Genomic DNA, 69,073 nt, shown 5'->3' on the forward strand with positions numbered 1-69,073 from the left:
AGCGTAAAATCTGCACTTCAACCAACCTTGCTTTCTCAAAACACAGCGTGGCTACGGGGTCTGTATCCTGGTAAGGACAAATATTCTACCCCTTTAAAAAAAATCCACCTATAATTTTGTAATTGGGGGGTCAGTTAGCAGAAGAGAATGTTAGCCTTTTTTATAACGCGCTTGTGTATTTTGTTAAGAGACATCACTGGGTTTCGTCGAGGGCACTTACACTGTTTCTCAGGAAGTGAGTCTGCTTGCAGTATCATGGTGGTCCCCCAGAGAATCAGTAACGTGGGCGCCATGGCGATCCAACTCTACAAAACACAGAGACGAGAAGGTTCGCACGGCGGCCATTTTTAAGAAAAGCCCACAGCTAGTCCCTGAAGTGAAATGTAAGTCATCCGGCCAGTTCACAAGCGTGTATGCACACATGATCCCCTATGTGCCAGCCAGGCAGATACCAACAAACCTTGCCTGAGGGGTGGCATGAATTGTAAGTAACGATCGCCATTCAGTCTAGTAACGGCTCCAATAACAGCGTGTGGCGGGGCCCAGTAGGAGCAAAGAGACTTCAGCGTGGACCCCTGAAGGCATCACACCAGCCAGCGAGCAGGGGAAGGGATTCCTGGGAGCTGACGCAGCCAGGGCAGAGCCCCGGAGAGCTGAGTCAGCGGGAGAGGATGGGGGAGGGGTGGGGGGAGCCGCGGGAGACCCAGCAGGGTCAGATCTTGGAACCGTCCAAGCCGCGGGTGCAGTTCATCCGATGGAAAGGAAACGCCATTACCACGTTCAGCATGGAGGATTTAAAGACAGGCCAACAACATGACCAGAAGCTGAACTCTATAACAACGGTCATGTGGGGAAGGAAACTGTCTGTGTCACAGACTGGCAGGGACCTGTGATGCCTCAAGCTTTGGGTGGGTGGGTGGGTGGGGGGTGGGGGTGGGGGAGACAGAGGCTGAGTGGACCCAAATGGGAGTAGACGGACGGGAAGAGGAATTGAAAACCGGGTGATCGGTCCAGAGCACACGCAAGCCTAATTCTACCCGCCTGCCAGAATTAGACAATCAAGGTGAGCTTGGGCTAGAGAAGTTTGCGTCACTCGGTGTGGCAATGTGAGGGTCTGCGGGGAAAGGAGTTGGTCTCTTGTTGGGAACTGTAGATGAGAAATCTTTGAGTGTTTCCTCTGCGAATCTTGAAAGGGACCTTTCATACGAGCCGAACTTGAAAGAACGCTTCCACCACCTGGCGTGGGCGGCTCTGACTTTTAGGAACCAGACCTCACTGCCGTCCCTCCTGCTCCCCCACTGATCTGGGGGTGGGGGGGTGGCTGTTATCCAACTGCCCACAATCGTTCTTCAAAGATCAATCAGCCGGCGCACAAAACGTAGACCCCATCTCGGATCTCCCAACAGCAAGACCTAGGCTCTGCGCTCATTTAAGTGACTTACCATTTCTTTTCGTTTAAATTTTTATTTCAATGGTTTGGTATTTCCCCAATGTAATTCTGGTAGAACCACAAAACCTAGACGTTGGCTAAATATTTATAGATATGTTCAGGGAATGCTAAAAAACACTTCCTACGTTATTACCTCTTCACTTCCGACTTAACTGACTTACCACTTAGTTTATCGTTATCTCAACTTACTAATGAAACGAGTAAAATGTCACAACGTAGAAGACAGGCACTACTTATAAGTGACTCAATCCCTTTTTTGAAATAAACTTCAGTATTGCTAATCAGAAGAATTATGCCACTTTTGTTCAAAAATAACCTTGTTTCTTCCTAACGGTTCCATCACACGTAGAAGAAGAATTTTTAAAACAACAATGGCAATGACAATGAAAACAGATACTTCAATATTTTTAAATTTGTCAACAAGTGAGATTTTTTAATAAATTGAAGAATTAGTATTTACTAAGCCTGAGAAGCAAAGATAAAAAAAAACAAAAACACAAAACCTTAACAAACAACAACAAAGCTTCCTCTTCAAATGAAGAAGGCGATGTCTTTGAGATGTCAGCATTTCCTGAAATGATATTATACCTGCTCTATCTTTGCACAAGTTTTCATTAACAGGAGGAATTCAAGGTCAGAAAAAAAAATGCAAAATTGGTATTCCCTTGTGACTCTTACTGACTGGGAAAATAAGTAGTTCGTTACAACCGTACTTGTAAAAATAACACACGCCTGTTTATCCTTTGCGTTTAAACTGCTGAAGTCAGTAGTTAAACCCTTGACTATCTCCGGGGGGGAGGGGCTGGGGGGAGATGATGAACTATTTTACATAACCACGCACGCGCCCCTAGAACGTGTCACGTTTTCTGGTTTGACAGCTGCTGAGAACAGAATTATTCTCCAGATGCCATCATTTAAACATCTTTTTTTTTTTTTGGATGATGGATCTATTTTGCCATAAAAGAGCTTTTCCCTTTTCTTTGCCCCCCTCCCATCTCTTGGCGATAATTTTCGTACTGGAAAAGATGATTCCTTTGAAAGACAATTGCTCGTCCCACAGAAAACATGGGACCCTCAAAGAGGACTGACTCTACAGGTGACCAAGGATGACGACATTTTGTAAGACGGAGACATTCGAGACATGAGGCTATGGCCGACCACAAGTCTTCTCTTCTCTAATTCCGTCCCCTCTCTGCTCTGCCCTCACGGCCCCACCGGCATTGGCCTATGGCCCCTTCATAGTTGGGGTCCCAGACACAGCAATCACCCCTGCCAGAAAAGCAACCCCAATCCCTTTTGGGCCAGCTCTTTAATCCAAATCTATTCTGTTAAAATAGATGTCAAGTGGGCGATTATTGTGTGTGTGTGTGTGTGTGTGTGTGTGTGTGCAAGAACAGAGCGACCTGACTAGCTTAAAAATTATATCGAAATGACAAAAATGTTTGACTCCTTCTTCTGCTCATGGCTACCCACCAAAATCCAGCAGAAAGCAATGGCCTTGTTAAAAAAGAAAGCAAGACTCAGGGGAAGCAGAGGAAGCAGAGACCCAGGGCGCCTACCTACAGCCGTCAGAAATAGCACCTTCGGTTTCTTCAGCTCGTGAGGCGCCCGTTCAGGGCGCAGCTCGCTGAGTCAGCCCCCCCAGATTCCTCGAGCGCCCTCCGCGAGCGAGCGGGTCTGGCTTCTGGCAGGTGTGCCCTGCGCTGTTTGAAATCTGGGAGGAAAGAGGAGGCGATCTCTTGACCTGACAGATGTTTCTCTAGAAAGTGGGGTCGCGCCCCGACAGGGGGCAACGGATTTCCCCCGTGTTCCGGAGAACTGGTCAAATTCTATTGAAGTTCAGACTTCTAAATACTGTCCCGTCTCTCTCTCTCTCTCTCTTTTTTTTTTTTTTTTATCTAGTCAGCTTATTGTTCTGCCCGGGGCATTGGTTTTAGAACCGCAGGTCTATTTGCTGCCCTGCTTTCGGGGTCTTTCTGAGTCAGCGGCGGTGACATCTCACTCCAGACTCGACCTTGGGGCATGGAACTCAGAATGCAGCTGAAGGATTCATGGTCCGCTAGGCCCTTAAATTAAAGCGTTTGCTTTTAACTTCCCCATTTTTTATTTTTTTTACTGAACAGGGGAATTGGCAATAAAATCTATCTCTTGGGGTGGGGGGGGGAGACGGTGAAGAATCAGTAAAGAAACCAAGGTGGGAACCGTCGACAACACATTGAGCTAGGTATATTGCACACTCCAAAAAAAAAATCAGTGTCAGAAGAACCATGTATAATGCATGTAATTTCTTTTTCTTTCTTTCTTTCTTTTTTTTTTTTTTTTTTACTACTACTAGACTTCTGACTAATCTTCTGAAAAAGCCCTAAAAGATAACTCCTGGATTCAGAGAGTGGCTACAGGCGTAAACCCTCTTCAGCAGAGACAGAGAGAAATGTCTCCGCCCGGTGTGTTTGGCCAGGGGTGGGCGGGGGGCGCTTGCTCCTGTCCCCCCCGGTGGTCAAATGCCTTTCCAGTAACTGTCATCCTCCATCCGCACTGCCCGTTCCTGGACGTACCTGGCTCCGGGGATCCGCAGACCGGGCTCAGGAGTAGAGGGCCAGCAGCAGCACAGTGTCCACCACGTCCGAGCTTGTGGCTGCCGCCCAGCACCCGGCCCGGCGTGAGGCACGGGCCAGACCCTGTCCAGAGGAGAGGTCAATCAGTGCACATCCCTTTACCAAGATAAGCTATGTAGGGTCACACCCGGCACGGGGACAGGTTAGATCAGAGCGCAGCAGGCTGGGAACAAGGGGGTAGGCAGGGAGGACAGCACGTCTGTCTGGGGAAAGGTGTGACACCTCTGTCTGGCCCTCGCCTACAAATTTCCCCGGACGCCTTTCAAGTAATGAAAGCAAATGAGGTGGTTTGATCTCCAAAACTTTAATTGCGTTTTTTTAAAAATGCAAACAGTTAACATATAACTGCATATGTTAAGATATTTTTTCAACCGCCGTGAAGCAGGGCATACCACCTTTCCCACGGAACAGAAATTGTACCAGGCAATGAAATTTTCCACGTGAGATCGGTATTGACTGAAACGTCAAATGCATGCATGGATATGCCCTCATAAGAGCAGACGCTTTCCCGTGAGTTTAGACGTCCTAGGCTCAGGCAGCCGTGAGTCATTCTGGTTTCTCTCTCTCTCTCTCTCTCTCTCTCTCTCTCTCTCTCTCTCTCTCCCTCTCTCTCTCTCTCTCTCTCTCTCTCTCTCTCTCCCTCTCTCTCTCCCTCTCTCCCTCTCTCTCTCTCCCTCTCTCCCTCTCTCCCTCTCTCTCTCTCTTTCTCTCTCTGCTTATCTCCTTCTCTCTCTGTCCCTTGTTCTTTTATTCATTTCATCCATTCCTTTTGCATCCATGGAAACATGTTTACATTTGCTTTGGGTAAATCATTAGTAAACTTGAAGCCAAGGCAGAGTTTTCAGCAAACTTTCGTACATGTTATAAAAAAAAGCAAACCATCCCGAGACTCCCAGACACCCCCCAGACCCCCCTGCCCTGAGAAACACAAGGCAGACGAACTTCGGCGAGAGGCAACGCTGTCTTCTCCTTCCTTTGCTTGGACTTTCTTAAGTAATTCCCACAGTTCCTCACTGAGATTTTTTCCCGTGCCCTCTACCCTGTGTTCTAAACCCGGGTGTTTCCTAAGACATCTTGGCAGACGCTGCCGTTCTCAGTTTGGTCCCCGAAGCGTCCGGCCCCGTGGGTGACAGGCTTCCCATCGAAGCCTCCAGGAAGCCGCGGGCGCTCTCTCCACACGTGACTCACCTTGCATGGACTGGCGCCCGTCAGTGCCTGAGCCGGTCCAGGGGGCACAGGTCTCTGCCCAGAATCCATGCTGCCTGCCGGCCCGACGCGCCTGTCTATAGCTCCATGACGGTGAGCTCCGTCCCCGCTAATAAGAAGGGGTTTTTATTTCCCCTTTTTCTTTGAAAGCTTGCCACCCTATTCATCAATTGTGACTTCTCCCTTTTGCTTCCCGACACCCTCCCCACCCCCCATCCCCCCGGGTCATAACATGACGCAGAGGGAGCCCGGGATCCGGCTAGAGCAGCAGCCAGAGCTGACTGGCCGGTGGTCAGTGGTCAGCCCGGAGCCCGCTCACTGAGCAGGGCGGTGGCCGAGCTGCAGAGAGGCGGCTGCAGGCGCTGAGGATGAGCCTTATCTCGGGCCCATTCTGACTCAGGGGTTGGTTCTCCTTGGCTGTTTCATAATCCCCGCTGTCATGGTGAAAACGGGCCGGCAGCTTCCCTCGCTGGGGGCTGAGCCCGGGGATCCTGTGGGCAATACTGAGGGGCTCTCCTGTGGGCAATACTGAGGGGCTCTCGGACAGGCTGGGCCCCTGCCCGGCTCCAAGGACCACACCACCGTCAGGGGCAAGGGGCCCCTGCCCGCCCCCGGTTCCTGGGTGGGGCGGATGGCAGCGTCCGCAGCCGGGGCTTGTCCTGTGACTCACTTGGTGGCAGCGCCAGGGCCAGCCGGCTGCCCACCGGGGACCTGCCCTCCTGTTCCCAGTGGAACGCCTCCAGCTGGCGTCCTTGGGCTGTTTCAGTTCGGGTCACCCCTGCTGGGATTTCCTGTCCTGCGTGCCATTTCTGTCCGGGGGACTCTCAAGGGGACTGACTTAGGCCAGCTAACCTGTAGACAGACACGTGGGGCCTGGGTGTGGCTACCTCAGGGGGAGCTCGCCCGCCGTGCGGAGTGTCGGAGGCAGATGGGGGCTGGTGCATTTGGAAGGGGCTCTCCGGCCTTAGCCCGGGGGCTGAGTGAGGCCGGCTGCTAAGAGCCAGGAATGAGCAGCGGGAGCAGAGGGCCCCAGGTCCCCTGAGAGCAGATACAGGGAACAGGTTGCCAGGTGACATCAGGGGTCCTGTCTGCAAGACGGCAGAGCGTGAGCGCCACCACGGATGGGGCTTCCCGGAAGGCTGGCGGACGTCCCCTGCAAGGACAGCCCAGGGCACCACCAGGGTCCCCAAGGGAACCGTTTTAGCAGTTGCCGAAATGAAATCGGACGGATCACGATTAGACGACCTGAACACATGTTTTTTCTTAGGAAAAGGGAATGTGAAAGAGGGAACACGAAGAGATCTGTTTGTTTGTTTTTGGGGGGGGAGGGTTGTTTTTGTTTTTGCTAAGAAGCACCCAGAGAAGTTTAGATGTAGAGTCAGCCATCCGACCTCCTCTTTAAAGCCGTCCACATCTGATGTTCGACGGAGCCTAGTGGTCACGGCAGAAGCCTTAGAGACAGTTATTAATCATTGTGAGGGTGGTAATTCTGGCCTTAAAAGCTGCTCTCCCGTCTGACCTGTGGTGGCACAGGGGGTCAAGCATCGAGCTGGAACTCTGAGGGCGCCGGTTCGAAACCCTGGGCTTGCCCGGTGAAGGCACATATGGGAGTTGATGCTTCCTGCTCCTCCCCCTTCTCTCTCTCTCTCTCTCTCTCTCTCCTCTAAAATGAATAAATAAATAAAATAATTTAAAAAAATAACGGTTTAAAGAAAGCTGCTTTCCCATTTTCTCTATTTTCGATACTCATTTACTGAACAAGTTTATCCGATGCACCTGTGCACTAAGCTGGCCACCATCTCTCCCTGCACCAGCCGCACCGAGGTAAGGAGAAGCGTGCGCCCCGTCTGTCTCCGCGCCCTACCTCCGTGTGAGCTCAGAAGACGATGGGGAATTGAAACTTTGTGTCATCTATCTTTTTGTGGCAACCGTTTTCTGCTCTCGAATAAACTGTGAAATGTGCAAAGACAGTTCTGGAACATGCTGGGAGAATTCACACACACACACACACACACAAAAGATGGTGTCTTCTTATAAAGCGATATCAAGTGTGACTTGTATCTCTTAAGAAACAGAGCAGCCTGGGTCTAGGTGAATCGTCCGGATGACAATACGAGGAACTGAACAGAGAAGCAGGGAGTCCGTGGGTCCGCCTGGGACGCTGGGTAAGGAAGTTTCTCAATGGGTTTGCGTCCAGAAATTCACTCTGCAGACGTAATGGGAAAGGTACTCCAAGGGCGATATGAGAAAGAGGGGAGGAGAGAAATTCACTGTATCTGTACTGGTATTAGGAAAAGCAGTATAAAATCAGTTAAGAGCAATGTATCATTTAAAGATTCAACTAGGTGGGTAATGAAAGAAACACTTCTCAATCGCTTTTAAACATCGGGTATTGGGGGGAAATGTTAAGTAAAAACAGGCATCCCAAGATAAAACATGTAAACTCATTTTTTTTGTATTCTTTTTTTCTGAAGCTGGAAACGGGGAGGCAGTCAGACAGACTCCCGCATGCGCCCGACAGGGATCCACCCAGCATGCCCACCAGGGGGCGATGCTCTGCCCATCTGGGGCATTGCTCCGTTGCATCCAGAGCCATTCTAGTGCCTGGGGCAGAGGCCATAGAGCCATCCTCAGCTCCAGGCCAACTTTGCTCCAATGGAGCCTCAGCTGTGGGAGGGGAAGAGAGAGACAGAGAGGAAAGAGAGGGGGAGGGGTGGAGAAGCAGATGGGCGCTTCTCCTGTGTGCTCTGGCCGGGAATCGAACCCGGGACTCCTAAACTCATTTTTCATAATCCCATTTTTTTTTATCAAAGGGCCCGACCGATAGGAGCACTGATCTCTACATGGTAGGTGCACTAGGGAGCTATTGCTACCGGACGACCGGCCACAAGCACCTTCGTGGGCGACACTGATGAGCAGGTATTCCTCGCTCAAGTGTCTGCGTTCTGACTGCAGCTCTGGCTGGCCTTGGCCCGGCTCCGGATCACAGGCTGAGGTCCGGTTTGTGCCAAGCGTCTGTCATGCGTCTGGAACCAGAGGCTCCGCAGGGCATATATATATTTTTTTTCATGGGATCGTAGAAGCTCAAGGAAACGAGACGCATGGCGCAAGCGTCTGTTTGGCCCACATCCACCGGCATCCCGAGAGCCAGAGCAAATGGCACTGGCCAGAGTGACAGGGACCAAGCCCGTGGGACACGCCACCCGCCACCCGCCGTGACCAGGCTGAGACAAGGGTGTGGGTGTGCCTCACCGCTAGAGGGGTGTGGCCAGGGGGGACCCCGTAGCTCCTCCTACCGCCGTGGGGTTAAAATCTGCCTTCATGTTTCATCTTCTGCTTTTATACGTGCGAATGTTTGATTCTATACAAATGCAGGAATAAAAAGTATTATTATTTTTTTTAATGTCAAGATCAGTGGGATGGGATTGGGAACCCAGGGTCAGCATCAGTCGGTCTCTTGACAAGAGGACCAACATTGAACGCCAAAGGGAGCAGAGAGCTGACAGGAAGAGCTGAAAGTGCCTGTTCTCAGAAGGAGAGGTAGGCGTGGATCACTGTGACCTCGGGTTCAACGGGGCTTCCTGGGATAGGGCGCCAAGCACAGGCAAGGAGAGAGAAAAATAGAGAGGGTGGGACTTCACCAACCTGCAAAGCTTTTCTGCTGCAAAGGACCCCGTGAAGAAAGCGGAAAAGACAACCCACAGAATGGGAGAAAATATTTGAAAATCATTTCTCTGATAATGGGCTGGTAGATCCAGAAAAATAATAATAATAAAGAAATCTTCACCTGAAAAAATAGAAAAGAAAAAAGATTTTTACAGAGGTGAAGAATTTGCATCAATACATCCCCAAAGGAGACGTCCTAACAGCCAAGAGGCACATCATAAGGTCAGTCCACTTTAGGATCCATCAGAACAATGCAGATCAGAACCAGAGCCTCCTCTTCACACCCACTGGGACGGCTAACACCAGGCACACACACACACAGCGGCAGTGCGCGGGAGGGTGTAGAGAAACTGGGTCCGTCGGAGCCCGTTGGGGGAAAGGCAAACCGGTGTGGCCACTTTGGGAAACAGCCTCCCAGTTTTTCCAAAAGATTAAACATAGAGTTCCTGTGTGACCCAGCAATGCCGTCCGTAGGCCAATAAATAGCCAAGGAGCCGGAGAATGTACATCCACCTGAGAACCTGTGTGTGAGTGTTTATTAAATGTTGTGATTCAGAATAGCCTCAAAGTGAAACAACGCCAAGGTTCATCCATTGACGAGTGGATAAAGAACATGTGGTCCGTCCGTGGAATGAACTATATATGATTAAGCCATGAGAAAGGGGGAAGGACCGTTACCTGTGAAGACGCGGCGGAACCTTGTCAACGTGATGCGAGGACACGGCGGAACCTTGTCAACGTGATGCGAGGACACGGCGGAACCTTGTAAACGTGATGCGAAGGAAAGGAACCCAGAAACAGAAAACCACCGACTCCAGGACCCCACTCCCGTGTGAGAGCTAGAAACAGGCACATCTAGAGAGATGGAAGTGGATTAGGGGTGGACTATGGCTGGATAGGAGGAATCTGGGCTAAGCAGCCCGTGCCAGCTCATGGGGGCAAGGCTACTTTGGGGGCAATGTTCTCAAATTGATTGGGGTGACGATCATCAACTCTGTGACCATCCTGAACACTGAGTTACACACTTTAAGTAGATGAATTTTATGACATGTGAAGTATAACTCAATAATACCATTGTAAAAAAAAAAAAAATAGAAAGATGCCTGCCTGGGATTTAAATAGAATCTTGGGTAGCTATTAGAACAATTCCAGTGTGAACCCCGCCCTGCATCTGCCACGCCCAGCTAAGGTGTGAAGCATGTCTTGACTCAGTAACGCATCTTAGTAGCTTCACGGAGCTTTGCAGTCTGTTCACTGGTGACCAATTCTTTTTTAAAGGATTGCTTTAATTTTTCCAGTTTTATTGAGCCATAATTGACGTATAAACTTTGTATCCGTTTAAGGTGTACGACATAATGCTTTGACATAAGTATGTATTGGCCAACGATCCCACAGCGACCAGTTCTTGGCTTTCAAGGCCAGACCCGGAAAATCAGCCTGAAGGAGACAAAGGCAAACCAACGATACAATGACACTTGTGTTATTAACGTGAACGAGAGTTCTGTGTCAGTCAAGAGAGACTCTGACCTTCTTCTGTGCCTTCTACAGGGGATGGGGTCACATCAGAGCCCTGCAAACCCATTTCACAGATGAGTCAAGAGGCTCAGAGAACTCAGCACTGCTTCCTTGCGATGCTCCCTGAAGTTGTATTGCCTAGCATGGCAGAATGTTAACTCTGTCATCATTATTTTAAAATGAACAATCTAAAGAGGACTGGTGCCCTGGCCGGTTGGCTCAGTGGTAGAGCGTCGGCCTAGCGTGCGGAGGACCCGGGTTCGATTACCGGCCAGGGCACACGGGAGAAGCACCCATTTGCTTCTCCACCCCTCTGTCGCGCTTTCCTCTCTGTCTCTCTCTTCCCCTCCCGCAGCCAAGGCTCCATTGGAGCAAAGATGGCCCGGGCGCTGAGGATGGCTCTGTGGCCTCTGCCTCAGGCGCTAGAGTGGCTCTGGTCGCAACATGGCGACGCCCAGGATGGGCAGAGCATCGCCCCCTGGTGGGCAGAGCGTCGCCCCTGGTGGGCGTGCCGGGTGGATCCCAGTCGGGCGCATGCGGGAGTCTGACTGTCTCTCCCTGTTTCCAGCTTCAAAAAAATGAAAAATAAATAAATAAATAAATAAATACATAGGACTGGAACTGGAGATCTTGTTTGGTGGGTGCGGGGATTCCTCCTAAGAAACTTAAAATTATTTCAGGTTAAGCCTGAAAGTTCTATTTCTCTCTCTCTCTCTCTCATTTTTATTCAACTTCAGCGTGTGCTTGTCTTTAGTTTATTTTTAGACCACACTAAACGTTTTGTTTATCTCTATGTCCGCCATTAACAGGAGGATGGGTCTTCTCCGTCTTAACCAATGTGGTTTTATCAGGACCCCACTAGTCTTAGGACAGAAAAGGGGGGTGTGCCTTGCTAATGCGGAATCCCTCCCGCACCCTGGATCTGAAGGTGAGACACCCGGTGGAGACCGGCACCCTACAAGGAACCCTGTCAGCTCCCTGGTGGCTCTGAGCTGCTGCTGCTGCTAAGTCAGAATTGTGAAGGTGATTCTTTAGTCTGTATCCTCGGGACTCTGCTCTTTTAACTATTGCTGAAGTCCCATCTTCTGAAATTAATGAACCGGTATGCAGTTTCAGAACAGCTCAGATTGATTTGTCTATTTACTTACCTCCTTGAAATGTAAAGTAAAATTGCATTTGTGTGTGAAATCCCCCAGCACCAATGAAAATTGCGGTTGTACATTTGCTGAGAAATATCTTTATGTGCCCTCTTGGAGATCTTAAACTTTGCCTGGCTCCTATTAAACTTTTATGAGAACAAAATGAGTAGAATGACTTTTCCTTCAAAGAGGTACTTTTTGTGGGTTCAAGGAAAGAACGTGTTCTTGGAGCAAGACTTTTAAACAAATTACTCAGTATCACTTACAAAGAACAGAAACGGTAGGTGAGGGGTTCAAGAATTCTGCCATCCCTCCAAATTTGTAGAATACTAAAATTAGGTCCTACTTATGTTTCTGTCTGACTTGTCTACATATTGGCTCAGATTCTCTTCCCCCAGGGGCCCAATATGCTATTATACATTTGTATCATTTTGTCAAGCATAATTCTCCCTTCTCTGTTCTATTTTAAAATACAAAGGCTGCTGGGAGCAGCGATATGTTAGGGACAATTTTTGCCACAGGGTCCAGGAGTGAGGTCCTGGCGGGGCGAGGAGGGAGAGGCATTGGCCTGGAGACCTCAGACGTGAGGAATTCACTCTGTCTGCACTTGAAATCAAACCGTCTGCCCCATACCCAGAAAGGAGCAAAGACAGAGGGAGTCCTCAGCACTAAGGTCGGTGTAGTTCAGGAGTCGGGAACCTAGGGCTCGTGAGCCAGATGCGGCTCTTTTGAAGGCTGCATCTGGCTTGCAGACAAATCTTTAATAAAAAATAATAACATTAAAAATATAAAACATTCTTACGTATTACACTCCCTTCATTTCCTACTGCTCATGTTCATGGTTGCAGGTGGCTGGAGCCAATCACAGCTGTCCTCTGGGATAACACCAAATTTTTATTGGATAATGCGTAACATACCTGGGTTGTTGTATGGCTCTCACGGAATTACATTTTAAAATATGTGGCGTTCATGGCTCTCTCAGCCAAAAAAGTTCCTGACCCCTGGTGTAGCTGATGTCCCCAGGAGACCGGTGGGTTGTTCTGTAAATCCTCCTCCTCAGGGTCCCTGTGTCTTCCCATCTCCCCGCCCACCATTAAAACACACACTTGGGGGCTGTGGCAGTCTGGACTGTGGCCCCCCAATTCCCAGAGCCCATGTCTTTGTGGCTGTGCTAAGGTGAGGACTTTCTGATGGGAAGATTATCCTGAGTTACTGGGCTGGGGGCGGGCTTTGAAGATGGGGAAGGAGACCTCTACAAGCTGGGAAAGACAGAACAACAACAACAGACCAACAACCTCCTCCCCAAGTGCCCACCGAAGGGCTCAGCCCTGTGGACCCATTTTAGGCGCCTGACCTCCCCAGCTGTGAGATAAATTCATGCTGAATTCATGCACATCCTCCCTGTTGTCCATGCTGCCACCAGACAATGACAGGACACCATCGGGTTTATGAAGGACCCCTCCCCCCCCCAACCATAAAAAGAACCTTCGCTGTCTCTGTATTGCCAGTAAGATACAATTCCAATGTGGTCGTGTGATGTGCCCCCAGGAGCTGGTGGTCGCCCGCCCTGCCTGGATTCCGGCGTCAGCTCAGGACAGCGGTGGTTGGAGTCAGAACGCCTGGGTTTCCGTATGGCTCGTGCTGCTGACCAGCGGTGTGGCCTGAGACAGATTCGCTCCTCCGAGCCTCGGTTTCCTCATCGGAGAACTACCTCCTGGGCGTTCGTGAGAGCTGACGCATTCGTACCAGGCCTGGCCCTGCACTGAGCACAGTGTCAGTCGTCACACGCCGTTGGCGCTCAGCAGTCACGAAACAACCGCGTGGTGAAGGAATGGATGGATGAAAACAGCGTCCCGTTCCCAGCTGCTATCCAGAGGCGGTGACTTCGCTCTCTCGCTTGCAGAAATGAATCCGTTTTCCAAGGAACAGAGCCAAAGCTTAGATGAACAGAGAGGCAGCTCAGCATTTCTGGGAGCCACAGCTTGGCCACTAGACACATCTGTACACTGGATGCAAAGGTCTTGTATACGATGAAGGAGGAGGACAGCTGTCTGCTCTCGAGGGAATCTTGAGCAGTGAGGGACATCCCAACCAAGCACTGACGGGCTTTCAAACTGGCACCGACCACCGGGGAGACCTAAAGTGGGCACAGGCAGCGAATGTGTCCTACTGATCGCACCCGTTTCTGAACCGGATTGATCTCATTCTCTTGACTTTCCTTTTTGAGCAGACGGGAACGTCGACCTTCAGAATGGTCCCCATAGCTGTGGGGAAGAACGGAAACCTCCCCTACCCGAACTGTATTCTCTGTTCACGGTATTTACTTTGGGGTAAAGGGTCTAGGCAGAGAATACTTCCTGGAGGATGAGGTCAGTTTCATTTGTAAGTAGAGTTCTGTTTCCCTGAGGACGAGTCTTTATGTTAAGAGATAGCATCAAACCTCTTGCACGGCAGAGGGACGACCCTCGGACGGCTTGGGTGGTCCTCGGTAGCTCACTGGGGGCTGGGGGTGTGTGTGTGAGTTGGGCTTTCTTATCTATCGACAGATCTCTTCCTTCCCAGAGTTGAATGGTCTCAGAGTTCTTCATCATACTCTGATACATAAATGCTTGAATAATTGAAGTCATTCAAATAAGCATTCCTTGAGAGCCTTTTAAAATACCTTTTTTAAAAAAATTTCATGGGCTAGTTTTTTTTTTGGTAATATGTAGAAAGACTGTTTTTTTTGTCAGGTTTATTGAGGTAATTTACGTGTGGCACTTCGATCCTCTTTAGTGTCCTGGTCTGGGTGTGCCGACACACGGATGGGCATGTCATGGCCACCCTTTTCAAGATACAGAAGCGTTCCATCCCATCTGCACCCCTCATGCCCCCACGTAGTGGGCCCCTCCAGCCACTGCCAGTCCCTGCCCACGACCCCTCTGCTCTGCCTCCTCAGTTTTCTGTTTTCCAGGACATCATATAAATGCATCCTGTCTGTAGCCCCTTGAGTCTGGCTTGAGATGGAGACGTGGTTGTGTGTTCGGTAGAGTTCATTCCTTTCCATTGCTGAGGAGTGTCCCTTCGCGTGAATGTGCCACAGTGTGTCCAGTCATCTGCTGGAGGAAGTTTGGATGGTTAGGGATAAAGCTACTCTAACCAGTCACTTCCATTTGTGTGTGTGTGTGTCAACATAATTTTGTTTCTCTCAGGTGATTATCTAGGAAAAGGATTGCTGGGTCGTAGGGTAAGTGTATATAGAACTATCAGAAATCGCCAAACTGTTTCCCACAGGGGCTGCCACAGTTTGTGTTCTAACCCACAATGTCTGAGCATTCCAGTCAGTTGCCTACACTTGATATTGCCAGGTTTTAAGAAATTTCCATCCCTCTCCAATCGGTCCCCTTTGGCAACCATTGGCTTGTTCTTTATGAGTCACTTTCTATTTTGTTTTGTTTATTCATTCATTTGTTTATTTATTTTTCAGATTCCACACATAAGTGAGATCTTACAGCCTTTGTCTTTCTCTGTCTGACTTATTTTACTTAGCTTCTAGGTCCATCCAAGTTGTTTCCTTTGGCAAGATTTAATAACTTTTTATTGCTGAGTAATATTCCATTGTGTCTATGTACCGCATTGTCTGTATCCATTCACCTGTCAGAGATCAGCTAGGTTGCTTACATATCTTGGCTATTAGTTACTACTAATGCTGCAATGAATGTAGAGTTGTGTCTATTTTTTCAAATTAGTTCGTTAGTTACTTTGTTTTCTTTGGATAACTATCCAGCAGCGGAATTGCTGGGTCTTATGGAAGCTCTATTTTTCATTTTAAGAGGACTCTCCATACTGTTTTCCATAGTGGTTACAATGCCACCTACAGGGCTCTGGGGTGCCTTTTTATCCACATCCTTGCCACCACCAGGTTGTTTTTTTTTTAATTTTTTTTATTAAAACATACTAACAGGTGTGTAATTATATCTCACTGTGATTTTAATTTGCATATCCCTAATGACTGATGATAGCTTTAAATATTGAATAGCTTTAAATATTCTTGGCTGCCAACAAGATAGCTGCTTTTGTTACATTTATTCCTACATGATATTCTATGTCTGTACATCTCTCCATATAATTTTAGTTACTTAGAATTTATAACTATTTTCTGCTACTGTATAAAAATACAACTGATTTTTATATATTAAGTTTGAATCATAAGACCTTGCTAAATTCACTTCTTAGTTCTAACAGTTGTTTTATTGATTCCTGTGATAGCTAGCTATGTAAGCCATTGTCATATGAAGACAGCCAATTGTTACATGTTTTATTTCTCTCTCTTGCCTTATGTTAATGGTTAGGAGCCATGGTGAAATGTGGAAAAGGAGCACCAGAGCTGGGTATCCTCGTCTTACTGCTGCTATTAGGGAGAGAGCGGTCGATAGTTTACCATTGAGTATATTAGCTATATGTTTCTGTAGATGCTCTTTACTGAACTGAGGAATCCCTCTAATCTTAAATTTCTGAGTTTTTTTTTTTTTTTATCATGAATGGGTGTTGAATTTTAAGTGCCTCTTCTGCATCTATTGGGATGATCAAATAGTTTTTTCATTTTCGTCAGTTAATATGGTAAGTAACTTTGATTGCTTTTCAAATGTTAAATCCATCTTAACTTCTTGGAATGAATTCAGCTTAATTAAGCCAACTTGCAAGATTCAATTTTCTAATATTTGACTAAAGATATTTGTATGTTCATGTGGATATTGATCTGTACTTTTTTAAAATAATAATTTCAGGGTTGTAATCAGTGTTATGTTGACCTCAAATGAAAGGAAATGTGTTCCCTTCTTCTATTTTCTATATAAACAAAGATTATGCAAGATTGGTGTGTTTTCTTCCTGGAGTGGTTGATAAATTTGACCACTGAAACCATCTGGGCTTGGAATTATCTCTGTGGAACAGAGATGTTTATGGAACATATGTTGTGGAACAAAATTCTTTAACAGTAAAGGGCAATTCAGATTTTAAAACATCATTTTGTTTCAGTATTGATAACTTGTTTTTTCAAAAAATTTGTCCATTTCATCAACAATGTCAGGTTGGTTGTTATAAGATTGTCCATAATGTCTCCTTTTATCCTGTTAATATCTGGGCTGGTATACTCTTTTACTTTGAATTCTCTGTATTTTTTTTCTTGGGCAGTCTAGTTGGGATAGGCACAGGAGATTATATATATATTTATTTATTACTGTGTTAAGAAGTTGGATTGAACCAATACCGTGTCCTGTATGGACTCTTGGAAGGCTAGTTCTGTGCTTCTCAAAAGGGGATACTGAACACCACTGAAGATAAGAGATCTGACCCCTGAAAGCCACAGAAATACTACAGAGCAAATGTATAAAAAAAATTAATTCTCTAAAACTTTTAGGCAAATTTTGGAGAAATGAGATCATTTCAAGTTACACTAAAAAGACTCCACATTAAAACACAGACACTGTAAGATGCAGATTTCATTTATTTTAGAAGATATATGATAATTTCATTTCCACTCCTTTGCCCCTCTCTTCACTCCTCTGCTTTGGGGGGAAACGAATGAAAGAACTGAGTCAAGTGCAAGCTCTTCACTTGACAAGCTGCAAAAAGACAAGGGTTGCACCAACCGGGTGGGAACATAAAATACACCCAGTAATTTCAATGGACTGGGACCGGCGTGTGTGTGTGTGTGTGTGTGTGTGGGGGGGCTTCCATTTACAGTGAGCGCGTCTTGAACGCTGTGTCTTTGACGCTGATTATTATTATTATTTTTAAAGTATCTTTTTCCCGCGCGGAGCTCAGGGGCCAGAAGGGTACGGAGTCCAGGGCGAATCGGGGAGCCGGCAAGAACAAGTGAACCCCTGTGGAGGGGCGTTCACAGGAAAACAGCATCCCTGATCGAAGATCACACAGGTGTGCAATGCACACGGGCGGCCGACCCCTCTGGGAAAGCAAGAGGTGCGCGAAGATGCACCCGAAACTCAGGGGGCGCTGGTCCCCACTGGGCCCCAGGGGGCGGGCTAACGCGCGCGATCCCCATAGATGTGTAGAAGCCCGAATACGCCCCGCCCACACCGCCTTGCCCCGCCCACACCGCCTTGCCCCGCCCACACCGCCTTGCCCCGCTCCGCCCACAAATCGCCACGCCCACGCCCTTCTTGCACTTCCTACTGGCCAGAGTCCGGCGCGCGCTAGTGACGTCACAGAGACCGCCGACCGGAAGTGCGTGCAGGGCAATCTCAGCGACGGGGCTGGTGAGCGTGTAGGGGTCACGCACCGCAGGGAGGGGGCGGCGGTGGGCGTCAGAGGTGGTCCGCGCGTGGGGCCCAGGGTGGGGAGAGGCTCGTCCGCGCCGGGCCGCCGTCCACCGTGAGTCCCCGGCACCCTTTGGTGCCGCGCGCCTGGGCCCGCAGCGTGTCGCTGGGCCTCGCGGCCCGGCGCCGGCTGTGGAGACGCCTCCTCGGGACCGGTCCCCGCGGGCTTTCCGCGTGTAGGCGGCGGGGGCGCGAGCCGCGCTGCGGTGGGCTGGTCGGACGCTCGTCCCTGTCGGGGAATGCCGCCCTCCCGGCACCTGCTTTCCACGGAAAGGAGCAGTTCTGCGGCCGGGGCCGCCCCGCGGAGCCACCTGGCGTGGGGAACGCTGTGCGGGTGGCGAGCCGAGGGCGGGGTGGGCGGCCCCGGGGGCGGCGCGGCCGGCCGGCGAGGCTGGGGGGTCAGGGAGGTGGTCCCGGGGACGGGGCCAGGAAGTCCCCCGGGGCCAGGGATGCCCGATGGGGCGGGGACCGAGGCCGACGAGCGCCAGGTGACACCTGGGGGACCTAGTGTCTCTGCCCGTCGGGCCCGCCCTGCTGGCGACCCGCCTCCCAGGAGGGTCTGCTGTCGACAGTGAGCTGACCTCTGCCAGCCTAGCCTCCCCCACCCCCCGGGACCTCCCGTCAGGAGCTCAGCTCCTCCGCTGGGACGTGAAATTGCGGCCTGCCCCGTGTTCCCGCCGCGTTTTTCAAGTCCGTCCTGGTGCACGCGTTTGTGTCGCAGATGCTGAGGTGCCTGCTGCACCCCTGGGGGCCGAGCCTCGGCGGGACTGGACTGCACCTCCTGAAGCGACAACTGTTCACCATGAAGCTGCAGTCTCCCGAGTTCCAGTCCCTTTTCACGGAGGGCTTGAAGAGCCTCACGGGTGAGCCTGCCTGCCTTGTGCCCTGGAAGCCCATGCAGACGGAGAAGCAGAGGGTCCCCGCCGTGTTTGCAGCCGCAGCGCGGGGGTCATGTTGTTTTTAGCCAGTGAGAGAAAGGCCTGCAATGGGTAAGGCTAAGCTATAGCTGGATCACAAGAAGAGGCAGGAAAATGACCAGGAAAGAGCGTGTTTATTTCTGTGTGTGAAGGGCTTCCGTGTGGTGTGGGACAGGCTGCTCAGCCTTTCAAAGCCTGTGGTTTAGTGGCACCTGCAACCTGAGGATGAGGTGTTTGTATGTGGACACGTGACCCGCACGGTGGTGGTTTGCAACCCTGGCTGCCATCAGATGCCCCTGGGGAGTTTGAAAGCCTCCCGTGCTGGGGTCCTGCCCCTGACCTGGACTGGAGTCTCCGGGGAGCATGGGCATCTAGACATTTTTATGAAAACGTCATTTGTTCTGATGTTCAGAAGGAGGGGTGATTCCTGCTCTAAAGGGGTGTTACTTGTTCCTAAAGCCCCTTTCCTGTTCCTGAAATGGGGCAACTTTTTTTTAGGTCAGAAGGTAAATGGTCCAGACCTTGTTGATTGTTACAGGTTCCTCACGTAGTTCTGAGGTAGAGGGCCTGCAGCTGCCGCCCTGCCCAATAGAAGTGTGCCTCACACGCACCGTCACCTAGTAGCCGCAGTAACAGGTAAATAGAAGTGGGCGAAATTAATTTCAGTAATTATTTTCAGCACATCTCATTTAATCTCGCATATTTGAGATACTGTCATTTTATTATAAGGTTTGCATCAAAAGTGGTTAATGAGATACTTCACGTCCTTCCTTCCTTGTAAGTCTTGCGAGCAGACGGTCTCAGTTCAGGCTGCCCACGTTTCTGGTGTCAGTAACCACGTGGTTTGGACAGCACGGGCCTCGCGGCTCCAGATTTGAGCTGAATTCCAGGTTGTTGTCGACATGCGTCTCCCTTCTCCCGGTCTTCCCGCGTTTAATTGCAGACGGCTGCTGGCAGCCAGCCAGCCGATGATTGCACGCCAGGGGCTGACTCAGCTTACCCTGTTCCTGTGTGTTTCTTTTGGAAACAGGTTCTCAAACATTGACTACAGGAGCTCAGTTTTCTCCTTGGGGAGTGGTGAAGTGCTAATGAAGTCAGTATGCTGAGGAAGTAGTGACTGCCCCCGAGGTCTTGTCCTGGGAAGACTGGCAGATGGGAGCATGGCCCTGTTCCAGAGTTGACCTTTCCTGGGCTGCAGTGGGAGTGTAAAGAAGGGAGTTGTCTAGTGAAGTGCTCGATAGTTGAAGAGCAAACAATTGCTTTTATTTTGTCTTTGTTGCTTTTTAAAGACCTTATTAAAATATTCTGTATGAAAACAAATACGGAGACGCCCAGAGAGAAGAGACCCAATGGGCATTGTGTGGTGAGGGTGACCACTAGTTCTCACCCCCACAGGTGCTCTGCCACCTGGGAAATCAGTTTCCAGGATGCAAGAATTGGGAAGTTAGGATGGTGTATTGTGCTCATACAGGGCTTTATAGTTTGTCAGTTTATTTCATGTACTTCATTTTTCATTTTGTGTGAGGACAACCATTTAATGCTATTGTTACATAAGATTGCTTCCCCGTTCTGTACATGAGACTTACGTCTCACGTGCAGTGTTTTTTGCTCAAGTCACAGAGGTAGTGGATGGGCCAGGAGCCTTTGATCGCATGGTTTTGGTCCATATTGACTGCTGGGCGATAGTGCTGAGGGTGTGTGATGTCAGAAAGTCGCCCTGTTGACATTCAGGACAATAGGAACAAGCTGATCACTCCTGGAAACTGAAGAAGGTGGTCACAGCCCTGCCATGTAACGGGCTCCCTGCTCACACTTCCTGCTCACCAGCCCTCTCCTCCAGCACTCAGTTCAACCGGGAAAGGGGAGACCTTCATGAAAATTGAGTCATCTGAGTTTTCTGACACATTAGTGTCACGGTGTTTGGATTGTTAATGAGAATAATGAACAGCAGTTTAGTATCAGACATGAAGCAAACTACTAGTTTCAGAAGGTTTTGCATTTCTTGAACCTTAGCCTTAAGTTCACAGTTTAGTGGTATTAGGTGGTATTTCCGCTGAGGATGTATGTGGTTGCAAAACCTGTTGGCATGTGGACTGCGTCGTGTTTCTGGGAGCCTGAAGGTATCAGTAGTGAGGGAGCTGGCGTCTGTAAGCTTGCCGTCCCTCCTGTTCCAGTCAGAATAAAGTCGCCCCTTCTCACAGTGTCAGGGCTCCTGGACATGCCTTTATCCGTTGTATTGAAATGTCAGAATTGCGAGTTTTATGGAAATAGGTACCCGTGTCCGTAGTCTGATGACAATGGTGAATTCGTTACTTCTGGGCTGGTTTCTTCTCCCTGACGCAGCTAATTCACTGGGTGACTGGGCTCTCACTTTACCGTGGCCGAGCCAGTCTGACCATCTTCAAACTGGTTGTCTGTGAATTCATTGTTGAGCTTCCTCCAGTTACAGTAGGTTCATCTGAAAGAAAAGTGTGCCCGGGGTTTGCATCCCAAAAGTTGGTTAGATAGTGTTTTAATTTGGAGACGATACAGGCATTGCAGGGCGGGGGACCCGAAGGTTCACACCCACTGGAGGTTCTCGGCCTCACACCGGAAAGAATCCAAAGGTGAGCCAGTGTCACATTTGAAGTGAGTTCGTTAGTGAAGCGATGAGACAGAGAGCAGCTACCTCACAGACAGAGCAGCTCCTGTGCTCTGGAGTGGGCTTTCCTTCCTTCCTTGAGGCTCACTCAGCCCAGGGTGGGGCATTCAGGGTTTTTCAGGGGGAGGGGTGAGGATTTCCAGGAAGACCTCCGCTGGCTGCTCAGGTGCATAGTTTGGCGTGCTAGTGAGGCTTGGGGTCACATTAGATGAAGTTTGTCACCTTTCACCTCCAGCTGGTCGTCCGCTGGTTCTCAGCCTTCAGTCTGGCGGCTGGTCTTCCCTGCCAGTGTCTGCAGCTCCACGGGGTGTAGCCGCCCTGCCTGCCGCCCTGTTTGCCGGCTCCCGGCTGGAGAACCCCGCACCCCTCCCCTGTGCTTAAAAGCAACGTGTTGAAATGAAGATGCCTTTCTCCTCAGAATTATTTGTCAAAGAGAAGCACGAGTTACGCATCGCAGGTGGCGCCGTGCGGGACTTGCTGAACGGCGTCAAGCCGCAGGACGTGGACTTCGCCACCACCGCCACCCCGGAGCAGATGAAGGGGCTGTTCCAGGCGGCGGGCGTCCGCATGATCAACAACAAGGGAGAGAAGCACGGGACCATCACAGCCAGGGTGAGGGGACGCTCGCAGCCTGCCTTCTCCCGGCTGAGTGACTCGGACACCGTTCCTAGTTAGAGAGAGCAGATGCCGGCCAAGAGCCTCGCCACAGGCAGCCTTCTCCCTCCCCCGCACCGTTCCTCTCTCCACGCTTACCGGTCCCCGCACACTGCCCAGCACACCATTCCTCTCTGTGCGCTTACGGTCCCGGCACACTGCCCAGCACACCACTCCTCTCTGCGCTTACGGTCCCGGCACACTGCCCAGCACACCGTTCCTCTCTGCGCGCTTACGGTCCCGGCACACTGCCCAGCACACCGTTCCTCTCTGCGCTTACGGTCCCGGCACACTGCCCAGCTCACCGTTCCTCTCTGCGCTTACGGTCCCGGCACACTGCCCAGCACACCGCTCCTCTCTGCGCTTACGGTCCCGGCACACTGCCCAGCACACCGTTCCTCTCTGCGCGGTCCCGGCACACTGCCCAGCACACCGTTCCTCTCTGCGCTTACGGTCCCGGCACACTGCCCAGCACACCGTTCCTCTCTGTGCGCTTACGGTCCCGGCACACTGCCCAGCACACCGCTCCTCTCTGCGCTTACGGTCCCGGCACACTGCCCAGCACACCGCTCCTCTCTGCGCTTACGGTCCCGGCACACTGCCCAGCACACCGCTCCTCTCTGCGCTTACGGTCCCGGCACACTGCCCAGCACACCGTTCCTCTCTGCGCGCTTACGGTCCCGGCACACTGCCCAGCACACCGTTCCTCTCTGCGCTTACGGTCCCGGCACACTGCCCAGCACACCGTTCCTCTCTGCGCTTACGGTCCCGGCACACTGCCCAGCACACCGCTCCTCTCTGCGCTTACGGTCCCGGCACACTGCCCAGCACACCGTTCCTCTCTGCGCGGTCCCGGCACACTGCCCAGCACACCGTTCCTCTCTGCGCTTACGGTCCCGGCACACTGCCCAGCACACCGTTCCTCTCTGTGCGCTTACGATCCCGGCACACTGCCGAGCACACCATTCCTCTCCACGCTTACTGGTCCCGGCACACTGCCCAGCACACCGTTCCTCTCTGCGCGCTTACGGTCCCGGCACACTGCCGAGCACACCGTTCCTCTCTGCGCTTACGGTCCCGGCACACTGCCCAGCACACCGTTCCTCTCTGCGCTTACGGTCCCGGCACACTGCCCAGCACACCGTTCCTCTCTGCGCTTACGGTCCCGGCACACTGCCCAGCACACCGTTCCTCTCTGCGCTTACGGTCCCGGCACACTGCCCAGCACACCGTTCCTCTCTGCGCTTACGGTCCCGGCATACTGCCGAGCACACCGTTCCTCTCTGCGCTTACGGTCCCGGCACACTGCCCAGCACACCGTTCCTCTCTGCGCTTACGGTCCCGGCACACTGCCCAGCACACCGTTCCTCTCTGCGCTTACGGTCCCGGCACACTGCCCAGCACACCGTTCCTCTCTGCGCTTACGGTCCCGGCACACTGCCCAGCACACCGTTCCTCTCTGCGCTTACGGTCCCGGCACACTGCCCAGCACACCGTTCCTCTCTGCGCTTACGGTCCCGGCACACTGCCCAGCACACCGTTCCTCTCTGCGCTTACGGTCCCGGCACACTGCCCAGCACACCGTTCCTCTCTGCGCTTACGGTCCCGGCACACTGCCGAGCACACCGTTCCTCTCTGCGCGCTTACGGTCCCGGCACACTGCCCAGCACACCGTTCCTCTCTGCGCTCTTACGGTCCCGGCACACTGCCCAGCACACCGTTCCTCTCTGCGCTTACGGTCCCGGCACACTGCCCAGCACACCGTTCCTCTCTGCGCTCTTACGGTCCCGGCACACTGCCCAGCACACCGTTCCTCTCTGCGCACTTACGGTCTCGGCACACTGCCCAGCATACCGTTCCTCTGTGCGCTTACGGTCCTGGCACACTGCCCAGCACACCGTTCCTCTCTGCGCTTACGGTCCCGGCACACTGCCCAGCACACCGTTCCTCTCTGTGCGCTTACGATCCCAGCACACTGCCCAGCACACCGTTCCTCTGTGCGCTTACGGTCCCGGCACACTGCCCAGCACACCGTTCCTCTCTGCGCACTTACGGTCTCGGCACACTGCCCAGCATACCGTTCCTCTGTGCGCTTACGGTCCTGGCACACTGCCCAGCACACCGTTCCTCTCTGCGCTTACGGTCCCGGCACACTGCCCAGCACACCGTTCCTCTCTGTGCGCTTACGATCCCGGCACACTGCCCAGCACACCGTTCCTCTCTGTGCGCTTACGGTCCCGGCACACTGCCCAGCACACCGTTCCTCTCTGTGCACTTACGGTCCCGGCACACTGCCCAGCACACCGTTCCTCTCTGCGCACTTACGGTCCCGGCACACTGCCCAGCACACCGTTCCTCTCTGCGCACTTACGGTCCTGGCACACTGCCCAGCACACCGTTCCTCTCTGCGCACTTACGGTCCTGGCACACTGCCCAGCACACCGTTCCTCTCTGCGCGCTTACCGGTCCCGGCACACTGCCCAGCATACCGTTCCTCTGTGCGCTTACGGTCCCGGCACACTGCCCAGCACACCGTTCCTCTCTGCGCTTACGGTCCCGGCACACTGCCCAGCACACCGTTCCTCTCTGCGCTTACGGTCCCGGCACACTGCCCAGCACACCGTTCCTCTCTGCACTTACGGTCCCGGCACACTGCCTAGCACACCGTTCCTCTCTGCGCACTTATGGTCCTGGCACACTGCCAGGCACTGTTCTGTCGTGGTGTTTGTTTGCTGCTGACTCCCCATTTTCACATGGGGTCTGTTGACAGATGTCCTGCTCGGGAGGGAGGGGGTGTCACCCCTGCGGTTCGGTCACATCAGGGTGTGTGCCAGGACCCCGTGCCCAGCTGCACCCTGAGCATACTGAGACCGCGTTCCTGTGGTGTCTGTGTTCCTGCAGTTAACAGCACTGTCCTTGGCCATCGCTTTCGGAGTGGGTGTTCCCCGGACTTGTTCCTGGGCAGTCACACGGTCAGGGTCCTCTCGGTGGACCCCAGCGACCATGTTTCAGTCCTGGTTTTGGGCCCTCACCTGGATGGTGGGTGGCTGTCCACTGCCTCCTGGGCCCCGTGCACTGCTCCCGGGGCCTCCCGAGTCCCCCTTTGTCCACAGCCTGTGTCCTGGGTGCTGCGGGTGGGTCTGGGGCCGCCCGTGTTCTGACTGTCCAGAACCTGGGTGAGCTGACACATCTTTCCCCTCTGCTCTCAACAGTGTTGTTGATGGTGACTCGAGCAGGGAGTTCTCTCGGCACTGGGCCAGCTTTCCTGGGGTCACCAGGAAGCCTCAGCCCCAGTGGGGTCTCTGGCAGACCGGGCTCTTCCTTTTGGAAGCCTTTCTAGTCTTTTTCTCACTGCTGGTTTTATCTTCAGGCTGGTGCCTTCCTCAGTGGGCCTCCTGAGTTCTCACTTCATTGCCTGGTTCAGGCTCTTCTCGTTGGAAACTCGGTGACATGGTGTGTAGACCACGGTGGCTGATCCAGTCTGGCCTGCTGTCTCCTGTGTCTTTTTTCTCCTGTCTGGTCTTTACTTTCCACGGGATTGCCGTACCTCAGCCACCCAGTCTTTCTGCTCCGTGTGCAGGTTTCCTGTCTTGTGAGATTCTAGTGGTCTTTCCGAGAATATCTCCTTTGAAGATTCCTGTCTGTCTTCCTTGGAATCCCACTGAGTTCTCCAGTAATGTTATTTCCTCTGTCTTTCCTTTGGCTTAAGTGGGGTGTGCTTGGCCCCCTCCGTGACTGGGGTGACCTCCCAGTGGGTGTCAAGTGGCTGGAGAGCTGCTCAGTCCCATGTGGAGGTGCCCCCGCAGGCAGGACGCAGCGTGGCCCCCGCCCTCCGTAGGTGGGCGTTGTTGCTGGGACAGCCAGGAGCTGTCCAGCGTGGCCTGGTTCGAGGGGGCCCGCTGGGGAGCTGCAAACCCCGGGGGGAAAGGGCTCGGTGTGTTGACGTTCCTCTCGTTCCCCTGCTCTCCTTGCGGTGTGGCTCCGTGGTCGTCGGTGCTGCTGTCCAGTAGGGACCGTGTGCAGGCCAGCCTCCTGGGTGGGTTAGTGCCGGTCTCCGGGTGAGGTGGGCTTTGTGGGGGTCCTTTGTACGCGTCTCACACATCCTCGTATTGCGAGCCCTTTCCTCCCTCTGGTCTGCGAGCACTGAGCTCAGGTGCAGAGCTCTGAATTCCGCAGCGAGCACACACCTGGAGAAGAGTGTGACGCGGGAGCTTCTAGAACAGACCTCTAGGGTCCCCTGCCCGGGCTTCTGTTCCCGAGGAGAGAGCCCAGCCCTAGAGAAGAGTGTGACGCGGGAGCTTCTAGAACAGACCTCTAGGGGTCCCCTGCCCGAGCTTCTGTTCCCGAGGAGAGAGCCCAGCCCTGGAGAAGAGTGTGACGTGGGAGCTTCTAGAACGGACCTCTAGGGGTCCCCTGCCCGAGCTTCTGTTCCCGAGGAGAGAGCCCAGCCCTAGAGAAGAGTGTGACGCGGGAGCTTCTAGAACAGACCTCTAGGGGTCCCCTGCCCGAGCTTCTGTTCCCGAGGAGAGAGCCCAGCCCCGCGCAGCACGATGGCCAGTGCTGCTCACCCCGTGTGCAGTGTGTGCTGCCCGTCAGTGCGGGCTTGCGTGCTGCGTCCCTCCCTCCCTCCCTTTTTCCCTTTCTCCCTCTTTTCTTCCCTCCCTCCCTCCCTCCTTCCCTCCCTCCTTCCCGTGCATGTCTGCGCAGGCCTGCGGCGTGCCCTGCTCCACCTGCATGCCCGCCCAAGGCTCCTTGACCTGTCAGCAACAGACAGGCCCTGGCCCAGACAGACGCTGTGCAGGCTGGTCAGTGCTGTCCTGGTGGTCAGTGCTGTCCTGGTGGTCAGTGCTGTCCGTATGTCCATCTCTGCCCTTGCGGCTCTGCCCTGCGCGGGTCTGTTAGCGCTCCTCCCAGAAGTGTCCATGTGCTGGCGTTCTGCCCGTCACGGGGCCGCTTCTGCGTCAGACGCGCGTGCTCAGATCAGGACGGGTTGTCGTCTGTGAGCAGAGTCCTCAGGTCCCGTGGGCGCGCGTCTACTTCAGCGTACACGTGCACTGGTGGACGTTAAGTCGGATGAGGAGACACCCCGCTGTCAGGACGCGTGTTTGCAGTCTATCCAGTGGTACTAAAGACTAACTTTTATAAAACGTACGTTGAATTTCAGCTTCATCAGGAAAATTTTGAGATCACCACACTGCGGATCGACGTGGTCACCGACGGGAGACACGCGGAGGTGGAATTCACGACCGACTGGCTGAGGGACGCGGAGCGCAGAGACCTCACCATCAACTCCATGTTTCTCGGTAACCGCGGCGACACGTGGGTCAGGGGGCTGTCGGGAGGCCTCTTCTCTGGAGAAGCCTGCGCTCGGGAGTGCTGTGCCACCTGTGAGGTGGCCTTCGTGTCCGCTAAGAGACAGTGTAGCACAGTGGTTACAAGATGACCGGACCCCAGGTCCCTGGGTTCGGGTTCTGACCCGTTCCTAGCTGTGATGGGAAGATGTCAGTGTCGTATCCTGTGAGGGTCTCTGAGGCCCGGGGTGTCCCTGATCCGAGTCCTAGATCAGCCCGGGCACTGCCACCGCTCGGTCGTGTGACCCTGCGAGGTGCACGTAAGAACGCTGGCGTTTCAGGAGAGAGCGGGCAGTGTGCACCCACACAGTGACACCCACCCGTGTGACCCTGCGAGGTGCACGTGAGAACGCTGGCGTTTCAGCAGAGAGCGGGCAGTTTGCACCCGCACAGTGACACCCACCCGTGTGACCCTGCGAGGTGCACGTGAGAACGCTGGCGTTTCAGGAGAGAGCGGGCAGTGTGCACCCGCACAGTGACACCCACCCGTGTGACCCTGCGAGGTGCACGTGAGAACGCTGGCGTTTCAGCAGAGAGCGGGCAGTTTGCACCCGCACAGTGACACCCACCCGTGTGACCCTGCGAGGTGCACGTGAGAACGCTGGCGTTTCAGGAGAGAGCGGGCAGTGTGCACCCACACAGTGACACCCACTCGTGTGACCCTGCGAGGTGCACGTGAGAACGCTGGCGTTTCAGGAGAGAGCGGGCAGTGTGCACCCGCACAGTGACACCCACCCGTGTGACCCTGCGAGGTGCACGTAAGAACGCTGGCGTTTCAGGAGAGAGCGGGCAGTGTGCACCCACACAGTGACACCCACCCATGTGGCTCTCTGACAGTCTGTCCCCTCTCCTGCCCGGGCCAGGCACACATTGGGTCACGACTCCCGCTTGTGTGGCGCGCTCTCCAGGGCGTGCGGGAGTCGTCTGGTTGGTCAGGCTGGCGGGAGGGGAAGTCCAGTGGTTGTTTCCTCTCGGCTGGTTTGTGGAAGGAGGGAGAGCCCTGAGGGGTCAGAGGCGAGTCAGGTCAGGGTTCCGTGCATGACTGAGCCTCGTTTTCTGTGCTTAAAACTCAGGAAAGCCCTATATCAGGCGTCCCCAAAGTACGGCCCGCGGGCCGCATGCGGCCCCCTGAGGCCATTTATCTGGCCACCCACCGCACTTCTGGAAAGGCCATCTCTTTTATTGGTGGTCAGTGAGAGGAGCACTGTATGTGGTGGCCCTCCAATGGTCTGAGGGACAGTGAACTGGCCCCCTGTGTAAAAAGTTTGGGGACCCCTGCCCTATATGTTTGATACTTTGGGTCTGAAACGAGAGAGAGAAAGAGCACCCAGTGTCGTCACCTCGTGTGACAGGGTCACAGTGAGGGCAGGTGATGGTCAAGTTTGCCTCACACGATGGGCATTGCTCCAAAGTGCGTGCATGACAGACGGGTCCTGAGGCTGTAAGCTGCCAGGCCGAGGCACGGACGTGGTCGCTGCTGTACGTCGTCAGGGACCTCACGGAAAAGCTTCGTGACGTCGATAGACGCCATTTCACAGATGAGGAAACTGACTCAGATGTGAAGTAATTTCGCTCAGGTCAGAGAAAGCCGGGACCTGAGCCCTGGGGAGCGGTGGCCAGAGGGCGCCCAGGCGGTGGCGTGTCCCTCTCGGTGAAGTGGTCCCACTCCAGTGCCTGTCCGTCCTTCCGGCACCCTCACGTAGGTCGGTGCTGCAGGCAGCCGCCTAAACAGCCTCATGACTGCCTTCTCAGCCTCTCATCCACAGGCTTGACCAGAACACAGAAACTAACTCTCCCCTTCAAAATGCTGGTTCCCAAACATCTGTGCTGGCCTGGCGGGCGCCGGCCCGCTGACGTCGCTGACCCTCCAGTGCACCGGGCTCTGTCGGCCGCGCCTCGAGCTGCCACATCTTTATTCGCCATGTCTTAAAAAATGACAGGCCAAGCAAAGCATGCACCAATGTGACTCTAATGTTTTAAGCATTTTTTTGTCCAAGCTCTCTGCAGGCCTCAGTTGATGAAACATTCCTGGTGTGATGCTTCTGGTTACTTTATTTCTCTTATTTTCGCGTTTATCACACGCTATGTTTCCTTCCTGCACATCGTGATCTCCCTGCTCTCTGGGGAGCCCTCTCTTCATGAAGAGAGATGGCAGCTGTGGTACACTGTCACTTTTTAACAGTCACATTTTTGTTTTTATTTACCTACATTTTTTTTGTTCCATTTTTTTCTTTTTGAATCTGAAATATCTTAGATTTGCTATCCATATCAAATGCCATAAACCAAATCAGCTTGGGGGGGGTGCCTCTTTCCCCCTCACCCACTGCGTCTGCCCCGACCCCGTCTCTGGCCGCCACCAAGACGTCTGTGTCTGAGTTCTGATTTCTGCAGGTTGCATGTGTAAGTGAGCTCAGTGTACTTGCCTTTCCCAGTGGGGCTCAGCCCCTAGCCTGATGTCTCAGGGCCCGCCCACTCTCAGATGGCAACATTTGATTCTTTTCTGTGGCCCAGTGACTCACTGCAGACGTGTGCACTGAGTTATTACTCGCTGACATTTTTCTCCCCTCTTCATATGCCTAGGCTTCGATGGCACTTTATATGACTACTTTAATGGTTATGAAGATTTAAAAAATAAGAAAGTGAGATTTGTTGGACATGCTAAAAAGAGGATACAAGAAGATTACCTTAGAATCCTAAGATACTTCAGGTAAGAAATTCTAAAACTCTGAGTTATTACCGGAGTACCGTTCTGACCCCGTGAATGCACCGCGCAGGCTGGTGTGCGAGGTGGCCACCTCCCAGGTGCTGCCTCCGGGGAGGCTCAGACCAGGCACCTCGCCCGGTTTCAGTTCCCAGCAGCTGCACACCTGGAAGCTGTCCCGCCCTGCCCCACCCTGGCCCACCCAGGACTGTGGGCCTCAACCCCTTGGGCCTGCCCTGTGCAGTTGGTGTGTGGTCCCCGCCGGGGAGCCACTCAGGACGGTCTCGGGCGTCACATGGGTCATCAGAGACACCACGTTCACGTAACTGTTATCACAGCAAGCTGTGGCTGCTTTGTTACTGGTTCTTGTTGCTAACTCTTTCTGCGCCTGGTTTATAAATTCAAGTTTATCATTGGCACAGATGTATATACTGGGAAACAGCATACACAAGGTTCAGTGCTGGCTGCAGTTTCAGGCGTCTGTGGGAGGTCTTGGAATGCCCCCCCAATAAAGGAGACGGCTGTGTGACATTATTTAGAAACTTGATGTTTTCATTCCTAAAACGTAACCACATTTACTCCATTCTGTGATCTCTTATCGAATTCAGCTTTCAGTCTTTCCTTGTGTCCATTTTTTTTTTTTTTTTTTTTTTGTTGTTGTTGTTGTATTTTTCTGAAGCTGGAAACGGGGAGAGACAGACAGACTCCCGCATGCGCCCGACCGGGATCCACCCGGCATGCCCACCAGGGGGCGACGCTCTGCCCACCAGGGGGCAATGCTCTGCCCCTCCGGGGTGTCCCTCTGTTGCGACCAAAGCCACTCTAGCGCCTGGGGCAGAGGCCAAGGAGCCATCCCCAGCGCCCGGGCCATCTTTGCTCCAATGGAGCCTTGGCTGCGGGAGGGGAAGAGAGAGAGAGAGGAAGGAGAGGGGGAGGGGTGGAGAAGCAGATGGGCACTTCTCCTGTGTGCCCTGGCCAGGAATCGAATCTGGGACTTCTGCACTCCAGGCTGACGCTCTACCATTGAGCCAACCGGCCAGGGCCAAGTGTCCATTTTTTTTCAGTTGAGTATTTCCTGCCTTGGTCGTTCTTCACAGAGACATTTGAGAGCCTCTCCCAGGTCCGGCATTGCTCGGTGCTCTGAGCGCAGGGCATTGATCGGGAGCCCTTGCCTTCCTGTGGCTTAGTCCTGGGGTCACGGGCACCCTCCTAGGTGACCCTGGTAAGAATGAGATGCATTTGGATGGCTCTGTGGGGGGTGATGACTTGAACTCTAACCTTTTCATCAACTCTGCTGATTGGCTCCTTTGTGTCCATTAATATACTGATTTTCCCCAGTTGGGGTGACTGTCAGTGTTCTGTACCCCGCCACGTTGTCAGGTGCTGCTCCTTCAAACCTGAGCTTCTGCAAGCAGCGTCTTGACAAAGAGGAGAGCTCAGTCCGAGCCAGGACGATTTCCCTGAGAGACCGGGGAAGTGAGCAGGTGTATGGAGACCGGGGAAGTGAGCGGGTGTATGGAGACCGGGGAAGTGAGCGGGTGTATGGAGACCGGGGAAGTGAGAGGGTGTATAGAGACCGGGGAAGTGAGCGGGTGTATGGAGACCGGGGAAGTGAGCGGGTGTATGGAGACCGGGGAAGTGAGAGGGTGTATAGAGACCGGGGAAGTGAGCGGGTGTATGGAGACCGGGGAAGTGAGAGGGTGTATGGAGACCGGGGAAGTGAGCGGGTGTATGGAGACCGGGGAAGTGAGCGGGTGTATGGAGACCGGGGAAGTGAGCGGGTGTATGGAGACCGGGGAAGTGAGAGGGTGTATGGAGACCGGGGAAGTGAGCGGGTGTATGGAGACCGGGGAAGTGAGCGGGTGTATGGAGACCGGGGAAGTGAGTGGGTGTACCTGAGGCTTCGGTGCTGAGTGTCCGTGAGGGCCTCTCCAGTCCCAGGGCTGGGTGTGTCATATGTGAAACTTCATTAAAAGTCCCGATGTGACCGGCCAGCTCTCAGGGACGGTGACTGGTCCAGGTCGGCCTTTGGTCTTGTGCGGGTGCCTTTATAAGAACGCTCTGTTTTTGTTTCTTAAACTTTAAAAAAAAGGTATTGTGTTGACATGGTTTCAAGGTGTCCCATTCAGTATAACATCCTCTACACACTGCTCTGTGCCCCTCTATTCCCCATGCAAAGTCTCCACCCTTCCCCCCAGACCTTCATCCCCACCCCCTTCCCTCTGGGCTGTGCTGTCCTGTTGTCTGTATCTCTGTGTTATGTATATAGAGTCTGGCTAATCCCTTCACCTTCTCTGATCCCATCTCTTCATCCCCTCCCTTCTGACAGCTGTCCACCTGTTCCCTGGGACCAGTTCATCATGTCCATTAGATTCCACGTAAATCTGAGATCATATGATATTTGTCTTTCTCTTCATGGCTTATTTCACTTAGCAGGATCTCCACGTCCGTCCACGCTGTCGCAGAAGAGAAGATTTCCTTGTTCGTGGCCATGTAGTATTCCGTTGTGTATACGTATCACAGCTTTTTATCCACCTGTCCTCTGACGGACACCTGGGCTGTTTCCAGATCTTGGCTATTGTAAACAGTGCTGCTATAAACATGGGGGGTGCTTTTTCTGAATTAGGGTTTTGGGATTATTAGGATATATTCCTAAAAGTGGGATAGCTGGGTCAAAAGGCAGTTCCATTTTTAATTTTCTGAGGAAACCCCATACAGTTCTCCACAGTGTCTGCACCAGTCTGCATTCCCACCAGCAGTGCAGGAGGGTTCCCTTTTCTCCACATTCTGGCCTGCACTTGTTGTGTGTTGTTTTGCTAATGAGCCATTCTGACAGGTGTGAGGTGGTATCTCATTGTGGTTTTAATTTGCATTTCTCTGATGACTAGTGACTTTGAGCAGGTTTTCAAATGCCTCTTGGCCATCTGTATGTCCTCTTTGCAGAATTGTCTATTCAGCTTCTTTTGCCCACTTTTTAATTGGGTTATTTGTGTTTCTGGTGTTTTTTAAGTTTTAATAAGTTTTCATTATGAATCCACTATCAGATGTATTGGTGAATATGTTCTCCCACAGACTGGGTTGTCTTTCTATTTTGTTAATGTCTTTTGTTGTGCAAAAGCTTTTTAGTTCGACATAGTCCTTTCTTTTACTTCCCCAAGGAGATTATTGCTAGGAGAGGCGTCTGAGAGTTCACTGCCCGTGTTTTCTGCAGAGTGGGCTCAGACTGGCTTCCTCCCACCAGCCTCTGCACAGGCTGCCAGTTTGGTGGGTTGGGGAACTGAGACGAGGGTACATTAACGAGAGCCCCTACTTCAGGAGTCTCTTGGTCAAGAGCTTAGTATGGGGAAAGTGGCCTTACTCCAGAGGCTCTGACACTTCATTTCTCCCCAGAGAGGTGAGCAGCAGGTTCCAATTGGGTGGGGCTGACAGCCCCTCTGCAGAATTTCACCCACTGGGGAGCCCTCCCCCCCGGGGTCGCAGGGAGGAAGACTCCAAGAGTCGGCTCTGATGCGGAGTGTGACCTTTCCCCCAGGAGGTGGCTAAGCCCCTTGACCAGTCCCCACAATAGGCTCCAAGGAACCCACACTTTGAATGTGTGAGCGCTCAGCCTCTCTCCCTTCCCCTGTGGAACTAAGAACCTTGTTTTTATCCACCCACTGTGAGTACCAACTCAGGAAGTGACCGTGACGGCGTTGTAGGTGCTTGCCAGGGAGCTGGACGTGGAGGCGCGGTGGACGGCCTGGTTCTGGCCAGCGCTTGGAAGGGGCTTACACTTTGTTGGCTGTCAGAGTTTCTCTTGTGGGGAAAAGAGCCAGTCCCTGGAGAGCTGACCGTGTGACTTGCAGGACCCTTCCCACCGGACCCTCTGCTGTCTGTGATTAAAGGGGGGGGGGGGGCAGTACTCCAGGCCGGAACACGTGCTTCCGGTAGATGCAGCAACACCGGTAATCAACGCTAGGAATTCTGTTCCGTAGGTTTTATGGGAGAATTGTAGACAAGCCTGGTGACCACGACCCTGAGACTTTGGAAGCAATTGCAGAAAATGCCAGCGGCCTGGCTGGAATATCAGGGGAGAGGATTTGGGTGGAACTGAAAAAAATCCTCGGTGGTAATCACGTCAATCATCTGCTTCACCTCATCTACGACCTTGACGTGGCTCCGTACATCGGTGAGGCCGAGCTGTAAAACGGTGGCGTTTTTGGAAATGAAACCCATCTGGTTTAAAATTTCATTGAAGAAATGTGTTTATATAGTTGAAGAATTCTCAGAGAAATAGAGTATTTTTAAATGAGCTTTGGGCATGGGGCAGGACAGTTGTCCGGGGTCGGAGAACAACTCAAACAGCGTGGACTAGTGACCGGGCTCTGTGAGCCTTTAGCCCCGTGACACGAGTCAGTTTCTGGGCTGGCGCTGCCGGGATCTAAAGGCAGGACCGAGCACAGCGTCTGTCCAGGGGAGGGCCGGGCGGTGGGGGTCAGTGCGCTCAGCACTCAGAGTGCCGACGGCGGGAGGGGCGGCTCAGTAAGGGGTACGGTTCTCCGTGTGCCCCTCGGCAGCTTGAGCATAGTTCACGCAGGCAGTATGGAGGGGTGGGTGTTCTGTGGCCGTCTGTCAGCCAGGGGTCAGGAGCTGGCGACCAGATTGGCTCTGTTCCTCCTGCCGCTGGCTCTGGACACGAGCCCTTTGGAGTCCTCTCAGTTTGCGGGGTGAGGGGACGAGGACAGCAGCCGTGACGCTCGGTCCCTGTGAGGTGGAGGGACTCGTGCGGGTGTGTCTGTGTACCACCTGGTGTTCTTCAGTAAGTTGATCCACAGTACAAACAGGTGAAACATACTTGTCTCCCTACAGGTTTACCTGCTAATGCAAGTTTAGAAGAGTTTGACAAAGTCTGTAAAAACGTTGAAGGTTTTTCACCAAAGCCAATGACTCTCTTGGCCTCGTTATTCAAAGTGCAGGATGATGTCACAAAATTGGATTTGAGGTTGAAGATTTCAAAGGAGGAGAAGAACCTGGGTTTGTTCATCGTTAGACACAGGCAGGACCTGGTGAAAGCCGTGGACGGCCCCGAGCCGCTGAAGCCCTACCAGGACTTCCTCATAGACGTGAGTACGCCCCTGCGGTCGGTGCGGCGCCTGCATCAGTGCCCGGCCCGCAGCGCAGTCTCCTTTGTTACGTCACGGTGGGGGCCGTGCGCATGCGCGTGCGCGCCCCTGCGGTCGGTGCGGCGCCTGCATCAGTGCCCGGCCCGCGGCGCAGTCTCCTTTGTTACGTCACGGTGGGGGCCGTGTGCGTGCTCTCTAACGTGTGACATTGGCCCCCAGTGCAGGGAGCCCGACGCGGGCGCGCGCGTCCAGGAGCTGCTGAAGTACCAGGGCGAGCCCGGGCTCCTGCGGGGCCTGCAGCGCTGGTCCGTGCCCCCGTTCCCTGTGAGCGGCCACGACATCCGGAAGGCCGGGATCTCCTCCGGGAAGGAGATCGGGGCACTGCTGCAGCAGCTGCGGGACCAGTGGAAGCAGAGCGGCTACCAGATGCAGAAGGACGAGCTGCTGAGCCACGTGAGGAAGAGCTGAGCCCAGGCCACCTGAGGGCAAGGTGGGCGCTCCTGTCTGGGCTGGTGCCTCTCCGCGGGGGGTGGGTGGGCGGCACCTCGGGGAACGGGGCCCTCGGGAGAGAGGCGTCCCCTGCTGTGGACATAGGCCAGGGGCTCCACCGCCCTCCACCTCCTTCCTGAGCTCCTCCGGAAACGCTCCCCCGGGAAAGGACATGGGCTTTGCCTGTCTCAGACCCGTCTAGGCGTCCATTTTTTTTACACGTGGCATTACTAAGATTAATCTTAAAAAAAAAAAAAAAAAAATCAGTCTGTTTGGAAAAACATGTTTCTGGTATTTGCAATTGAAATACCCGGGTTATATTAATTTGGTATGTATCGGTTCTTACCTGAATTCCAGAATGAATATATATTTGAAAATAGTTGAAAAATTTGCACACAAAATACCCTGTAAAGCGGGCGGCAGCTTCCTTCACCAGCCCTCCTGTGGCCAGCTGTTTGGTCCTCTCAATCAGGGCCAGGCCCTGGTGTGTGTTTCCGTGAGCAGGCCTGTGTCCACGCGCCGGGCTGACCCCGACATGCTCTCTGCGGGAGGCAGGTGGGTGGCATGGAGTCTGTTTCGGCTGCTCTGTTGACGTTTTACAGTTGACTTTCCTTTCTGTGTGGTCAGTTCTAGTTGGGCAGGAGAGGGAGAAGCCAAGAAAATGCCTTGGCAAGTGGAACGGGGAAACTGAGGCAGACAGCTGAACACACTGGCTAAGCAGTTTATAGCCAGATATAAAAGTTCACTGCTCTAGAATTAGCATCTAGGCCTCAGTAATATTTAAGCTCCAGGCCCAGAAAAGCAGCAAAACCAGGTGGTTTTGACTGATAACCCCTGAAAGGCACACCTGGGGAAGCTGATGACTATTCTATCAAACGCCTCCTCCGGACCTCCAGTCTGCAAAAGCCCTCAAGACAAAGGGCTCAGGATGAGCTCCCCTGTGGGGAGCCCTTCGCCTCCCCCAGACGTGTGCCCCCTAAGTGCTGAGGCCCCGAAGACCTGCAGCCAGAGGAGCAGTGGGCAGCTGGTCCTGGCTGACCCCCGACCCTGTTAGGCCCTCTGACTTCCCAGTGTGGGCTCGCTCCTTTCCCGTAGATTTCTAGAGTCGAGGCAGCCCCACCTGGACTTCCTGTTGCTTCCAGTCCAGGCCCTTCCTTGTTGCAGGAGTGGCCCCTGCGGGTCACCTGGGCGAGTGCTGTACTGTCTTCTGAAGTCGGGAGCCCCGTGCCGCTGGCCTGTCCTGGCCTGCCCTTCCCGGGCCTCTGTCCTAGGCAGCAGCACTTCTGTGGAGGCCCAGACAGCAGCATGGACCCGGGGGCTCCCGCAGGGCAGCGACCGCAGGCTTAGACGGGGCACGTCTCAACCCTGCACACCTGCCCGCACCCCCAGCACAGAATGCCTCCTGTTCTCAGTGGGACGTGTGCAGACCCAGCGATTTTAGAAGTCTGGTTTTGTCCTGGATAAAACCCTGTAAAATAGTACACGCACTTTTTGTTGTTTCTGTGGGAGAGTTTATTTGCACGAGTCGGTAACAGTACAGACCACTGAGTGGGACCACGGGGCAGACATGAGGCCCCCGCTGCACAGCGGTTGAGCCAGTCCCTCCATAAACCCGGGGCCGTCAGTGGTGACGGCAGTGCTTGGGGAGAAGTGACAGTGTGGCGTTGGGGACCAGGTGGGCACATGCTAAAGAAGGCCGGCGGGGTGAAGGCCCCGTGCTCGCTCTCCTGCGAATGTGTGGCCCCGTGCCAGCGTCAGGGTGGTCCGTAAGAGGACTGAGGACCACAGCACTTCGTCTGGCGCAGCCTCATGTCCTACCCAGACCGTGAGCTTTTCCCAGTGAGTTCTGTGAAGCGGGCAGAACAGGAGCGAGTTAGACCCTCGGGTGGATGAGCAGAGGGGTAGGTGGTCTCCCTGTTTGTCAGAGCTCCATCTCAGCTCTCACACCTGCAGCAGCTGCTGGACTGGACACTTGACATGGGCTCAAGCAAGGAACGTGTTTAACTCATTTTTTTTCTTAAAGTTTACTTACAGATTTCCTTCAATCCACACTGAACAAAATAACCTAGACTCCTGCCACATCTGGCCTCAGCGAGGGGACGCGAGCATCACCGCTGTCACTGAGGTTCCAGGTCCGCGTGGGAGCAGAGTGACCGGTGTGACAGTCCAGACAGACACCCAACAAGCACAGAGGATACGGAGTTTTTACTAACACAGAGAAAATGAAAACTACTCTGGGGCTCAAACTGCATATTTTAACTAGTATCTTCAGAATTTACAAATCAGTATCTCAGAGAAACTAGACGCTGAGGAACAGAGCCCTTTCAGAGGGTTGCCAGGTCACACCGTCGCCTCGCCCCATCGGAAAGGAACAGGTACTTGAGCTTGGCAGCACCCGCGGGTCCCCTCTGCCCGTGGGAGCCGCCCCCACGTCTGCCTCCTGCAGGAAGCACCTCCTCCCTCAGACCAGCGCCCTGCCGGTGGCCCCGCCACACCTGCGCGCAGGCTCCCGGGGCCAAGTGTCCAGTACACGTTCCCGAGGCCAGTCCTGACAGCCCCTCCACAGCAGGGTCTGACCTCAGAGCCACTGGCTGGGAGCTGGGTGTCCCCGCGATCTGTGTGCAGGCGTGCACCAGCAGCAGGGACGTGGGCGCACACCTGGCCTCAGGACCGACGGCTGCATGTCGGAGCCCTGCCGTGCCGGCTCACAGGCAAAGCACTACTTTGTCGGGGCTGATTTCATCCTCCGTGTCCGGGATCGTGAACAACAGGGCAGAGCGAGTCAAACCCCAAAACTTCTGAGGTGACATGTCTTTCCTGGTGGCTGTGAACTTCCACCCGATGTGGCTGGCACAGATCTTACACTGGGCAATCGTCCAGGCGAACCTGCAGAGGGAAGGAGGGTCAGCTGGGGCCGCCTTTCTGCTCTGCAGCCCAGAACGCCACTGTTATGAAGACAGAACTTAAAGCCAAGTATCAGAGCAAAGGCTAAACTTTGACAGGTCACTGAACCAAACCCCATAGAAAGGTTTCCTACTTTGTATGTGGGGGGCAGCTGTGTTAGGCTTGCCCGTGGGTTTCCTGGCTGCAAGCACTTTGCTCAATTAGTGTGTGGGCATGGTCTGTGTAAGGCTGTGGGGCCCCCCTGGGCGGCACCCCCCCACTCTGAGGTACGCTGTTCCTCCCTCACCCTCACTGCAGACAGTGATGTCCCTTTGTTTACCGCTCTTTCCCTTCTGTTTATTCGCTCCCTGTCTCCCTGAGACATACACGGGAACAGCCCGACACTTTCTGGCTCCTGTTTCTCCATCTGCCTGAATCCAGTGTGGACCTGCCTGGCCTTGGCCACCTGTGTGTGGCAGTGAAGGAAGTCCGTGGGCAAGGGGCTCATCAGATGTGCTGGAGGCCAGCTCTCCAGACACCTGGACCCAGGAAGACAGCCTGTGGGCCCTGAAGCACTAATACCCACCTGGCAGGGAAGGTGTGCACAGGAGGAAGCACTGTGGGGTGGGGAGGCGAGCGCTCCTTGTAGAAGACTGACTCCTGCTGGAGGACCCGACAGGGGGACTCTGACCAGGCTGACCCCCACTGTAGGGCCCAACAGGGGACTCTGCCCAGGCTGACCCCCACTGGGGGGCCCCCGCTGGAGGACCCGACAGGGGCACTCTGCCCAGGCCGACCCCCGCTGGAGGACCCCACGGGGGGACTGTGTCAGAAACATAGGCCATGGCCTGCTGCTGTCCAGTGTTTTCAGGAAAGTAAACCAAGCCCTGGACTGCAGCCATCCCCATACCTCTTCCCTGGGCATTGCCCATGCTTAGCGTTAATTTTAACTCTAGTCCCTGGACTAAAGAGGGTGTCAGATACGACTGGACCAGCTGGCACCATTCTAGGCTCAGAATATGAGTCATGTTCCCAACTCCTGCCCAGCTCACTAACAGGCTGGCTTGGGACCTAAAGGGAAGACCAGAGGTTAGGACCCCGGAAAGCACTGTTGCTGACAGGTGGCCACTCCCACGGGCCTCCGGGTCCCAGGCTCGGCCAGGCAGCAGCAGCTGTGGGCAGGCTGGGCTCTGCAGCCCCTCAAGCCAGAGTGTCAGACAGGGTCACTCATCCCACTCTCTGCGGTGGGTTTCAGTTCTAGCAATGCTGCTGAAAATCTGTTTCTATCCACTTAAGGCCACACCCGAAACAGCCCCCCAGTAGGCAGTTACCCAGGAAACCAGCTGTGCTCCGTGGACGGACGGCCAATCAGGTTCAGGTTGGATGCTTTGTACACGGTCAGCGTCTCGTGCACGTACCCGTGAGGGTTCACGTAGGTGGCCATCGGCCCGCACAGGGACAAGCTGCAACAGAGGCCGCGTGGGGTCAGGCACTGTGAGAAGCAAGCCCGAGCCTAACAGCTTTGCACCCGCTGACCAGGACAGGCTGGGAGCGCTGCCGTTCCTGGCCTGTAGTGAGCTTCCATAACCTCAGCCCTGGAGCGGCCAGCCCACTGCTTTCCCTGCTGTCCACAGCTCCGTGTCACTTGGAGTCAGGAGGAAGTCACCAGGCAGCCTGTGACTCCGCAGACAGTTCTTGCCCTCCTGACTTACAACTATTAACTATGGATGTCACAGAATGACCTCCAAACAGTTACGTCACACGGCATTGGATGTGGTCAGAGCGTGTCCTGCTCATCATAGGCCTCTGGGGCGACCCTGGTGCTTCCGGACACATGAGGCCGAGGGGCCACTCTAGGTCCTCGCTGTGTTCTAGGACACAGTGACACCGAGGACGGGAGGACGGTCCCACCCTGCCCTCTGGTGCCCGCCCAGCCCTGGGCACACTGCCCTCACGTCTCCCTTACAGTGTGACCAGGGGGGAAATTATGGAAAACAGAAACAGTCCCAACAATAATTCTGGTAAGGTACCTGGGAAGATGTACTCAGAAATTTACTAAAAAGGTAGTGTCTCACCTGAATATTTCATTTTTGGTGGTTATTTCTGTTTCTTGACATTGTTTACAGCAAAGAGACGTGCACTAAAAAATTTGGAGGAAATTAGTGGGGAAAATTCATTCATGTAATAATGTAATTAACAAAAACCTCTCTGAAGCTTGTTCATTCACTTATTAAACTAATGACTCGCCTAAACAGACGCATGGCCACAGATGTTCACAGAGGGTCATCGCCGAGAAACACAAGACCATCCGAGCTTCTGTCTGGGACCCCTAGCAGGACACTTAAGACAACTGTCCTTTCCACGGTCTGGTTTTCCAGCATCAGGGCCGGCGACAGGCCCCACCGCCCGGCCCCGTGCTCCCAGGGGACTAAGCACAGTGTCCCGTGCCCGCTCTACTTACTTTGTTAATGATGTCTAGCTCACAGCGAAGTCGCTGGATAGCACTACCGATTTCAAGGAGCTGAATCCTCAATACGTCGTCAATAGGAAGACAAGCTGCTACTCTGTAAGAAAAATCTTGCAACACGGTGGGTTTGCAGGTTTTAAACTTAGGAAGATCATGTGCTTTTGGAATCCTTCTCAACAGGATTTCCCAAGAACACGTTTCACACATGGAGCAGGAGTCAAGTGCACTGGCCTCAGGAGGGACTCGGATCTTAGCAAGCCCTAAAACGTAGCCTGTCCTATGCTTGGTTTTGCAAGTGCCTTGTGACTTACACAGTCTAACACATGTGGGAAGTGACTTATTTGCCAGGAGACCAGAAACAGCTAAGCAGCAGCCACCCCACAGACACGGGCGTGTGACTCCGCACTGCACGGGGAGAGGGCAGGAAGTGAGAGCCAGGCAACAGTGCAGCCTGAACTTATGAACACCTTGCTCAAAGTTGGAGTGCTCATGGAATTTAAGAACTTGGTTGTACTTAACTAAATGTATTCATTTTAAAAGTTGCTGAAAGCAAAGGAAATGCATACGCTTTTTAAAACTAATAAAAATACTAGTTTAAAAAACAAAGTTTTGGTTTTGTTAAGACAGAAAACATAAAATTGCTGTTAGTGCCACACCTCAGGCCACAGGAAGGAATTGACTTTTCATACCTATTGGATTTGAAGGAAGAGAATCATCTTTTAGGTTTTCGTCCCATTCACGTAGCTGTTTCTTGATTCTATCCATTAAAGTTTCCTTGTTTAAAACAAAAGCCACAATTAGTTTCACAGGACTTTAGAGCTTACTGCCACCTGTCAACCCTAATAAAACATAACACTAGCAACTGAAGTCTCACTGGAGCCGTCTGAGCTCCAGTTTCAATGTCTGTTTTGTCGGAAGGGAGGGCTCCCCTGCTCCCCGGACTGTGGCCCATGCACTGTGTGTGCACTGCAGGCTCGCCCGCTCCCTGGGCTGTGGCCCCGTGCACTGTGTGTGCACTGCAGGCTCCCCTGCTCCCTGGGCTGTGCCCCTGTGCACTGTGTGCGCACTGCAGGCTCCCCTGCTCCCCGGCTGTGGCCCCGTGCACTGTGTGCACTGCAGGCTCCCCTGCTCCCCGGGCTGTGCCCCTGTGCACTGTGTGTGCACTGCAGGCTCCCCTGCTCCCCGGGCTGTGCCCCTGTGCACTGTGTGTGCACTGCAGGCTCCCCTGCTCCCCGGCTGTGCCCCGTGCACTGTGTGCACTGCAGGCTCCCCTGCTCCCCGGCTGTGGCCCCGTGCACTGTGTGTGCACTGCAGGCTCCCCTGCTCCCCTGGCTGTGGCCCCTGTGCACTGTGTGTGCACTGCAGGCTCCCCTGCTCCCCTGGCTGTGGCCCCGTGCACTGTGTGTGCACTGCAGGCTCCCCTGCTCCCCTGGCTGTGGCCCCGTGCACTGTGTGTGCACTGCGGGCTCCCCCGCTCCCCCGGCTGTGGCCCCTATGCACTGTGTGTGCACTGCAGGCTCCCCTGCTCCCCCGGCTGTGGCCCCTATGCACTGTGTGTGCACTGCAGGCTCCCCTGCTCCCCTGGCTGTGGCCCCGTGCACTGTGTGTGCACTGCAGGCTCCCCTGCTCCCCCGGCTGTGGCCCCGTGCACTGTGTGTGCACTGCAGGCTCCCCTGCTCCCCTGGCTGTGGCCCTGTGCACTGTGTGCACTGCAGGCTCCCCTGCTCCCCTGGCTGTGGCCCTGTGCACTGTGTGTACACTGCAGGCTCCCCTGCTCCCCTGGCTGTGGCCCTGTGCACTGTGTGCACTGCAGGCTCCCCTGCTCCCCTGGCTGTGGCCCCTGTGCACTGTGTGTGCACTGCAGGCTCCCCTGCTCCCCTGGCTGTGGCCCCGTGCACTGTGTGTGCACTGCAGGCTCCCCTGCTCCCCTGGCTGTGGCCCCATGCACTGTGTGTGCACTGCGGGCTCCCCCGCTCCCCCCGCTGTGGCCCCTATGCACTGTGTGTGCACTGCAGGCTCCCCTGCTCCCCCGGCTGTGGCCCCTATGCACTGTGTGTGCACTGCAGGCTCCCCTGCTCCCCTGGCTGTGGCCCCGTGCACTGTGTGTGCACTGCAGGCTCCCCTGCTCCCCCGGCTGTGGCCCCGTGCACTGTGTGTACACTGCAGGCTCCCCTGCTCCCCTGGCTGTGGCCCTGTGCACTGTGTGCACTGCAGGCTCCCCTGCTCCCCTGGCTGTGGCCCTGTGCACTGTGTGTACACTGCAGGCTCCCCTGCTCCCCTGGCTGTGGCCCTGTGCACTGTGTGTACACTGCAGGCTCGCCCGTTCTGTGCACGTGCCTCCCCGGCCCCCGTTCACCACGGAACAGAGCTCGCCGACTCCCCAGTGTGCACACAGCCCTGTCTGCTGGGATGTTGCTGAGGACGTGCTCTAAACCTGCTGGGTGTCCCCCAGACCGGAGGCTGGTGGGTAAGGGCTCCCCACGGCCGCGGGGGGCACGGGTGAGTGGGCACTGCGCCAAGGGCAGCCACCGATGGGATGCCCGTATTAGAGATGTCATCTGCCTCGAACCACGGAGGAAGGGATAGAAACCAGGCTGGGAACAGTCTGTGTCTAAACCCCGGAGTGTCTGAGCTGTTCCACCAGCCTGTCTCACTGAGTTCTGTGTGGTGGGGCGTGCCTAGTGTTCAGACCTGAGCAGGAACACTGGTAGACGTGCTGGTCAGTACACTGCCTAGGGGTCAGGAGGCATAAAGATATTTGTTTAGAAAAACCCAAAATACTGTTAAAGGATTCTTTAATTTTCTAAGAGTAACTAGCCCTTGACCCAACAAAATGCTTGATAAGCCCTAAAACATCTCTATCTAGTCTTAGTTACGAGGCCTAAGAAACCGGGAGCACCGACACTACACGATAAAGGCAAAGTCTACTGGGAGCCTCTCTGACCCCTGACCACTCCCTCTGGACGGGATGAATGCAGGGTTTGAGGGTAAAGCGCCACTGAGCACGGAAGCCTATGTTTGTCCTAAAGGCCCTGCCTTAACGACCAGCCTCCCCTGGAGGCAGAGGGTGGAGGGGCGTGACTTACAGCGTCATACAAGGAGTACAGCCAGCGAGGCCAGGAAGTCAGGTTTGCACAATGAAACTTTCTCTGAAAACAGAAAAAGAGTCAAGAAAGTGACCTCACTATCAACATTCTCACGGTAGAAAGAGCTGCATCCGAAAACTGATTTGGGCCAGGAAAAGACTTGCTAAGAAGAAACATTTCATAGATAATCCCGTAATAGGTGGCTAAGTCTGAAATCATTTTTATAGCCTTCAAATACATCTTGCAACTAGAATCGTGACTTTCCACACTGAGGACGACCCAGTCCACTGGGACAGAGGAACTACACCTCACACTGATTGACCTGTAGACTAGTAAGCACGTGTCTAGCATCTGCAGTTAAAACCTGAAAACAGAAGCCAAACTGTGAGTAAGAACTGTGTCTGTGCCAGCGTCCCTGTGGAGGTGGCCGTGAGGAGACAGCCCAGAGCGGCAGTGACCGTGCACCTGAGACACCCCATCAGGTCCCCTCAGACCTCAGGTCCATGTAAAAGTGTGAGTGAGTCTGGACTCACCGGCATCACAGCATGAACCCCACTACCCTACCTGACACCTGACAGAGCAGGGCCCATCAGCCTGGGGCTTACCAGGCTACCACGGAGACTTCCCATATCCTTGAACGGTAAGCCTCACAAAGCCCATTTCTTCTACATTTATAAACTAGTCATCTTTTCCTGTAAGCAGAAATCATAAATACTGTTGTCCTCAACTGCTGCGTCTCACAGAGGAGCAGAAACAGGCTGTCAGCTGTCCTTCCAGGAGAAGGAGTGACGTAGCCAGAGGGACGTGCCTCAGAGCGCCTGGTCCTGGCCGACTCCCCGAGGCCCGTGGTGCCGTGTGGAACTGGAGCGGGGGCTGCTCGCAGAGCGCCCAGGGGTCTCGCTCATGGGGCCGGCTCTCCTTCCCGTGGGGCCGTGGATCAGGGCGCGGGCCAATGTCTGACCGACTGCAGACCAGGGAGGCCCCGCGGCAGTCCCTCCCCGACAGCGGACCCCACCGCATCTCAGAACCCACGTGGCCACGGGGAGGCCACAGTCGTCTGGGGACGCATCCTCAGTGAGACCTGTGGGTGTTTCTTGCTTTTTAAAAACAAAATCAGCACCGTCCTCATTTTTCTGAGGACACAGACAATTGGAGTCTCACCTTCTGGTATCTCTGCCACCACACGTACGAGCGGCGGTCCTCCCAGGAGCTGGGCGTGGAGGGGACGACCTGGCGGCGGCTGAGGGACCCGAGCTGCACGGCGGACATGGTGGGCGGCAGCACGCACTCGGGCAGGATGTGCACCTTCGCCTGCTGGATCCTGCAGCCAAGCCAAGCGGGGCCGTCGTCAGACAAGCTAACTCAAACGGTGACGACTCTAAGCGCGAGGCGCATTTCAACTACTGCGGTGTTCAAAGTTCCTTAACACACTCATCAAATGCTGATACTATGATATAAAACAATTTCAAAAAGACTACATCTCATAAATCATAGCAAAGCTAAAACCAGAGATGGCGGAAGGCATGGATTCCCGCCTCCCTAGGGAATGGAACGGAAGGTGTTTCCATTCCAGGAGCAGTCTATAAAAGAAACAGTTAAAAAGCATCACCAAGGCCTACTACTGCCTGGCGTGACACTCAGCCCCCCCCCCCCCCCGCCGGTCCCACCCCCACCCCCACAGAAGCCGGGCTCAGCACCGGCCCTGCCATCACCGGACCCGAGCAGCAGGGAACAGAAGGGAGAGTGAAAGTTAGACCAAATTTACTTGTAGCCTTAACTTCTGTATGCATTACCCCTCATTCTCATGTCTAACATGAATATGCAAACAAGATACATATCTTTTTTTTTTTAGTAACTTAAATGCTCATGATAGTAACATCATTTCCAGAACGGGGCTGGAGACTGACTACCCCACTTGCAGCGTCTTTCCGCGGGCAATGCTGACAGGAAGGCGGTGGCTGTGAGCGGCTTTCTTAGGGGGCGCACCCCCCTGGGGACAGCAGGACACGCCCGCCTGGGACAGTGTGCCACCCTGCACAGTCCCGCAGAGCATAGGAACCTAAAGTGGTCTTCCCGTAACCACTGTCCTGACCAACAAATAGTTCTGAGGGAAACTGGCATACTTCTACTTGTTAAAATAGTTAAGTCTGTCTAAAAATATCTGGGTTTCACTGAATGAAAACAGACCCACTCTGCTACCTTCATTTCTTTCCCGAAAGCTCAAGCTGATGTCTGCGTGACTCTGGGAAATGTTAAATGACTGTTCAAACTGTGTTCACAGGTTCTTACAATATCGCTCCCGTGCATTAGAAAGAAACAAACCTCAACTCTCTTCACCTGACCTGTGAACACAAACAACTAGTAATCCTATTTTTAAAACGAAAGCATGGACTTCTATACAGACCTTCTTAGAAACTGGGTTCTTCTTTAAGGTCAATAACTACATTAAGAATGATGTTTTACCCAACACTAGTCGTGCAGTTACATTGTGATGCATGCTTTTATCTTGTTGTGATAACACCCTCAACGTTACAGAAAGGCCAGCTTCCCGGCCACCTGAGAGGCTGGCCTGGCAGGTGTCTGAATCGCCCAGGGTAAGTGACGCTCTGGTCACTGGGGGGCCAGCGACGGCGCCCTGGAGCCGAGTTCCATTTGGAACATAGTCTGGTTCCCTTTCCAACCTGCTACAGCAGCTGGCTGCGCTTACAGTCACATCACTTTATGTAAATATTTAAAAAATGAGTACAGAAATAAAACTGTTCCAACAACTATTAGGCTGAACCACAAAGAACGCTTCCCAATCTGGTTCCGACAGTCTGACGGGGAGACCGGGAGGGACAGCTCGGGCACACGCTGCCCCGGGGACCCTTCGACCACGGACACGCAACACGCAGGAAGGGCTGCGCAGGGGACGGCCGCCTGTCGCCCCTCGGCCTGCAGACCTGGCCCAATGTCTCCGTCCAGTGACGGTGACGGAGGGACATCAGCACACACAGTGACAAAGCGAACATGAAGGTGTGTGTGCAGCTCTGCATGATTTCCAGATTTAACTTTCTGACAAACAGTCATCGGTCTCAATTATGACCTTTATTATTAGCCTCTTCTAATTCCAAATGGGAAGTCACCGCCCCTTCCTCTGTGCACGGGGAGCAGCACTCAGGACTGGGGGGTCCTGCAGCGACTCAGATACACGACTGCTTTCAAATTAACTTAAATAAAATCTACGTGTTCAGCACACGGCACAGGACGAAGCCTGTTCCCTAGAGAGAGGAAGAGGTGGCCCGGGCCTCACACAGGAGGGTCACTCGTGTGGACGACGGGGCTCTCGCCCCAGGCTGCCCGCTGGAAGAACAGAAGCAGTGCCCCCGTGCTCTGCAGAGACGCTGCAGCTTCCAAGGCAGGGACCTGGAGCCAGCCAGCTGAGACAGGCCCTCTCGGGACTGGCTTCCGCGTCAGGAGAGGCCGCGGTGGCACCGGTCATCTCTGTGACCCCCGTCCCGCCGGGGGCAGCGAACCCAAGAACCTCCTGCCACGGGAGAGCGAGCCCCTGCCAAGTCCTGTCCGGCCAGCCAGTCCGCGGCTCAGGCTCAGTACGGTCAGCTGCCAGACCCCGGCCTGTTCCCAGAGCTAAGGGGCTGCTGCCATCTTGTGTCCACAGCGTGTTTCCACAATCTCCAGTCACTGACACACGACAGCCACAGACACACTGTCCCCTGTCCAACCCCATCCCGGTTTCCGGAGCTAAGTGACCACTGATAGTAAGTACTTCACAAGTACGAGGCCGGGAAGGCCTGGCCGGAGGAACGGAGCTGCCAGTGACACACGACAGCCACAGACACACTGCCCCATTTCCAACCCCATCCTGGTTTCCGGAGCTAAGTGACCACTGATAGTAAGTACTTCACAAGTCACTGACACATGACAGCCACAGACACACTGTCCCCATGTCCAACCCCATCCCGGTTTCCGGAGCTAAGTGACCACTGATAGTAAGTGCTTCACAAGTCACTGACACACGACAGCCACAGACACACTGTCCCCTGTCCAACCCCATCCCGGTTTCCGGAGCTAAGTGACCACTGATAGTAAGTACTTCACCAGTCACTGACACACGACAGCCACAGACACACTGTCCCCATGTCCAACCCCATCCCGGTTTCCGGAGCTAAGTGACCACTGATAGTAAGTACTTCACAAGTACGAGGCCGGGAAGGCCTGGCCGGAGGAACGGAGCTGCCAGTGACAGCCCCAGTAACTCTCAGCACAGGGCCTCGGGAGGACATGCCGTCCCCCACGGGCACCACGCGAGTCCCGAGGGCAGGATGACGTGGTCTCTGCCGCTGTCCTGGTGCAGCTCACCTACGGAGGGGGACAGACGTCTGGGGACTGTGCGTCTTCAGTGCTGGGAGCGTCCACACGGAACGTCCCGGGAGGCTGGCCCCCACCCTCCCTCCACGCCCTCAGCCTGAAGGCTTGCCCGACCCCTGTCTCCGTGGCCAACAGCTGAGTGATTGAGAGGTACAGTCCCTGTCCCCGTGCAGTGCACATTTGTCCTAAATCTTTACAAAGCCCTCTTAGCTTCCACGTGCTGAGAAAACACTGCTGGTGCGACACTGAGGTTGGACGAGACCCCCGCCTCAGCTGCACGCAGGGCCCAGGGCACCAGGACCGGCAGAACCAAGAACCCGCCTTCCTTCAGAGGTGGGTCTCGGGCCAGAGCCGAGGCCACGTCCTGGAGGATACGTGGATAATTTTAAGAGGATAAATTAGGGTGAACTGGATCTTTAAGGGGCCCAGCGTTCCTTACACTTATCAAACCTCGAGCAGGAGAGCCAGGCAGCACTGACCGGCACCCGGGATGGCATGCAGGGTCCCTGCACTTCCCAAGGCACCCAGCGTGCACCGGTTCCCTGGAAGGTGACACACTCATGGGCGACACGCACCTGCACTAGACACACGTGGCTCCCACAGCTCGGCTGCTGCAACAGGAGCTGGTGTGGCTCTCAGATGTCACAGGGACACCGCAAACACCACAGTGTCCCTGCGAACACGGAGCTCACGAGCCCCCCCCATCTCACTCTAGAGAGAGGTCTTCCGCCCTGAAGCCGTGCCCCACAGGACACTGCCCTCCAGGCGTGCAGCACGCTCTCAAGCCTGCAGGGACGCCAGGGTCCCCTGGAAATCTGGGAGGAGGGTGGTGGATTGTCCCCAGGCTAATCACCCTGTGGGGATGAGGAGGAGGCTGACCTCTGGCTTCTCTAGTTTTAAAAACATGCCAAGTAACTGAGATGCAGAGAAAATCCAAAGCCACTAGGCTGAGCCTTCAAAGGGAAAGAGAACAACTAGTTACGAGTTAGCGAGCGAGCCCAGCAGGATGAAACCACGCACAGCGCCCACGTCACAGGGATGTCGCCCAGCTGGGAGGCGCGCCCTCACCCGTCGGACTGGGTTCTCAGCTCCAGGACCTTGAACCTCTGCCGGCCCACAGCTTTCACTTTCACGATCTCGATTCCGAAGTCCTGCTCCTCGCGGTAGGCGTAGATCTCCGCGGTGATCCCGAACTGCGCCTCCCGCTCCTGCACGTTGCTTCAGGGCAGAGGGCGAGAGAAGCATCGTGAGCATTTCAGTTTTAAACATGCAGAGCTGACGATGCAATCCACGTGGGAGCACACGTGGTGACCGACCCCCTGCAGGGTGCTGCACTGGTCTCTTCATGCCCCAGGGGAGCTGAGATTTAGGAGGGGGCCTCAGTGCAGGGGGGGAGCGCTTCCAGGGAAACAGAGCTCTGGTCAAGGGCAGTGACCCGGGACCCGGGCAGCGCCCCCACCCCGGGCAGCCTCCTGTCCACGCAGCAGCAGTAGACTTCCTGGTCACGTCCCGCCCCCGCCCCGGGCAGCCTCCTGTCCACGCAGCAGCAGTGGACTTCCTGGTCACGTCCCGCCCCCGCCCCGGGCAGCCTCCTGTATACGCAGCAGCAGTGGACTTCCTGGTCACGTCCCGCCCCCGCCCCGGGCAGCCTCCTGTCCACGCAGCAGCAGTGGACTTCCTGGTCACGTCCCGCCCCCGCCCCGGGCAGCCTCCTGTCTACGCAGCAGCAGTGGACTTCCTGGTCACGTCCCGCCCCCGCCCCGGGCAGCCTCCTGTCCACGCAGCAGCAGTGGACTTCCTGGTCACGTCCCGCCCCTGCCGCCGACTTCCTGCAGTTGCCACGAGAGACCCGCAGTGCAGCTTCCGCTTACCACGGCCCCTAATGGACACCCAGGAATCCAGACAAAACAGCCATTCTTTTGTAAAAGTCATCCTTTACCTTAAAATGCAAAAGCAGTCTTCCTCTTTAAATAGAGACTGGTCTTAACAGTAAGTTTCTAGAAATGTTTTTTTGTTAAATATTAACGATTATAACTTCAAATACTAGAAAGTTCACTTGTGTGTGAAGGAAAACGTCTGGTTAGTGTAACGATGGCCCATTCCCACTTCTGTCTTTCCACCGAACCACGCCCCTCCCCCCTCGCCGACGCACTGGACATGCAGGGCGACAGTCTGCCCGGCGAGGAGGTGGACCTGCAGCCTGCCGCCGGCAGAGGCCGCGAGGGCTCACCTGTACGCCAGGACTGCGAAGGTCCTGTCCCTCTGGATGAGGGCGCGCACCATGCTGACCTCCTGCGGGCGGGACAGCTGCAGGGGCAGGGTCTGCCCGGGGACCAGGACCAGGGCCACATGCGGCAGGACAGGGATGACAGGGCAGCTGTCGTCGTCGTGCAGGGTCCGGCCGTGGAACTCCTCCATGTCGGCGCCCAGGTACTGCGGCACAAGACACGTGCCATTATGGGGGCCGCCCAGCGCCAGTGCAACAGACACGGGAGGAGTGAGAGGCAGGAACGTGAGCAGAGGACCAGATGTTCACTAGAACAGCAGTGACCTCAGTGTGTCGGCACCCCACGTCCAAGCCTCATTCTGACCCCGAGAAGCAGAACTGCTAACACTGTGTAAGGGTCTTCCATACAAACTCGACCATGGTTTAGTTCCACATATTTCACTGTGGCTAAGACAAGAAACATCTCTATGTCCCATGACCCCCATGGCAAATGCAGGGCGTGAGTCGGCTGCACAGTGCCGGCTCCCAGCGTGGTGGAGGCCCCGACACGTAACACGGCAGCAGCGCCAGGACCCCACGACCCGCACACACAGGGGAGGGCGGCGATTCCTGGGAGAACCCCACGAGGACACGGTGTGGCGGTGCTGGCCCGCTATCGGGCGAGGGGACACCCAGCAGTGCACAGGACAGACACCAGCCTTGGGAACAGGAACGGCCACCTCCCCCGACGGCTGCATGGGAGTGTCCCTGAGCTCTGCCACCACATGACGTACCGTGTGTGATGTGGGCAGACTGGTGTCAAAGTTTATGACGTTGGGTTTTTTGGCGTCTTTGCAATCCTGGTCCTCAACCTCCATTTCATCTTCTTCCTCACTCTCTGCTGTAGGAGAACATCACAAGAAGAGACCACATGTGTGACAATGTCAGAGCTGAGCTCCCTTTCGAAGGCACACCTGGCGAGGGCTCTGAGCCCTGGTGGCCTGGGTACAAACACCACCCCACCTGACAATCCTGCCCGCACGGAGACGAGCCGCCAGGGACCCGGGCTCTGCCGGTGCTGCCACGACACTTTCTTGGCCCAGTCTTCGTCTCAGAAGACGACAGAGAGGAGCGTCCCTGCACGCCTCACGCCCACTGTCCTCCGGCTCACACGGGTCACGCTGAGGGGTGAGCGTCAGCTCACCTCCACCCTCCACCGGGTTCCCTCAGTCTGCACCTAATGTCCACTCTGCCCCCCCGCCCCCACCCCCCGCCCGAGACCACATCAGTCGCTTGTCTCCGGGGGCTCGCTGGGCACACACTTCCCAGTTTTGAGGAGTACCGGTAAGGCATTTGGTTTGATGTAGTCTCATGATGACACCAGGGTCACCTGACCTGGGGTGGAAGGCCGTGGAGGCAAAAGGCTCCCAACACGACTGACCGTTGGTGCTGATGCCGACCCAGACCACCCCACTGAGGTCGTGTCTGGGGGACTTCTCCACTGTCACCTCACTGATGGAGGAACTCACCAGGCCCACCGCCACTGCAGGGGTAAGGGGCCCGTCTCCTTAAAGGAGCGCCTACACACTCTGTTGAAGTTCTGGTGAGAGATTCGTCTCCTCGCCCTGGGACAAATTCTGACACCTGAGAAAACCCACTGCACCTGATTAAACCTGAGTTTCCTCATCTGCAAAGTGAGGCACGAAGAAGACAACCCCTAGGCTCCCAAACTTTAAGGGGCTCCTACACGAGCCAGGAAGCACGGAAGACCCATTAATTACGGCCAAGAAAAGACATCACCTGGCAGGAGGATTGTCACAGCAGTGATATCACTTCCCAGAACCACTGTCACAATACCGTTTGAAAATGAAATGTCTGCACTCATTTTCATAGCAATTTTGCTTGTAGTTTTAAAAAGTTTCCATGAAACATTTTAAAAGAAATGTCTCGGCCAGCTTTCCCGTAATCTTTAAATGATAAAACCTAAGCTCAATGGCTTTAAAACCTGACACTACTAACAACAGGTATGAAAATGAAAACTTGGGGGTCTGTCCTTTTCCCACCAGTTAGGGCTCAAGTCCTCACCCTGTCGCAGGGGGACTGTCGTGCGGGGGCCGTGGGGGACGTCTGGGATGTTTCTGCTTGTCACGACTAGGGCGGCCCTGCCTGCACCAGAGAGGCTGCTAAAAATGCCACAACAAAGATTTCTCTGGCCCCAAATGTCAAAAGTGCCAAGGCTGAGAAACCCTGGCCTACAGTGATCACAAAGATTTAGTGACACTCCCTTTTGACTTGATAATTCCTGTATTTCTAAATGCCCCAAATAATCTTCTAAACAGATAGAATGTCATCCCTCAAAAGTAGTTTTCTTTGTGTGGATCCTTATTTAAATCAAACGACCTCCAGCTATGTCCCTGACAAGAAAATACAAATGCCTTTCCTTGAGGCAATTGCCTCGGTCTGTCTGTTAATTCTTAGGAATTCTAGATATGAGGCTTTGTCAGAGACCATGGTCATTTTCTCCTATATTCACATGGTCAATGACCTAACACTTCATATAAGTACAAACGTTTCTTAAGAACATTGATGTTTCCACGAGACTAAAAATATATAATAACTGGCCCTGGCTGGAGAGCTCAGTTGGAGCACTGTCCCAATAAGCAAAAGGCTGCAGGTTCACTCCCCAGTCAGGGCACATACAGGAGCAGCTTGATTTTTCTGTCCGTCTCTCTCGCCTTTCCTCTCTCTCTCAAATCAATGGATACATTTTTAAAAAACATATAAACAGATGATACAAATATCCTGAATCAAATTCGATACGTTTACAATTCCATGGAGAGACCACATGCTCTATGAGAGAAAGTTGAGCAGATCAGATGTTAGCTCAAAGACTACAATCCATAATTTAAAATTTAAAATTTTTAACTGTTCTGACTTCTAATCTCCTTCCACAGAGTAGCCTTTCTCATCACAGAGCTGACACCCACTTCCCTACTCAGCTGTCATCAGTGTCACCTTGACCAAGACAGACTCTTTGCATCTTAAATGTCCAGCCACTTCCTCAGCACTCGCCGAGGGGTTACCCCTCAAAACTCCCGCCGCGCGGATTCACGGAGCACCCCACGCTTCCTTCCAAATAACTGCTCTGCGATTCACAAAGGCGCGATCACTGGACCAGCAGCCTGTCTGGCCGGTCTCCCTCCGGACTTTCTGGGTCAACACGCCAGCCGCTGCGAGCCGGCCGAGTGCAGGTCACGCAGGGGCACCCGGTCCCCCCGGAAACCCGGGGGTGGCAGATGCGCACGGAGCCGATGGCGGCTCTGCAGGGACGGCGGACACACTCCGCTCTGTGCCAGCTCGGCTGCGGGCTCCGCAACGCCCTCTGACCCGGGTCATCCGTGCACGGGAGGCCCCTGCTCCCCGGGGTGCGCGCTCTCGGCCCGGCCCCTCCCGTGCACGGACTCCCCCCGAGCGCAGCGTCCCCGAGCAGACGCCGGAAGCCCCCGCCCAGGCCCGGGTGGGAGACGCGCGCGCCCCGGCCGGCTGCGGGGCCCCGTGCCGCACAGCGCGGCCCCGAGCTCGTGCGTCCGGCGCCCCGGCGTCCCCTCCAGGAGCCGCGCCCCGGCCAAGGCCGCCGCCGCCACCGCCACCGCCCGGCCGCCGGAGCGCACGTCGCGCACCGCACGGCCTCCCGGGCCGTCCCCGCGCTGAGCCGCCGGGTCGCGCGTCCAGGGCCCCGGCTGTCACCCGCGGGAGGCCCCCGCCGCGCCCCACGGCCCCGGGCCGGTCCCGGCCTCCCCGCCCGCGCCCCGCGCGCAGCCCGCGGCCCTGGACGCGCGCCCGCCACCCCGCTCTGGGCTGGCCGTTACCAGGCAGCAGCGGCAGGTGGTTCCCCATGTCGTGCGCAGCGTCCTGCGGGTCCCCCTGGCCCGCCATGTCTGTTTACCCGCACAGCACGCTGGGACGGGGCGGTGCCGCCTTCTCCGCCGCCGCGCACGCGCCGCAGCGCCCCCTGGAGGCCGTCACGCCGTCTCCGCCGCCGCGCACGCGCCGCAGCGCCTTTTGGACGCGCTACCCACCCCGCCCTCCGCTATCACCGCCGCCGCGCACGCGCCGCAGCGCCCCCTGGAGGCCCCCGCGGGCAGGGCACGGGCACCGGCACCGGGGAGGAGGGGTGGCCGCGGGGTCCAGGCACCTGCACCTCCGTGCCCGCCGCGCGGACTGAGCCCTCGCCTGGGGAAACTGAGGCTCAGATTCTGGTCTGCACACCTCACTCTTAACGAAAGAGGTTGGGCGCCACTAAGAACGTGCTTGGGCGGCGAGCGCTCCGGCTCCTAAAATAAGCCGGTGGTGAAGGCTGGAGAAGACGCATCGCGACCCCCAGGGTGGCTTCCAACTTCTTTTTCCCCAGGCCGGCGAGGAGTGAAACAGAAACAGCGTTACAGGAAATAAAACACGCACACGTGGGGAGGGGAAAACAGGAGGCACCTGAGACTTCAGGAAACGGCATGAGCTTGAACCCTCGTTGAAAAGTTAACCACCACGAACTCCCGGGGACCTCGGCCCCAGAACCCACTCGCTCCCGCTCTCCACGTCTGTCCCCGAGTCACCTTGCTCAGGCACCTCCGGCCGCAGGCCTCCGCTTACCTGTTTGCAAAATGAGACGGGACCGAACCGTGTCCCGGACGTGTTCTCGCTCATCGTGTCCACAGCGCTCGCGGTGGCATCGCCCTTTACCGCCAGGCTCACAGGCCAGGCTCGTTGCATATTGTTGGGATGGGTTAGCGGCGTTAAGGTGATCCTGCTCGTCAGTTTAAGGATGAGGCTGTGCCAGAACGACAGAAGGAAAGTGCTAGAAGGATGGAAAGATGAGAGGATGGCTGGTGTGTGTGTGTGCATGTGTGTGTCTGTGTGCACGTGCGCGTGCACGTGAAGGGGGGTGGGAAGAACCGACATGCACCCCCCGTGCAGCAGCCTCACCATCCACCGTGGCTTGTGAGTTGCAGTCAGGTGTGCTCACCAGCCGCTCAGCAAAGAAGCAGCTCCGCCCTGCTGGCGGTCCTCCCCACTGGTGGCACCTCCACTGTGGTCTCCCCCGAGGCCAACCAAGAGCCCTGTGGACAGGAAAGGACCCCACCGTGGGCCTGGCCTGGCCGGCATACATGGCTGAGTAAGCACCCGGTCTTTCCTTCCCCTTTCCCACACGGTTCCTGGTGCCGATGTCCCCGTCTGCCTCCTTCCCCTCCCTCCCTTCACACTGTGCTATCAGCTGCCTCCTCCACTTGACCCGGCCAGGGTCCACCCAGCCATCCAAAGTGCCAGCATTCAACAGCAGTGAGTGACCAGTGAACAAGATCATAGCCCTAATGGGTTTCTTGGATTAAGCCCCCTGGGTCGTTAAGACCAGAAAGAAAAGCATCGGCCTTCACCGTTATTATTTTTAGTATTTTTCTAAAGTGAGAAGCAGGGAAGCAGAGAGACAGACTCCCACATGTGCACAACAGGGATCCACCCAGCATGCCCACCAAGGGGTGATGCTCTGCCCATCGGGGCCGTTGCTCCATTGAAACTGGAGCCATTCTAGCACCTGAGGCGGAGGCCATGGAGCCATCCTCAGTGCCCGGGCCTACTTTGCTCCAGTGGAGCCTTGGCTGCGGGAGGGGAAGAGAGAGATAGAAAGGAAGGAGAGGGGGAAGGATGGAAAAGCAGATGGGCACTTCTCCTGTATGCCCTGACTGGGAATTGAACCCAGGACGTCCACACTCTGGGCCGACTCTCTACTGCTAAGCCAACCGGCCAAGGCCTTCACCATTTTTTTTTTTTTTTTTTACAGAGACAGAGACAGAGATAGGGACAGACAGACAGGAACAGAGAGAGATGAGAAGCATCACTTATTAGTTTTTTTGTTGCGACACCTTAGTTGTTCATTGATTGCCCTCTCACATGTGCCTTGACCATGGGCCTTCAGCAGACCGAGTAACCCCCTAGCTCGAGCCAGCAAACTTGGGTCCAAGCTGGTGAGCTCTGCACAAACCAGATGAGTCTGTGCTCAAGCTGGCGACCTTGGGGTCTCGAACCTGGGTCGTCCACATCCCAGTCCAACACTCTATCCACTGTGCCACCACCTGGTCAGGCTTACCATTATTTTTAATGCAGTAACTTTATCCTGAAACAAGGTGTTGTACTGAGTTCCTCACATTTCTTCTTGGGTGAAATGTGCCCATGGTGACAAGCCCTGCAAGCCAGAGGGACGGGACATGCGGAAGTGCAGAGGTCATCACCTTGCAGCTCGGGAACTGACTTGCATGGCGCGTGAGTCAGGCAGGTGTTAGAGGAGAGAAAGTGTGGATGAAAACTGTCCTGCTCTTCCAACACCTGGCTTCTACCCCGTGTCAGCAGCAAGGGAACACCCACCACCTGGGGAGCCAACTCAGGCTCCCTTCTGTTTTGAGTTATCTTTTATTATTATTTATTTTAAAGGCTGAGAGAATGCTCCTGCCTTGGTCTGAGTGGTCGATTCTGTCCTGTCTGGATTGTCACACAGCCCCCATGATGGTTCTCGGCTTCCACTTGTCCTTCTAGATCCTTCTCTGCAAAGCGGTGGGGCTGACCCTGCTGAAGCAGAAGGCAGTTACAGGACACCCCACTCAGGACCCCTCCCTCATGCCCCGTGTCACTTGAGCCAGGTCTTCACCCTGGCCCACAAGGCCGCATGCCCCGCCCCGCCAAGGGGGGCCACGCCCACCTCAGGGCCTCTGCCTGGAATGTGCTTCCTGCACCAGAGGCCACGCCCACCTCAGGGCCTCTGCCTGGAACGCGCTTCCTGCACCAGAGGCAGGACCTGATCCCCCCACTCCCCCAGGTCTGGGATCAGATGCGCTCTCCTTGGGGAGTCCTGCCCAGACACCCATTGTCAAATGGCAGCTCCGCTCTGTCCGGTCATCTCTGTCCTCCTTCCCTGCTTTATTCTCCTTCAAAGGACTTACCAACTTCTAAAATGCTACAAGGTCTTACTTTTAAAAATTGTTGTCCCCCTCCCCCTCCAAGAACGTAAGTTCAGTGGGGAGGTCAGTGATCTCTGTCTCTTCTGTGTGTGAATGTGTCCCAAGGGCCGGACACAGTGCTTGTCACTAATTAACTGTCCTGAAATGTTTATTGGATGGGTGGATGGGTGGTGGATGGGTAGGTGGGTGGGTGGGTGGATGGATGGATGGTGGATGGATGGATGGATGGATAGGTGGGTGGTATGGGTAGGTGTGTGGGTGGGTGGATGGATGGATAGGTGGGTGGGTGGATGGATGGGTGGGTGGATGGATGGGTAGGTGGATGGATGGGTAGGTGGATGGATGGATGAATGGATAGGTCAATGGATGGATGGTAGATGGATGGGTAGGTGAGTAGATGGTGGATGGGTGGGTAGGTGGGTGGATGGATGGATGGGTGAGTAGGTGAGTGGATGGTGGATGGGTGGGTAGGTGAGTGGATGGTGGATGGGTAGATGGATGGATGGATGGATAAGTGGATGGATGGGTAGGTGGATGGATGGATGAATGGATAGGTCAATGGATGGATGGTGGATGGGTGGGTAGGTGAGTGGATGGTGGATGGGTGGGTAGGTGGGTGGATGGATGGATGGGTGGGTAGGTGAGTGGATGGTGGATGGGTGGGTAGGTGAGTGGATGGTGGATGGGTGGATGGATGGATGGATGGATAAGTGGATGGATGGGTAGGTGGATGGATGGATGAATGGATAAGTCAATGGATGGATGGGTGGATGGATGGATGGATGGACGGATACATGGATGGGTGGGTAGGTGGATGGATGGATGGATACGTGGAGGGATGGATGGATGGATGCATGGATGGAAGGATGGATGGATGGATGGATGGATGGATGAATGGATAGGTGGGTGGATGGATGGGTAGGTGGGTGGGTGGATGGTGGAGGGGACAATGTGTGTTTAACCTTCATCCTATTCACGGGGTACCTGTCCCAGCACCACCAGGATCCACCTCCACCTTGCTCCTCCTCCTCCAGATCTGCAGTCCTGTGGGACACTCCCCAACCTCCCCAAGACGGACGACAGAACCGAGTCAATGGGGCTGGTGCAAGAGGAAGGGATGTTGGCTTTGCTTAGAGCCGTGTTTCTCAGGGTCTGGCCTTGAGGCCCACTACCGGTGACAGGGGCCTCCCTGGGTGGTGGTAAAGGTATCCCAGGACACAGGTTTTGCTTGGAGACAGCAAACGAAGACCCTTAGATTTTCATTCTTATGCTCGACCAAGGGCTAGCTCCTCATCAAGCTCAAACAGACAGGTAACTAAGACTTGGTTTTCATAAACTACAGTTAGAACATGATTAGAATTTGAAAGATTCCTGCTGAGAATATGCAAGCACAGAGAGGGCCCCTGCGGCTTTCCGGAAGATGCCATGTTATGCGGACACCCTCAGCGGTCTTAAGCTGGTCGTGGTTTGGCATTGCCACTCTTACTGTGGCATGAGTTAATACAGTTGAGGGCTTTTTTTTTCCTCTTTTTAAATTTGTTTTTGTTGCTTCTTATATTGGCGACGGATGCATTTTCGGAGGCCTTACTGGGGCTGCACGGTACAGTGTTTGCTGGTCTTGGAGCTCTGTTGCCCGAGGAAACCAGGATGCAGAAGGTGGGTGGACGGGGGGCTTGGCTTTGCTGAAGTGGCTCAGAGAGCCACCAAAGGACAGCCCAGCCTGATGCCCAGGTTGCTGTGGTCACATGGCCAGTCTCCAGCCAACAGGGGCAGCCCTTTGCCTGCTGAAGACGCCTGGGGCAGCCACCACCGTGTTCCAATCATGCAAAGTGGCCACATAGGTTTAAGTGTAGGCCAGGCCTCTCCCTGGGACAGCAGGCATCCTGGGAGGGGTCAGCCCCCACCAGCAGGTCTGTGTGCCAGGCTGGGGCTTGGAGGGACAGTGAGGTGAAGCCGCCACTGCTCCGAAACGCTCCAGCAGGAATCTCGCTGACGACAGTGTGGCCCAGCGCCCTGGCCAGTGGCCCAGCGCCCTGGCCAGTGACCCAGTCGGTGAATTACAGAGAGCAGGACCCTCCTCCTGCAAAGAGATTCCGTCCCTCACGCAGCTCTCCCGGCCTTTCCGGCCAGAACTCTCTCCTCGTCACTCCCTGCGAGGGACGGCGGCATTTGCCTCCTCGTTCTGAGATTTTCTTTCTTCGTGCCCCATTCCCAGCTCTGGGACGTGTCTGCCGAGGGCAGCGACCACCCTCGCTGGGCTCTGCGTGCTCAGTGGCGAGGGGGACGGGGAGTCCTCGGCACGGATTCAACTCGGAAGAAGACATTCCCGTGCCATGTGAAGGGCTGGGGACGCGCAGTGGCGACCAGAACAGCGCCTCCTCCCCCGGAACCTGCAGGCTCACGGCGTGAACACACGGACGTGGGTCAGGGAAGCACACGAGTGAATAGCTTACACGGATCGCGAGTGCTGCAGAGGACGGTCCGGGCGCTTTGAGCTGGGCCTGGAGGACCCAACCTGGGAGGGGGCCGGGGAACCTCCGTCAGGAATGATACCTGGAGCAGCAGGAAGGGTGTGTGTGTGCAGCAGGAACAGCCTGTGCGAGAGCCCTGCGGCAGGAGGGAGTCCTGGGCTGGAGGTCAGGCAGGAAGGTGAGAACAGCTGAGCTGAGCTGCGGCCCCAGGGAGTGCAGGCCTGTGAGCGTGCTCAGCACGTTACCTTCCCCGGAGCAAGGAGTCCCGTGACTGGGTTTGCACGTGGCTGCAGGTGCAGGGCCAGGTGTGTTGGGGAGGGGTGGACAGACGGGGACATCCACCAGGAGGCAGTGGCAGTGCCCGCCACAGTGCCTGAGACCCCGAGAGGGTGCCCCCTGAACCTCAGCTCTCCCCTCTCATTCCACACGACCGCCAACTGGCTTGGCTTTTAGTTACTTACTTTAGTTTTTGTTTATTGATTTGAGAGAGAGAGAAACATCAGTTTGTTGTTCTAAACATTCATGCATTCAACAGTTGATTCTTGCATGTGCCCTGGCCGGGGATCGAACCCACAACATCGGCGTGTCGAGAGGAAAGAAGTCAGGTTTTCAGCTTACCTGACACTTTGGCCTGAGGATCAGTGAATGCACGAGTCCCCGGGCTTTGTCCGAACCTCAGACAGACGAGCACATCGGGCTGCACGAGGGAAGCGCAGTGATGCTGCTGGTAGGTGGTGGGCCTCGTCGAGACGACCCGCAGGGCTCCGGCAACGGAGAAACTGGGCTGTCCAACCGGGCCGGCTGTGCCTGCAGCCCGGGCCCCAGCCTGGATTCTGGAGAAGCCCAAGGGCGGGTCTCACCGGAAGAGCGTGATCATCCGCGACAGCAGAGGGACAGAGAGGAAAGCCACAGGCAGGACAGGTCATTTCAAACACGCTGGAACACCAGCTAAAAAATAAAACAAAGACAGAGACCAACTGGAAGGGTCGGGAGGAAGAGCAGAGCCTGGTGCCGCCGGCCGTGTTTTTCATGAGCTAAGACGACCAGAAAATACGGATCCTGTAAAAGTCCCCTGCAGTCAGCAGGCCTGCTATTAACTTCCACGTCCCATTCGCCATCATCCTTCATGGCTTCCTTCACGGCAAATCCTCTTTCTCTGTGAATTTGGGCGTGAAGATGAAGGTGAAGGAGACCACTACGATGGCCACCCGCCCTGTGCGTCCCCGCCCTGTGACCTCGGGCGGGTGGCTGGTGCTCTGTGGCCTTGCTCTCGCCCCCCTCACCCCCCACAGGTGGGAATCGGAAGGGCTCCTCTCTGCCGGCCGTGGTGAGCGGAGATGGATGGAGGACAAGCCCCACAGCGAGTGACCGGCTCAGAGGTCAGCGAGGACTCGAGGCTGAGCCTCGCTCAGGGGACGCTCAGGGGACGCAGCCCACCATCGGCTGTCTGTCTTGCCTCCGTCCTCTGTCTGCCTTTCTGTTCTCTGCGGGGAGGTCAGCTGCCGCCCCTGCCCCGTCCCTTTCTCCTAGTCTTTGTCAGGGGTGGGGCCTGGACTCGGACACACCCCTGGCAGCTGTGTTCTGAGAGCCGCCTGCCCACAGGGGACCTAGAGGGCGCTGGGAGGCTGGAGGAGGGGACGGCCCCGCCCTGCCTTCCTGTCCCTGGGCACCGGGCCGGCCCGTAGCCACAGGTCACTGCAGCAGCGCCAGGCGGCCCCCACAGTGGCCAGAGGGTCACGTTGGCAGTTCTGCCCGCATTTGCAGTGGAACCTGACCGCGTCATTCATGGGCCCAGCCGAGCACAGTCTCCGGGACCAAATTTCAGCTCAGCCGCGGAGCTGCGGCCCCTCTCACTGGTCCTGAGTTCAAGGGGGTCAACCTTGCCCTCAACCTTGTCTGGTCTGGGGGGCGTCGGCTGTCCCCTGCGGTTGCTCTGTCCCCGGGGCCTTGCGCTAGCCGCTTACCTGGTTCACCACTTTGTACCTACTTCATCCTCCTTTGTACTAGACTCTCTCCTCAAAGGACTGGGTGACGTGGGCAGTGGACGTGACCCCAGTGGGAAGAGACACTCGCTGGTGCCTTCTGATGAAAAGAAGTGCTTTGCGTGTCTTCAACTCAACGGTTGGGTGCCGATGTGAAAATCGGACAATGCCAAAGGAAAATGAGCAGGGTGGGGGGTGGGGGAAGGTCTGAACACGAATCCACACGAGAGGGCGTCCGGATGAGAACGGGCCGTGCCCGACCTCCTTGGGTGCAGAGACGCGCTCACGCTCCAGTGTGCTGCCCGTGAGATGGATTCACGTTACCTATGAAAATACCAAGTGAGGAGGAGGCCAGGAGCAATGGGACAGGTAACACACACGGGCCTGAGGGCGGAGTGGGGGCTGCCCCTGGGGACAGGGCTCGGAAGCACCTGTGTGGTGTGCGCTGTGCCCAACGGGCTCTGCAGTGACACTGGAACGGTCACAGCTCCAGGAGCAACGGGACAGGTAACACACACGGGCCTGAGGGCGGAGTGGGGGCCGCCCCTGGGGACAGGGCTCGGAAGCACCTGTGTGGTGTGCGCAGTGCCCAACGGCTCTGCAGGACGCCGGAACGGTCACAGCTCCAGGAGGGACCTGGTTACAAGGATGCACAAGGAAGCCACACCGGCCCCCTCCGGAAACAGAACAGGAGTAACTACACGGAGGCGCATTTCCACAGCAGCTATGTGTCCTACAGGGGACAAACAGGGACCCAGGGTCGCCACTCGGGACCTGGGTGACCTCTGACAAAAACGGTGAGAGAAGACAGACAGGAAACAATAGACACCACGTGGTTCTGTCCAAAAATCGATGCAAACGTCAGGACGGTTGTGCCTGCCCAGGGTGCTGACAGAGGAGTGCCCGTGAGGAGGAGAAGGAGGAGGAGGAGGAGGAGGAGGAGGAGGAGGAGGAGGAGGAGGAGGAGAAGGGGGTTTCAACCCCCTGTCAATGGAGAGTTGGTAACGCTCCGTTCCCTGGTTCCCTGGCCCAGGGGACGGTCCCACCTGTGCGTTACTGCACGGAGCTGTGCGTTTTGATTCCGGTCTGTGTGCTGTTCCTTCCATATAAAGAGTTAAAGCATTTAAAGCCGGACGTTCTCCCGTCTTCACGGGGCACTGACTCTTGGAGATTGCCGGCTTCCCCTGACTGGGCTGCAGCTTCCTTCGGGGTATCGTCTCTGCCTTTGGTTCCCTGGGGTCCCCTGCAAATCTAAACGCAAAACACAACAACCGTTCTCACCCTTAGTGGGGGTACCAGGTACGGCCTTTGGTTCCCTGGGGTCCCCTGCAAATCTAAATGCAAAACACAACAACCGTTCTCACCCTTAGTGGGGGTACCAGGTACGGCCTTTGGTTCCCTGGGGTCCCCTGCAAATCTAAACGCAAAACACAACAACCGTTCTCACCCTTAGTGGGGGTACCAGGTACGGCCTTTGGTTCCCTGGGGTCCCCTGCAAATCTAAACGCAAAACACAACAACCGTTCTCACCTCTTGTGGGGGTACCAGGTACGGCCGAGGAGGAGCATGGTCCCCCTCAAGGCGGGTCTGTCTCGGCTTTGAGTCTCCGGAGCGCCGGGCGCTGTGGGACCGGAGGTCGTGCCCAGGGTCGTGCCCAGGGTCGGCGGAGTGAATTCCGGGGGGTCTCGGCCCCCACCGTCTCTCGGGAGCGTTCTCACAACTCTGATACGGCACACGGCACGGGCAACAGCGCCGGATGCGTCCACCGAGCGCGTACAGGGGAGTTCTGAGACTGTGATCACAGGTTCACCTGTAGGGAGCCTCCCTGGAAAATTAACTTCAGAGTCACTTGAATTCTTCCGTGACGTGTCACCAATGGTCCTGGGTAAGGCGCATGGCCATTGAAAAACCTATTTTCTGCCTGTATTTATTTATTCTTTATTTTCTGGTGGAGTTTTCAGACGCGTGAGAAGCTGTTCTCTGATCTCCTGTTTTCTAGGAGGTGGGAGTGTCTATGGTAGAGTGATTGTGGTGGAGGACAAGTCGTAGATCTCGGCCGGGGACCAGCAGGACTGGTTGTTTCCGGCAGATCCTTTGACCCGAACTTGGCCTTAGGCTATAACCACTGGTCCTTAACCACAGCTCAGGGCCCCGTCTCCCCGGCGGTCCCTGCGGCCCCTCTGGATGGACTATCACCGCAGAAAGAAACGCATTTTGTTTTGATAAAACCACACTGATGGGAATCTGCTCTACCCGGAAGACAAGTTTTGGATGAAAACGGAAATGTGTCAAAGGGGCTTGTAATGAAATTTCAGGACGGTCTGCCATTTTATAAAAATGTCATTGCGAGTCCCCAGTGTCACAGTTACTCTGTCGCCGGAAGGAGGTGGTATTTACATAAAGGTCGCACAGAAACAGGGCGCCCGGGCGACGTAGGACGCATCGGCTATTGGAGAAGAAGTCCAGCGAGTCTCTGGGTCTCGGAAACTTGACCCTTCTCTCCTCCAGTGTTGCTCACGCTCTCTTTCCGTCCCCAGATCTGTCACTCCATCCATCCTCCTCCTGTCCTCCCCACCCTCCAGCTCCCTCACTGCCTGCAGACCCCGTGTCCCTCCCTCCAGGGCGCTTGGGAGACGGTGGTGAAGGGAACAGTCCCCGCACTGCCGTCTCTAAGTCGGGGGCTCCCTGTGTCCTCCGCCTCCCCTGATGACCAAACCGGGGCTCCTCCCTGTCCACAGAGGCAGAGGGGGGCGCCGGGACCCTGCAGTTTGGAAAGCACCCCAGGTGATTTCAATACCCATTCAATTTTGGATCCTACCGTGGGAAATGAAAACAGTTCAGCTGGCAGAGCCCCACTTGAGTCTCTCCTCTCCGTAGCTCTCGGGGAGGCCCCTGGGGCTGAGGAGAGGGAAGAGAGAAGGCAGAGCAGGGCACGCTGCCCCAGTATGAGCAGGACGTCACCCCCAGCCCTGACTCCCCTGCGCCCCCTGCTCTGGGGGGAGGTCCTCAAACCGCATCATCCCCCGGAGGGAGCTTCGGGAGCCCCCACGCCTGCCCTCTGAATGGAACGGAGTCGACTGAACACAGAATCAACGCGGCGTCCACTTCAAGCCCAGGCGTGGCCTGGTTTCCCACCCTCCCATGGTCCCTCCCGGCGCCTGCGTTGACTCCGCCCGGGACGAGAATGTGTGCCCGAGGCCAGGTGCCAACGTGGAGCTGTGACCGGAAAGCGAGTGTGTCGTGGAAAATGATTCGTGTCCGAGGAGTCCCAGCACAGCACGTGGCTTCCAAACGCACGGACGCCCGCAGGGTGGGCGGGTCGCAGACCTCCCGGTGCTGAGACCCACTCCCATCCGTGATTTCACGGTCAGACACCCAGCACCATCGGGCCAACCCCTAAACGTCAATTTCCCAGCCGTTCTGGCCTGTTGATGGCTGATTTCTGAAAGGCACCAGTTTACAGCTGACAACCCCGGCAGAAAGCCAAGGGCTTTGCGTGACCAACGCCGCCTCGGTGAGAAGCGGACACGTGCTAGCCCCTGGCTGTGTCCGGCTGGACCCCACCCCCTGCAGCTTCTGAAAGTACCGAAGACGTGTGTCGAAACCAGCTCGACCGAATGCCTTGAGAAACGTCCGTTCCCGTCGGTCAGGGGGACTGTTCTAATCGATGTGTGTCCATGGATTTATCAATATTTTAAAATTTTTATTTCCAATTACAGTTTACTTTCAGTATTATTTTGCGTTAGTTCCATAGATCTGCTCCTTTACCAGTGAGAGTGTCCTTGGGTGTTTTAAAACTTCAATCAAACTCCCTTGACAAACTTTAGCTGAGCGGTTACTATGTGCCAGGAATGATACCAAGCACGGGGCGCCCGGGGAGAAACACGAAGGGCTGGACACCCCAACCTCGTGAAATCTACTACATTCTGGAAGGGGGAGGGGGGAGGGAGATGAATAAAATAGGAATTGGTAATAAAAATCAATACGACGAAATGGTAACGCAGGGAGGGGTGAGGGGACTCCCTTCCGTTTGAGCAGGAGAGAGACGCCTTCCACAGGGTCCTCACGGAGCCGGGCGGGCCTTCTGTCCACGCGGGCGAGAGTCCGGTAGAGGGTTTTGTTTTGTATCCAGTACGTTGTAACTGTCCCTTTATTTCATAACAAGTAGTGTACAGCAGGCACCTCACTCACTGACACTCGGCTCCTAGATAACGCTGATGGCATCCGAACTCCTGTTTTATTTCAGGACGGAAGGCAAGGAGACATCCATCACAGCATAGGCGTTTTTTAAACTTGATGCTCATTTTTCAGTGAGATTTAAGTCCAGGCGCGTGAGCTCGCAGTGTCCACAAGGTGGCGCGGTCGGCGTTTACAGAGAGCGTGGGGCGCTGGGAAGGACTCGGGCAGACACAGCCGCACAGGCGCGCACCCCCCCCCCCACACACACCCCTCTTCGCTTAATAAGGAAACGAAAGCAGATGAGAAAAGAGAGGCATTACAAAAAAAAAAAAAATGCTCAACGAAGTCTCTAAAAATAGGAAACTTTCTCCCAACCTCCTCTGTGAAAACGACTGTTGGTTGGGCGACTGCGTAACCTGCGCGTGATTTGAACTTTTCCTCCCCCCCGCCCCCCCCCCCCCCCCAGAGATCTTTACCGCCAGGATGAACCCGCTCCCTCTCACCAAGACAGAGAGGAAAAGAAAGACGGACATGTCTAACGCAGGGAGAGAACCCTCTCGGCATTTGCAGAGCCCCCCGTTTTGTGGGTTTTTTTTTTTTGCACACACATCTCTCTGTTTCACCTGTCAGACCAAGGTGACCCATTTCCACATTTCTCTTCTACTCTGCTCCTGTTTCAGCCGCCACCCTTTCCATCTTCTGGGTGAGGGAAGAGACCCCCCTGCCCTTGACTCTTTGCCTGGTTCTCTCCGTCACACCCCAGGGTGAAACCTCTCTCTCCTCGACCTCCATGTCTGTCAGTACATTTCCACAGCGCCCCGGACTGGCTCTGAGGTTGAGCAGCTGGAACTTCTCACTGTCCCTCTCGGTCACCCCCTTTCATGAGGTTCTCCGCCTGTAGGGGCAGCCCCTGCTCCCTGCCCCAAACCCTCCTCCGCCTTCCCTTCCCGACACTGCCCTGTTCACCCTCATCTGCACCCTCATCTGAGGCCCCGTGGTCCTCACTTCACCCCCCACCGAGTCACTTCCACGGCACTGCTGACCCGTCTCACGCCCACCCTCGCGGCAGACACACTTCGGACACACTTCGAGGGTGACACAGAGCCCTGGACGTAGAGCACAGACCCCGATCCTCACTCACATCGTGCTGACGCTTGTCCCAGTGCAGGACCTTCATGAAAAGGGGGGCGGGCCGGACTCAGCTTGTGTCGGTCAAGTTTTTTTGGGTTTTTTTGTGTTTCATTTTGGGTAAGAACGGCCCAGACTTTGGGTTGGGCTCTGTGGCTGCCGTCTTCCTGACTCCCATACACCCGGGGAGCTGGGCTGTTGGGCCGGACCTGTGCTGTGAACCGCGCGACCTTGGGCCCGACTGCCCAGCGCCGTGGCGTCCCCTGAGAAACGAGGCCGGTGCAAACATGCCCACCCGCGGGAGGCCTCTTCCCCTCCAGTGTTCTGCGGGTCTGTCCATCAGTGGCCTCACCCGCGCCCACACTCCTCCACACAGGGGGGGCTGTTGCTGTGTCACTGATGTGTGCACGGCTGCTCTGGGGTGGACGTGGGGGGGGTAGGTGGGAGGCTGGGGTACATGGGGGGGCAGAGCCTCCACGGGGGGGCCACACATTGATCAGGTTGGGAACTCCTCAGGACACACACTTCCCCATCAAGGTGTCAGCATTTCCCTCCAGCCTTCCGACATCCAGCGCTGCACTGCCGCCTCGGGCCGTGGGGAGGGACACGGCTGTGCTCAGACTCCCTCCACCCCCCCGTCTCTCTTCCTCCCACTGCCATCCTGTGGCATCCTCCGCAATCCTCCAGGAGAGGTAAGTATCTCCCCACAGTGCCGTCAGCCATTCCAGCAAATCAGCAAACCCCAGGAGGTAGTTTTGCAGGACCCCCCTGTCCACAGCTGGGGGGTCAGAACCTCCAGTGACAAGGCAGGGCGTGGGCGACTGGCAGCTGACGTGGGGACAGCCCTTTCCCCTGTGGAGGTGGCCCCAGTTCCAGGCTGAGGGAAATGGAACTCCAGGGTCAGAACTGAGTGGACGGTGGCCTCCCCAGGGTGTGGGGAAGACGGTGGGAGGAAGCGCAGGTGGCTGGCCCTGGAAGTGCTCTGCGTGGGGAGTGGACAGGAAGCATGGAGGTTCCTACCCGCCCTCTGTCCCTCCTGATGGTACGTGACAGGTGAGGGGAGTGTCGCCCCTTCTGTTCTGTAGAAGCGGGCACAGCCCAGGCCTGGTGGAGAACGGAGGGCACCGCCCCCCGGTCACACCTGGACCAGCAGAGCACCTTTTTCCCCGGACACCTGCAGTGTCCCGCTCAGTGTGGGAGTGTCGACGTCCGGAGCGCTTGGGAACGTTGCCTGTTGTATCCGCCTTTGGAAGACAGCCCTTGAATGCCTCCATGTTAAAGAGCGGCCCCATGGGAATAAAATTTGGTTGGTTTTGTTCGATTCAGCGCATTTTGCAAGGTTGCTGACAGAGGACGGCACTGATGAACCTGACCCCGAGCGTGATCCTTCGCCGGGTGGCAGCTCCGCGAGATCTGTCCGCTCCGCGGGTCCGGTGGGCTTGTGAAGGGCTTGCCACGGTAGGGTTATTCATTTAGAGATGAATAATTAATTCATTTGCATGTTATCCACCGTTTTGTTTTTTTTTTCCTTTTTTG

At 55.2% G+C, this 69,073-nt stretch overlaps 3 protein-coding genes across 5 annotated transcripts in view; 1 reads left to right on the forward strand and 2 right to left on the reverse strand.

Annotated features, from left to right (window-relative positions):
* Positions 1–5,380, reverse strand: part of IL5RA (interleukin 5 receptor subunit alpha) — a 37,598-nt gene extending 32,218 nt beyond the window's left edge. The window contains exons 1-3 of the mRNA XM_066244764.1: positions 5,254–5,380; positions 4,006–4,128; positions 221–305 (exon numbers count right to left, since the gene is read on the reverse strand). Of these exons, the coding sequence (XP_066100861.1) occupies positions 221–293 (73 nt within the window). The 5' untranslated portion in view covers positions 294–305; positions 4,006–4,128; positions 5,254–5,380. The remainder of the gene's footprint in view (positions 1–220; positions 306–4,005; positions 4,129–5,253) is intronic.
* Positions 5,381–17,806: 12,426 nt separating this feature from the next.
* Positions 17,807–37,914, forward strand: TRNT1 (tRNA nucleotidyl transferase 1). Of its 2 annotated transcripts, none has more exons than XM_066245983.1 (9): positions 17,807–17,848; positions 18,630–18,771; positions 21,885–22,078; positions 27,285–27,423; positions 30,052–30,178; positions 34,147–34,340; positions 35,021–35,274; positions 35,494–35,764; positions 37,787–37,914. In XM_066245983.1, the coding sequence occupies exons 2-8, from the start codon at positions 18,630–18,632 to the stop codon at positions 35,740–35,742; spliced, it is 1,299 nt and encodes a 432-aa protein (XP_066102080.1). In that variant the 5' UTR covers positions 17,807–17,848; the 3' UTR covers positions 35,743–35,764; positions 37,787–37,914. The 2 variants fall into 2 exon arrangements, with proteins under 2 accessions (XP_066102080.1, XP_066102081.1); XM_066245984.1 differs by having other exon boundaries at positions 17,827–17,963.
* Positions 37,252–54,758, reverse strand: CRBN (cereblon). 2 transcript variants are annotated; one of them, XM_066245982.1, is made up of 12 exons: positions 54,643–54,758; positions 51,568–51,674; positions 50,798–51,000; positions 49,636–49,785; positions 45,361–45,520; positions 44,200–44,262; positions 41,803–41,887; positions 41,108–41,223; positions 40,722–40,786; positions 39,978–40,109; positions 38,422–38,649; positions 37,252–37,609 (listed from the first exon to the last, which is right to left on the reverse strand). In XM_066245982.1, the coding sequence occupies exons 1-11, from the start codon at positions 54,707–54,709 to the stop codon at positions 38,469–38,471; spliced, it is 1,329 nt and encodes a 442-aa protein (XP_066102079.1). In that variant the 5' UTR covers positions 54,710–54,758; the 3' UTR covers positions 37,252–37,609; positions 38,422–38,468. The 2 variants fall into 2 exon arrangements, with proteins under 2 accessions (XP_066102079.1, XP_066102078.1); XM_066245981.1 differs by having other exon boundaries at positions 37,252–38,649.
* Between the last annotated feature and the right edge of the window lie 14,315 nt (positions 54,759–69,073).

This window comes from Saccopteryx bilineata, chromosome 10, assembly GCF_036850765.1.
Source record: "Saccopteryx bilineata isolate mSacBil1 chromosome 10, mSacBil1_pri_phased_curated, whole genome shotgun sequence".
NCBI classification, from domain to species: domain Eukaryota; kingdom Metazoa; phylum Chordata; class Mammalia; order Chiroptera; family Emballonuridae; genus Saccopteryx; species Saccopteryx bilineata.

What these genes read in the sequence shown, in the direction of transcription:
- TRNT1 (XM_066245983.1), top strand. Translation starts at nt 18,630, where the DNA reads ATGCTGAGGTGCCTGCTGCACCCCTGGGGGCCGAGCCTCGGCGGGACT. An exon ending in AGAATCCTAAGATACTTCAG is followed by an intron (nt 30,179 to 34,146) that starts GTAAGAAATTCT and finishes TCTGTTCCGTAG; the next exon opens with GTTTTATGGGAGAATTGTAG. An exon ending in TGACGTGGCTCCGTACATCG is followed by an intron (nt 34,341 to 35,020) that starts GTGAGGCCGAGC and finishes GTCTCCCTACAG; the next exon opens with GTTTACCTGCTAATGCAAGT.
- CRBN (XM_066245982.1), bottom strand. Translation starts at nt 54,709, where the DNA reads ATGGCGGGCCAGGGGGACCCGCAGGACGCTGCGCACGACATGGGGAAC. An exon ending in TGTACTCCTTGTATGACGCT is followed by an intron (nt 41,888 to 44,199) that starts GTAAGTCACGCC and finishes GTTTTAAACAAG; the next exon opens with GAAACTTTAATGGATAGAAT. An exon ending in AGCTAGACATCATTAACAAA is followed by an intron (nt 40,787 to 41,107) that starts GTAAGTAGAGCG and finishes CAAATTTTTTAG; the next exon opens with TGCACGTCTCTTTGCTGTAA.